At 43.3% G+C, this 72,089-nt stretch overlaps 5 pseudogenes; 2 read left to right on the forward strand and 3 right to left on the reverse strand.

Annotated features, from left to right (window-relative positions):
* On the forward strand, positions 251-952 carry Rpl19-ps1 (ribosomal protein L19, pseudogene 1; annotated as a pseudogene).
* Gm7582 (predicted gene 7582) lies at positions 14,514-17,037 on the reverse strand (annotated as a pseudogene).
* Positions 27,230-30,127, reverse strand: Gm53056 (predicted gene, 53056; annotated as a pseudogene).
* Positions 49,316-50,804, forward strand: Gm2389 (predicted pseudogene 2389; annotated as a pseudogene).
* On the reverse strand, positions 55,812-66,388 carry Gm18342 (predicted gene, 18342; annotated as a pseudogene).

A 72,089-nucleotide genomic window follows, 5' to 3' on the forward strand; every position in this document is an offset into this window, starting at 1 on the left:
GTTACAGGTGGGACTTTGAAATTGTTAAGCATCTCCTGTCTCAGTGTTTTGTAAATACTCCCTCTCTCACCTTCTGATTGTGTTATTAAAAAGCTGACCGACAAGAGCTGGAGAGGTGGACCAGTGTTTAAGAGCACTGACTACTCTTCCAGAAGTCCTGAATTCAATTCCCAGCAACCACATGGTGACTCCCAACTACCTGTAATGGGATCTGATGCCCTCTTCTGGTGTGTCTGAAGACAGTGACAGCCTTTCCTTTCGCTGCTGCGGCCGCAGCCATGAGTATGCTCAGGCTACAGAAGAGGCTTGCCTCTAGTGTCCTCCGCTGGGGGAAAAAGAAGGTCTGGTTGGATCCCAATGAGACCAATGAAATCGCCAATGCCAACTCCCGTCAGCAGATCAGGAAGCTGATCAAAGATGGGCTGATCATCCGCAAGCCTGTGACTGTCCATTCCCGGGCTCGTTGCCGGAAAAACACCCTGGCCCGACGGAAGGGCAGGCATATGGGCATAAGGAAGAGGAAGGGTACTGCCAATGCTCGGATGCCTGAGAAGGTGACCTGGATGAGAAGGATGAGGATCCTGCGCCGGCTTCTCAGGAGATACCGGGAATCCAAGAAGATTGACCGCCATATGTATCACAGCCTGTACCTGAAGGTCAAAGGGAATGTGTTCAAAAACAAGCGCATCCTCATGGAGCACATCCACAAGCTGAAGGCAGACAAGGCCCGCAAGAAGCTCCTGGCTGACCAGGCTGAGGCTCCCAGGTCTAAGACCAAGGAAGCACGAAAGCGCTGGGAGGAGCGCCTCCAGGCCAAGAAGGAAGAGATCATCAAGACTCTGTCCAAGGAGGAGGAGACCAAGAAATAAAGCTTCCCTTGTGTCTGTACATAGCGGCCTGGCTGTGGCCTCATGTGGATCAGTCTTTAAAATAAAACAAGCCTTTGTCTGTTAAAAAAAAAAAAAGACAGTGACAGTGTACTCATATACATAAAATAAATAATTCTTTTTAAAAAAAGAAAAAGGAAAAAAAGCTAGTGGCCTATAGCAAAGGCAGAAAGTAGAAGGAAGAACTTCTGGGAAGAGATAAGAACTCTGGGAGAGAGACAACCGGCCACCTTCCTGGTGAGAGCACAGGGGTCCGCCCGGCCTGAGAGGTTTCTGCCTCAGGCTCCGGAGGGAGCCACCTTGGTTCCGGGACTCCGCACAGGGCAGGCTGCATGGGTGAGGGTGTGGAATACAGAGGCCAGCAGTTTCTGGGCCAGGCAAGAGCCACAGAGCTTCTAAGGCGGCGCCATCTTCAGCTCCAGACAACCGACCACCTTCCTGGCCAAAGCAACACAGCTTCTGGGAAAGATCCTGTTTTGGGCCTTCATCTTCAGCCAGGAGGAGGCCCAAACACCAGATAACTGTGCACCTTCCCTGAAAGAGGAGAGCTTGCCTGCAGAGACTGCTCTGACCACTGAAACTCAGAGGAGAGAGCTAGTCTCCCACGTCTGCTGATAGAGGGTAACAAAATCACCAGAGGAACAATCCCTAAACAAAGACAACTATAACAACTAACTCCAGAAATTGCCAGATGGCGAAAGGTAAATGTAAGAATCCTACTAACAGAAACCAGGACCACTCACCATCATCAGAACCCAGAACGCCCACTTTGCCCAGTCCAGGGCACCCTAACACACCTGAAAAGGTAGACCTGGATTTAAAAGCATATCTCATGATGATGGTAGAGGACATAAAGAAGGAATTTAAACTCACTTAAAGAAATAGAGGAGAACACTGCTAAAGAGTTACAAGTCCTTAAAGAAAAACAGGAAAACACAACCAAACAGGTAGAAGCCCTTATAGAAAAACAGGAAAACACATCCAAACAGATGATGGAAATGAACAAAACCATACTAGACCTAAAAAGGGAAGTAGACACAATAAAGAAAACCCAAAGTGAGGCAACGCTGAAGATAGAAACCCTAGGAAAGAAATCTGGAACCATAGATGCCAGCATCAGCAACAGAATACAAGAGATGGAAGAGAGAATCTCAGGTGCAGAAGATTCGATAGAGAACATCGGCACAACAATCAAAGAAAATGGAAAATGCAAAAAGATCCTAACTCAAAACATCCAGGAAATCCAGGACACAATGAGAAGACCAAACCTACGGATAATAGGAATTGATGAGAATGAAGATTTTCAACTCAAAGGACCAGCAAACATCTTCAACAAAATTATTGAAGAAAACTTCCCAAATCTAAAGAAAGAGATGCCCATGAACATACAAGAAGCCTACAGAACTCCAAATAGACTGGAACAGAAAAGAAATTCCTACCGACACATAATAATCAGAACATCAAATGCACTAAATAAAGATAGAATACTAAGAGCAGTAAGGGAAAAAGGTCAAGTAACATATAAAGGCAAGCCTATCAGAATTACACCAGATTTTTCACCAGAGACTATGAAAGCCCGAAGAGCCTGGACAGATGTTATACAGACACTAAGAGAACACAAATTCCAGCCCAGGCTACTATACCCAGCCAAACTCTCAATTACCATAGATGGAGAAACCAAAGTATTCCACGACAAAACTAAATTCACCCATTATCTCTCCACGAATCCAGCCCTTCAAAGGATAATAACAGAAAAAAACCAATACAAGGACAGGAACCACGCCCTAGAAAAAACAAGAAGATAATCCCTCAACAAAACTAAAAGAAGACAGCCACAAGAACAGAATGCCAACTTTTTTTTTCTTTTTTTTTTCCATTTTTTATTAGGTATTTAACTCATTTACATTTCCAATGCTGTACCAAAAGTCCCCGATATCCACCCACCCCCACTCCCCTGCCCACCCACTCCCCCTTTTTGGCCCTGGTGTTACCCTGTACTGGGGCATATAAAGTTTGCAAGTCCAATGGGCCTCTCTTTCCAGTGATGGCCGACTAGGCCATCTTTTGATATATATGCAGCTAGAGTCAAGAGCTCCGGGGTACTGGTTAGTTCATAATGTTGTTCCACCTATAGGGTTGCAGATCCCTTTAGCTCCTTGGCTACTTTCTCTAGCTCCTCCATTGGGAGCCCTATGATCCATCCATTAGCTGACTGTGAGCATCCACTTCTGTGTTTGCTAGGCCCCGGCATAGTCTCACAAGAGACAGCTACATCTGGGTCCTTTCAATAAAATCTTGCTAGTGTATGCAATGGTGTCAGCGTTTGGATGCTGATTATGGGGTGGATCCCTGGATATGGCAGTCTCTACATGGTCCATCCTTTCATCTCAGCTCCAAACTTTGTAACTCCTTCCATGGGTGTTTTGTTCCCAAATCTAAGGAGGGGCATAGTGTCCACACTTCAGTCTTCATTCTTCTTGAGTTTCATGTGTTTAGCAAATTATATCTTATATCTTGGGTATTCTAGGTTTGGGGCTAATATCCACTTATCAGTGAGTACATATTGTGTGAGTTTCTTTGTGAATGTGTTACCTCATTCAGGATGATGCCCTCCAGGTCCATCCATTTGGCTAGGAATTTCATAAATTCATTCTTTTTAATAGCTGAGTAGTACTCCATTGTGTAGATGTACCACATTTTCTGTATCCATTCCTCTGTTGAGGGGCATCTAGGTTCTTTCCAGCTTCTGGCTATTATAAATAAGGCTGCTATGAACATAGTGGAGCATGTGTCCTTCTTACCAGTTGGGGCATCTTCTGGATATATGCCCAGGAGAGGTATTGCTGGATCCTCCGGTAGTACTATGTCCAGTTTTCTGAGGAACCGCCAGACTGATTTCCAGAGTGGTTGTACAAGCCTGCACTCCCACCAACAATGGAGGAGTGTTCCTCTTTCTCCACATCCACGCCAGCATCTGCTGTCACCTGAATTTTTGATCTTAGCCGTTCTGACTGGTGTAAGGTGGAATCTCAGGGTTGTTTTGATTTGCATTTCCCTGATGATTAAGGATGTTGAACATTTTTTCAAGTGCTTCTCTGCCATTCGGTATTCTTCAGGTGAGAATTCTTTGTTCAGTTCTGAGCACCATTTTTTAATGGGGTTATTTGATTTTCTGAAGTCCACCTTCTTGAGTTCTTTATATATGTTGGATATTAGTCCCCTATCTGATTTAGGATAGGTAAAGATCCTTTCCCAATCTGTTGGTGGTCTTTTTGTCTTATTGACAGTGTCTTTTGCCTTGCAGAAACTTTGGAGTTTCATTAGGTCCCATTTGTCAATTCTCGATCTTACAGCAGAAGCCATTGCTGTTCTGTTCAGGAATTTTTCCCCTGTGCCCATATCTTCAAGGCTTTTCCGCACTTTCTCCTCTATAAGTTTCAGTGTCTCTGGTTTTATGTGAAGTTCCTTGATCCACTTAGATTTGACCTTAGTACAAGGAGATAAGTATGGATTGATTCGCATTCTTCTACACGATAACAACCAGTTGTGCCAGCACCAATTGTTGAAAATGCTGTCTTTCTTCCACTGGATGGTTTTAGCTCCCTTGTCGAAGATCAAGTGACCATAGGTGTGTGGGTTTATTTCTGGGTCTTCAATTCTATTCCATTGGTCTACTTGTCTGTCTCTATACCAGTACCATGCAGTTTTTATCACAATTGCTCTGTAGTAAAGCTTTAGGTCTGTCATGGTGATTCTGCCAGAAGTTCTTTTATCCTTGAGAAGACTTTTTGCTATCCTAGGTTTTTTGTTATTCCAGACAAATTTGCAAATTGCTCCTTCCAATTCGTTGAAGAATTGAGTTGGAATTTTGATGGGGATTGCATTGAATCTGTAGATTGCTTTTGGCAAGATAGCCATTTTTACAATGTTGATCCTGCCAATCCATGAGCATGGGAGATCTTTCCATCTTCTGAGATCTTCTTTAATTTCTTTCTTCAGAGATTTGAAGTTTTTATCATACAGATCTTTCACTTCCTTAGTTAGAGTCACGCCGAGATATTTTATATTATTTGTGACTATTGAGAAGGGTGTTGTTTCCCTAATTTCTTTCTCAGCCTGTTTATTCTTTGTATAGAGAAAGGCCATTGACTTGTTTGAGTTTATTTTATATCCAGCTACTTCACCGAAGCTGTTTATCAGGTTTAGGAGTTCTCTGGTAGAATTTTTAGGGTCACTTATATATACTATCATATCATCTGCAAAAAGTGATATTTTGACTTCCTCTTTTCCAATTTGTATCCCCTTGATCTCCTTTTTTTGTCGAATTGCTCTGGCTAATACTTCAAGTACTATGTTGAAAAGGTAGGGAGAAAGTGGGCAGCCTTGTCTAGTCCCTGATTTTAGTGGGATTGCTTCCAGCTTCTCTCCATTTACTTTGATGTTGGCTACTGGTTTGCTGTAGATTGCTTTTATCATGTTTAGGTATGGGCCTTGAATTCCTGATCTTTCCAAAACTTTTATCATGAATGGGTGTTGGATCTTGTCAAATGCTTTTTCTGCATCTAACGAAATGATCATGTGGTTTTTGTCTTTGAGTTTGTTTATATAATGAATTACATTGATGGATTTTCGTATATTAAACCATCCCTGCATCCCTGGAATAAAACCTACTTGGTCAGGATGGATGATTGCTTTAATGTGTTCTTGGATTCGGTTAGCGAGAATTTTATTGAGGATTTTTGCATCGATATTCATAAGAGAAATTGGTCTGAAGTTCTCTATCTTTGTTGGATCTTTTTGTGGTTTAGGTATCAGAGTAATAGTGGCTTCATAAAATGAGTTGGGTAGAGTACCTTCTACTTCTATTTTGTGAAATAGTTTGTGCAGAATTGGAATTAGATCTTCTTTGAAGGTCTGATAGAACTCTGCACTAAACCCATCTGGTCCTGGGCTTTTTTTGGTTGGGAGACTATTAATAACTGCTTCTATTTCTTTAGGTGATATGGGACTGTCTAGATGGTCAACTTGATCCTGATTCAACTTTGGTACCTGGTATCTGTCCAGAAATTTGTCCATTTCGTCCAGGTTTTCCAGTTTTGTTGAGTATAGCCTTTTGTAGAAATCTGATGGTGTTTTGGATTTCTTCAGGATCTGTTGTTATGTCTCCCTTTTCATTTCTGATTTTGTTAATTAGGATTTTGTCCCTGTGCCCTCTAGTGAGTCTAGCTAAGGTTTTATCTATCTTGTTGATTTTCTCAAAGAACCAACTCCTCATTTGGTTAATTCTTTGAATAGTTCTTCTTGTTTCCACTTGGTTGATTTCACCCCTGAGTTTGATTATTTCCTGCCGTCTACTCCTCTTGGGTGAATTTGCTTCCTTTTTTTCTAGGGCTTTTAGATGTGTTGTCAAGCTGCTTGTATGTGCTGTCTCCCGTTTCTTCTTGGAGGCACTCAGAGCTATGAGTTTCCCTCTTAGAAATGCTTTCATTGTGTCCCATAGGTTTGGGTACGTTGTGACTTCATTTTCATTAAACTCTAAAAAGTCTTTAATTTCTTTCTTTATTCCTTCCTTGACCAAGGTATCATTGAGAAGAGTGTTATTCAGTTTCCATGTGAATGTTGGCTTTCCATTATTTATGTTGTTATTGAAGATCAGTCTTAGGCCATGGTGGTCTGATAGGATACATGGGACAATTTCAATATTTTTGTATCTATTGAGGCCTGTTTTGTGACCAATTATATGGTCAATTTTGGAGAAGGTCCCGTGAGGTGCTGAGAAGAAGTTATATCCTTTTGTTTTAGGATAAAATGTTCTGTAGATATCTGTCAAGTCCATTTGTTTCATAACTTCTGTTAGTTTCACTGTGTCCCTGTTTAGTTTCTGTTTCCACGATCTGTCCTTTGAAGAAAGTGGTGTGTTGAAGTCTCCCACTATTATTGTGTGAGGTGCAATGTATGCTTTGAGCTTTACTAAAGTGTCTCTAATGAATGTGGCTGCCCTTGCATTTGGTGGGTAGATATTCAGAATTGAGAGTTCCTCTTGGAGGATTTTACCTTTGATGAGTATGAAGTGTCCCTCCTTGTCTTTTTTGATAACTTTGGGTTGGAAGTCGATTTTATCCGATATTAAAATGGCTACTCCAGCTTGTTTCTTCAGTCCATTTGCTTGGAAAATTGTTTTCCAGCCTTTCATTCTGAGGTAGTGTCTGTCTTTTTCCCTGAGATGGGTTTCCTGTAAGCAGCAGAATGTTGGGTCCTGTTTGTGTAGCCAGTCTGTTAGTCTATGTCTTTTTATTGGGGAATTTAGTCCATTGATATTAAGAGATATTAAGGAAAAGTAATTGTTGCTCCTTTTTATTTTTGTTGTTAGAGTTGGCATTCTGTTCTTGTGGCTGTCTTCTTTTTGGTTTGTTGAATGATTACTTTCTTGGTTGTTCCAGGGCGTGATTTCCGTCCTTGTATTGCTTCTTTTCTGTTATTATCCTTTGAAGGGCTGGATTCGTGGAAAGATATTGTGTGAATTTGGTTTTGTCGTGGAATACTTTGGTTTCTCCATCTATGGTAATTGAGAGTTTGGCCGGGTATAGTAGCCTGGGCTGGCATTTGTGTTCTCCTAGTGTCTGTATAACATCTGTCCAGGCTCTTCTGGCTTTCATAGTCTCTGGTGAAAAGTCTGGTGTAATTCTGATAGGCCTTCCTTTATATGTTACTTGACCTTTCTCCCTTACTGCTTTTAATATTCTATCTTTATTTAGTGCATTTGTTGTTCTGATTATTATGTGTCGGGAGGAATTTCTTTTCTGGTCCAGTCTATTTGGAGTTCTGTAGGCTTCTTGTATGATCATGGGCATCTCTTTTTTTATGTTTGGGAAGCTTTCTTCTATTATTTTGTTGAAGATATTAGCTGGCCCTTTAAGTTGAAAATCTTCATTCTCATCAATTCCTATTATCCGTAGGTTTGGTCTTCTCATTGTGTCCTGGATTACCTGGATGTTTTCAGTTAGGATCCTTTTGCATTTTGTATTTTCTTTGACTGTTGTGTCGATGTTCTTTATGGAATCTTCTGCACCTGAGATTCTCTCTTCCATTTCTTGTATTCTGTTGCTGATGCTCGCATCTATGGTTCCAGATCTCTTTCCTAGGGTTTCTATCGCCAGCGTTGCCTCGCTTTGGGTTTTCTTTATTGTGTCTACTTCCCCTTTTAGTTCTAGTATGGTTTTGTTCATTTCCATCACCTGTTTGGATGTGTTTTCCTGTTTTTCTTTAATGATTTCTACCTGTTTGGCTGTGTTTTCCTGCTTTTCTTTAAGGGCCTGTAACTCTTTAGCAGTGCTCTCCTGTAATTCTTTAAGTGACTTATGAAAGTCCTTCTTGATGTCCTCTATCATCATCATGAAAAATGTTCTTAAATCTGGGTCTAGATTTTCGGTTGTGTTGGGGTGCCCAGGACTAGGTGGGGTGGGAGTGCTGCATTCTGATGATAGTGAGTGGTCTTGATTTCTGTTAGTAGGATTCTTACGTTTGCCTTTCGCCATCTGGTAATCTCTGAAGCTAGCTGTTTTAGTTGTCACTGTTAAGAGCTTGTTCTTCAGGTGACTCTGTTAGCTTCTATAAGCAGACCTGGAGGGTAGCACTCTCCTTAGTTTCAGTGGGCAGAGTATTCTCTGCAGGCAAGCTCTCTTCTTGCAAGGCAGGTACCCAGATATCTGGTGTTCGAACCAGACTCCTGGCAGAAGTTGTGTTCCACTCACTAGAGGTCTTAGGATCATGTGTGGAATCCTGTGTGGGCCCTTGCGGGTGTCAGGCGACTCAGCTGGCAAGGTAGCCCGGGACTCGAGTCGAGCGGAAGGGACTTGTGCCCCAGATCAGGCCCGGGTAGCCTGCTTCCCTATGTACCGCAGTCTCAGGTTCTGCGTGATTGGATTGGGGCAGGCGCTGTGTTCCACTCACCAGAGGTCTTAGGGTCCCGTGGGGAGTCCCGTGTGGGCCCTTGCGGGTGTTGGGCAAGACTCTGCTGGCAAGGTAGACCAGGGGTCGAGTCTCGAGTCGAGCGGAAGGGACTTGTGCCCCAGATCAGGCCCGGGTAGCCTGCTTCCCTATGTACCACAGTCTCAGGTTCCGCGCGATTGGATTGGGGCAGGCGCTGTGTTCCACTCACCAGAGGTCTTAGGGTCCCGTGGGGAGTCCCGTGTGGGCCCTTGCGGGTGTTGGGCAAGACTCTGCTGGCAAGGTAGCCTGGGGCTGGAGTCGAGCAGAAGGGACTTGTGCCCCAGATCAGGCCCGGGTAGCCTGCTTCCCTATGTACCGCAGTCTCAAGTTCCGCGCGATTTGATTGGGGCAGGCGCTGTGTTCCACTCACCAGAGGTCTTAGGATCCCGTGGGAAGTCCCGTGTGGGCCCTTGCGGGTGTTGGGCAAGACTCTGCTGGCAAGGTAGCCCGGGGCTCGAGTCTCCAGAATGCCAACTTTAACAACAAAAATAACAGGAAGCAACAATTACTTTTCCTTAATATCTCTTAATATCAATGGTCTCAACTCCCCAATAAAAAGACATAGACTAACAAACTGGCTACACAAACAAGACCCAACATTTTGCTGCTTACAGGAAACTCATCTCAGAGAAAAAGATAGACACTACCTCAGAATGAAAGGCTGGAAAACAAATTTTCAAGCAAACGGTATGAAGAAACAAGCTGGAGTAGCCATCCTAATATATGATAAGATTGACTTCCAACCCAAAGTCATCAAAAAAGACAAGGAGGGGCACTTCATACTCATCAAAGGTAAAATTCTCCAAGAGGAACTCTCAATTCTGAATATCTATGCTCCAAATACAAGGGCAGCCACATTCATTAAAGAAACTTTAGTAAAGCTCAAAGCACACATTGCACCTCACACAATAATAGTGAGAGACTTCAACACACCACTTTCACCAATGGACAGATCATAGAAACAGAAACTAAACAGGGACACAGTGAAACTAACAGAAGTGATGAAACAAATGGACTTAACAGATATCTACAGAACATTTTATCCTAAAACAAAAGGATATACCTTCTTCTCAGCACCTCAGCAAACCAATAGCCAACATCAAATGGTGAGAAGCTGGAAGCAATCCCACTAAAATCAGGGACTAGACAAGGCTGTCCACTCTCGCCCTACCTATTCAACATTGTACTTGAAGTCCTAGCCAGAGCAATTAGACAACAAAAGGAGATCAAGGGGATATAAATTGGAAAGGAAGAAGTCAAAATATCACTTTTTGCAGATGATATGATAGTATATATAAGTGACCCTAAAAATGCCACCAGAGAACTCCTAAGCCTGATAAACAGCTTCAATAAAGTAGCTGGATATAAAATTAACTCAAACAAGTCAATGGCCTTTCTGTACACAAAGGATAAACAGGCTGAGAAAGAAATTAGGGAAACAATACCCTTCTCAATAGTCACAAATAATATAAAATACCTTGGCGTGACTCTAACTAAGGAAGTGAAAGATCTGTATGATAAGAACTTCAAGTCTCTAAAGAAAGAAATTAAAGAGGATCTCAGAAGATGGAAAGATCTCCCATGCTCATGGATTGGCAGGATCAACATTGTAAAAATGGCCATCTTGCCAAAAGCAATCTACAGATTCAATGCAATCCCCATCAAAATTCCAACTCAATTCTTCAACGAATTAGAAAGGGCAATTGGCAGATTCATCTGGAATAACAAAAAACCGAGGATAGCAAACACTCTTCTCAAGGATAAAAGAACCTCTGGTGGAATCACTATGCCGGACCTAAAACTGTACTACAGAGCAATTGTGATAAAAACTGTATGGTACTGGTATAGTGACAGACAAGTAGACTAATGGAACAGAATTGAAGACCCAGAGATGAATCCACACACCTATGGTCACTTGATCTTTGACAAGGGAGCTAAAACCATCCAGTGGAAAAAAGACAGCATTTTCAACAAATGGTGCTGGCACAACTGGCGGTTATCCTGTAGAAGAATGCGAATTGATCCATTTCTATCTCCTTGTACTAAGGTCAAATCTAAGTGGATTAAGGAACTCCACATAAAACCAGAGACACTGAAACTTATAGAGGAGAAAGTAGGGAAAAGCCTCAAAAATATGGGTACAGGGGGAAAATTCCTGAATAGAACAGCAATGGCTTGTGCTGTAAGATCAAGAATCGATAAATGGGACCTCATAAAATTGCAAAGCTTCTGCAAAGCAAAAGACACCGTCAATAAGACAAAAAGGCCACCAACAGATTGGGAAAGGATCTTTACCTATCCCAAATCGGATAGGGGACTAATATCCAATATATATAAAGAACTCAAGAAGGTGGACTCCAGAAAATCAAATAACCCCATTAAAAAATGGGGCTCAGAGCTGAACAAAGAATTCTCACCTGAGGAATACCAAATGGCAGAGAAGCACCTGAAAAAATGTTCAACATCCTTAATCATCAGGGAAATGCAAATCAAAACAACACTGAGATTCCACTTCACTCCAGTCAGAATGGCTAAGATCAAAAACTCAGGTGACAGCAGATGCTGGCGCGGATGTGGAGAAAGGGGAACACTCCTCCATTGTTGGTGGGATTGCAATCTTGTACAACCACTCTGGAAATCAGTCTGGCGGTTCCTCAGAAAATTGGACATAGTACTACCGGAGGATCCCGCAATACCTCTCCTGGGCATATATCCAGAAGATGTCCCAACCGGTAAGAAGAACACATGCTCCACTATGTTCATAGCAGCCTTGTTTATAATAGCCAGAAGCTGGAAAGAACCCAGATGCCCCTCAACAGAGGAATGGATACAGAAAATGTGGTACATTTACACAATGGAATACTACTCAGCTATTAAAAAAATGAATTTATGAAATTCCTAGGCAAATGGATGGACCTGGAGGGTATCATCCTGAGTGAAGTAACCCAATCACAAAGGAACTCGCACAATATGTACTCACTGATAAGTGGATATTAGCCCAGAAACTTAGGATACCGAAGATATAAGATACAACTTGCCAAACGCATGAAATTCAAGAAGAACGAAGACCAAAGTGTGGACACTTTACCCTTTCTTAGAAATGGGAACAAAACACCCATAGATGGAGTTACAGAGACAAAATTTGGAGCTGTGATGAAAGGATGGACCATCTAGTGATTGCCATATGCAGGGATCCATCCCATAATCAGCTTCCAAATGCTGGCACCATGGCATACACTAGCAAGATTTTGCTGAAAAGACCCAGATATAGCTCTCTCTTGTGAGACTATGCCGGGGCCAGCAAACACAGAAGTGGATGATCACAGTCAGCTATTGGATGGGTCACACGGCCCCCAATGGAGGAGCTAGAGAAATTACCCAAGGAGCTAAAGGGAACTGCAACCCTATAGGTGGAACAACAATATGAACTAACGAGTACCCGGGAGCTCTTGTCTTTAGCTGCATATGTATCAAAAGATGGCCTAGTTGGCCATCACTGCAAAGAGAGGCCCATTGGACTTGCAAACTTTATATGCCCCAGTACAGGGGAATACCAGGGCCAAAAAGGGGGATTGGGTGGGTAGGGGATTGGGGGGTGGGTATGGGGGACCTTTGGGATAGCATTGAAAATGTAAACGAGGAAAATACCTAATTAAAAAAAAATGACCACAAAAAAAAAAAAAAAAAAAAAGAACTCTGGGAGAGAACCAGGGAGGACTCACCAGGGAGACACAAGAAGAAACAGGCTGAGACTAAGAAAGAGGGGTAACGGGGGCTGGTGAGATGGCTCAGTGGGTAAGAGCACCCAACTGCTCTTCCGAAGGTTCAGAGTTCAAATCCCAGCAACCACATGGTGGCTCACAACCATCCGTAACAAGATCTGACGCCCTCTTCTGGTGTGTCTGAAGACAGCTACAGTGTACTTACATATAATAATAAATAAATCTTTAAAAAAAAAAAAAGAAAGAGGGGTAACTAACAAACTATGTGGCAGAACTTAGAATAGAATAAATAAGTTATGAGCCACCTGGGAACAAGCCTAACTATAAGGCCTAGGCATTCATAATATATATAAGTCTCCATGTCATTATTTGGGAGTTGATGGTTGCAAAGAAAATCCATAAACAATTTTTAATTATGTTTAAAATAATTATAAGTGTGTGTAAATGGATATGTGCACCTGTGAGTGTATGGTGTCCAGGGGATGGCATTGGGTCCTCTAGAGCTGCCTAATGTGAATGTTGGGAGTTGAACCCTTGGTTCCTCTGCAAGAGTGATTTGTATGTACTCTTAAACTGCTGAGCCATTTCTCCAGCCCTGAAGGATTCTTTATTCTCTAGGTGTTTACTATATCAATGCAAAGAGCCTGGCTTTGTGGTGCAAGAGTTTGCAGAAAGACGCCTCTTTCCCGTCTGTGGTTCTCTAAAGTCTACGGGACTCTGAGTTAAATACTGCTGAGTACTGCTAAGCACTGCTGAGTACTGCTAAGCATTGCTGAGTACTGCTAAGCACTGCTAAGTGCTACTAAGCACTGCTGCCTTAGGCAAAGGAAATAAGACCTAGAGCCTGCCCTTAAAGACATGATGAAGCTTTGTTTCTTAGGATTGGGGTTGCAGGAAGAGGCAAAAATAGTGTAAATACCTAGAGAAGAGACAAGCAACTGAGGACTGGGGCTGTAGTTCAGAATACCTGCTTAGCATGTACAAGTGCTCTATCTCTCAATCTGAGAGAAGAAGGAGGAGGAAGGAGGGGAACTTGGAACCACTGAAGAGTGTAGGCAGGACACAGACACTCTAGCATCTGATAGGAAGGATGGTCCAAGGACCATAGAATATGGTCAGAGTGATGGACAAGAAAGAGGATCTCCTCCATATCCCAGTGTCCCGACCCAAAGCAAAGTGGAGAGTCAAGATCTGGCTTTCTCAAGTAATTGGTTTGGCTCTTAAAAATGAAAAAGTTAAGCTGGCAAGATAGCTCAGCAGGTATAGTATTTGCCTTAAAAGCCTGATGACCACGTAAAGAAAGCTACATAAAAGGAAGACAGAACCAAGTCCTAAAAGTTGTCCTCTGGTCTACACACACACACACACACACACACACACACACACACACAAATAATTTTCTTTTTTGGTTTGGTTTGGTTTGGTTTTGGTTTTGGTTTTTGGGGTTTTTTTTTGTTTTTCTCTTTATAGCCCTGGCTGGCCTCGAACTCAGAAATCCGCCTGCCTCTGCCTCCCGAGTGCTGGGATTAAAGGCGTGCACCACCACGCCTGGCTAAACTTCTTAAATCTTACTTGATCACAGAGTACACTGTAGCTATCTTCAGACACACTAGAAGAGGGCATCAGACCCCATTACAGATGGTTGTGAGGCATGATGTGGTTGCTGGGATTTGAACTCAGGACCTTTGGAAGAGCAGTCTGTGCTCTTAGCCACTGAGCCCACAAATAATTCTTGAAGTGGAAACTTCTGGTTTCTTTGGAAAGTCAGTTGTGTCAGATGGTGTTTTGCTGGGGCACACACATGAACGAGTATTTGCTTGAAGTGGACACAGGTGGAAGGATGTTTTGCTAAAGCAAGCATGTGAAAGGATGCAGGATGAATGATGTTAAGAAGGACCCAACAGACAATAGATGATGCTGGTTGGTATTGGTACGCCTTACCATTGTTTATTGGTCATTGTTTGTAGGGACTCCATAGAGATAGACACATCAAAGGTGGTGTGCCTGATGCTTTTTGCCACTTCTGCAGACTCGAGCCAATTGGCAGAATGATGGCAGTTGATACAGACGCACGTGCTGAGGCAAGACACGTGGTGAGGTAAGACCCATGGAGGACACGTGATGTTTGGAGGGAGTATAAATAGGACTCAACAGACTGTGAGGGGGGCTTGCTTGCATAGCTAGCTCTGCAAAGAAGGCTTCTTGGTCGCCAGTCTTCAGTGATCATTGTTTCTTTGAGAGAGGCAAGGCAAAGAACTTCTGCTGATGTCCCTGGTAGTCCTGGTTCCTACAGCTGATTCATGCTGATTCATCTAAGACCTGGATGTCTCTGCTAGGTCATTCCACTGCTGATTCATGTTTGCTATCTTAACACTACCGATTGATAGTTCGTGAAGTGTTTGCAAATGGATCAAGCTGCAACTGATGATTCCTGTAAATGAACTGCTGATCTCCTGATAACACAAATGGGATTTGCTCCAAAGAACAGTTTCTAAACAGGTCCACTGCCCCCATATCCTAACAACTCTTCTTTTCTCCTACCTCTGGTGGGTGGTGGGATAGAAGGAAGGTTAAAGCATTTAAGAACCCGTATTAAAAGTAAGATTTGAAAAATCTAAAACTATAAATTCTTTTTAATTTTTTAAGATAAGTGATTACTCTGTGCCAAAAAAATATGCAAAAAAAAGTTATGAGAATTGCAAGATTTAAAGCCTCCCAGGCTCGTGTAAGTCTTCTCTCAACCCCAGTTTTTCTCATTTGTAAATCAAGAACAATTACAAAATTGTTGTGAGGATATGATGTAGTGTAAATGGTTTGCATAGTGTGGGGAATGTAATGCCTGCCATTGCTGATATCATTATATTAATCATATATCCTCGCTGTATCATTATTATATAGTAAATAAAACTATGTGTAGTAAGAGTGGCCCATGGGTTGGCTCCTTCCAACCCATGTGTGAGGTAACTTCCCACACTGCCAAATAAGTAACACTAAGAACTACATTTCCCAGATGCCTTTGTTTTTAGGGTCTCATTGGACAGTTAGGTTCCACCAATTACAGGCTTCTTTATGACACACAGAAGATGGAAGGAGGCAGAAGACATTGTGTTGCTGTTTCTCCTAACAAACAAAGTTGTCAAGATGTGAGTGTCCAATGCCTATAGCTACTCAGCCCACGCAACCTCCACAGTCCATGGTTGCTGGGTCTGTCTTTCACACCAATCAATGGGGTCCCTGACTTCTGTTTCCTCTAGCCTTTCCAGTGACTTCATAACCACGTGATTCCTGTTCTTTGTGCTATGGCTACAGTAGATCAGGCCATCAGAAATGCTCATCTGGGTTTAGAGTTAAAAGCACTAGCTCGTCTTAGTGAGGTACAACAGAGAAGTCTGCAGTGCTTTCAAAACCAAATCAAGGCAACAGTTTACACAGATCAAGTCCCCAGCCCTAGCTAGCACACCCATTAAGTCTGGAGTTATTCCAAAGAGCTGAATTTTTGTTTAAGCCAGCCCCTTCTTTTTTAAGGCAGCAGCTTCTTCCGACAGCACAGAAAAGGGTACAGTTTGCTCTGCACATCTCTGTTGTGGAGCCCATAGAACAAAGGGTTGAAACACTGTGCAAAAGCGAAGATACCAAAAAGGGCCAGATTTAGAGCAAAGAAAAACACCCCACACCGCTTTCCCAAACCTATGATTATCAGGGTAGGTATCACATGTAAGCTTATCTGCAATAGATGAACAAGGACAGTTCTCCGGGCCTTGATGTTTGACTTGTTAAAATGGCCAGCCCGCTTCCCTTCTCGGTATATCAGACAGTAACTCACAAGAATGACGGATAAAAGAAAGGCAAGGGAAAACATGCCAATGACTCTGGCAGGCATACCATTCAAAATCACAGGACAGAGCGGGGCAGACTGGAAAACAGAGGCCGGAGTAGGGCTAGTACCCTCTATGAGGAATAAGCCAACATTCTTGAGTATAACCGTGGTCCAAGTCCCAGCTAGAATCCTGTACTTAGCAGAATCCACAAAGGATGGAGAGTTCAATGGATAACAAATAGCGAGGTAAGTATTGAGAGCCATGAAGGTCAGAGTAAGGAGGATCCCTTCTCCCACACTTAGCTGCGCCCCAAATACCAGCCAACACAGCAGGAGGGGGCTGTTGGCCAGTAAGGCCCACATTCCTTGGAAGACGACCCCCAGGCCACAGTAGGAGGAGATACAAAGCAGGTGATGGCAGAGGAGGACCAGCCGTACCTCTTTCCTCAGCTGCAGACTCTGTGACACTATTGCGATAATGACAATGGTGAGAGATGTGGTGATTGAGAAAGCCACCACGTACACAGAGGCCTTCACGGTTGCCTCTAGTCTCAGCCAGTCAGATACGTTGCAATGCTCAGAAGACGAGTTCATGGTCTTCAGGGCTGGCTTGGCTCCTGAAAGAGAGAAAGACCAAAATGGGTGACTCTGTCTGAAGCTCCTTGTGCGCCTTCTGGCTCTGATCTGTGTTCAGGCGCAAGGACTAGACAGTGTTCTGCAAGGGATGATGACTTTACATAGCATCATGCAGGTCTTTCTTTAATTAGGGACGGGGCATCTAGGTAAGTCACAAAAAGGAAGGCTGGAAGATGTATCAGCCTGAGCAATCAAATGGCTCAAGTTTGGGCCAAGATCTAACACAGAGAGCTAATGGCCGTGTGTCCTTTTCCATCAGGAACATAGTCAAATGACTTTGTGTTAGGCATGTGTTAAGATAGGACATACAAAGTTCCGAGGTAGCAGTTAAGGTCAGGGCTGGGGAAGGTAAGCAACTTATTAGGCCAGGGCCATCACTCATCTGTGGGTCCCTAAGACATGAGGAGGCTAACTGTGGTGGACTGCAGTAACAGGTGACACTTCCTGGGTAATTTCTAGGAAGCAAACTATCCTCATAGTATTTCTCTCAGTTCCCTGGTAGGTGTTTCATGTCTCATAAGGTGGTTTTACTATGCATCTTTTCCAGATGAGAAAACGAGGCTTAGGAACGCTACAGGCTTGAGAGTCCTTCAGAGGCCCATGTGCTCTCAGCTTAATCCCCAGGATCGCCCTACTGGGAGATGGTGAAACCTGTGAGATAGAGGCCTGGGGCTGCAGGTGGAGCTCGGTTAACAGAGTGCTCACCTAGCACATACAAAGTCCTAGGTTTGATCCCAGCATGGCACACGCACCGGGGCTCACCATAGCTGGGGATACCCCATTCTCTGTATTTGATCCTACTTGCCACCCTTCATTTTACCTAGAATCCCAGACAGTCCCCCAAATTTCCTCCATCCCTACTCAGCAGACCTCTCTGTCCCTGCCTGGGGTATCCCATGATGGGCACACACCTGCTCCATTCCCTGTGAGCCAAGCAGTCAGTCATGATCAGGGCTCTAGTCAAGTGTGTTCCAAGACTCCAAGCCCAGTCACTGTACACTCCATAGAATGAAATTCTAAAGAGCGGTTCTTCCACGCCCTGCCCAAATGAAGGCAGTTGCAGCTGCTGTCAGGACTGAGCTGCCCATCTCCCCACCCCTAATCCAAAATAGCTTCTGGGAAATTGTTGGTGAGACCAAGTGGTGGCAGGTTTCTTCACTTGTCTGATACGTTTAGCGCATGAATCAACACGACGAACTGTTTTGTCATTGTTCCCAACCGGCCTTTACTGAGCACAGACACAAACAATGCCTAATCCTGCACAGTGCAGGGGACAGATGGTAAAACAGTCACCTGGCCAACAGAAACTTATTGTTCAATGGCTGATGCAGATTTCAGTTTAATCAAATAATGAGGCACCAAAGACACCGTGCGTAGCTTTATTTATTTACTCAATCAGAAAGATAATCAGGTGCAGCGTGGGAAATCAAAGCAAGCTGCCCTGATTGGCTGCAGTCAGAGAACACTTCTGGACTTGAAGGGGGGCTTGAATCGAGCCTCTCAAGATGTCGCGAGTGACGCAGGGTAGGAGGGTGGGCAAACCAGGGAAAACAATGCGGTTCCAAGCAACATGGGAACATGGGAACGGCTGTGTGGACCCCACCGCCCGAGCAACTACTTAGCACACTTCAGGCGATTGGAGTTCGAAATCTGCAGCAGAAAGGAAGGAAGGCTTTATTGCTCTTCCTATGAGGGGGGGGGGGGAGATGGGGGACCCCGCCTTGATTTGCATACCTTCTCCGAGGTACATTTGCATATCAAGAGCTCTGGCAACCAGGCCCAAATAAATAATCAGCTTCATCTTTTAACCTACTTAGAGCAGGTCTTAGGGCTTTGTCCTTTTTCTGAAATTTTAAAATAAGGAACACCTGCTGTCTTCCAGCCCAAAGCTTCAGTTTTGAAATAAGCCTTTGGAGCTAAAAGATGAACGAATTCTTATAGCTACATATTCCCTGACTAAATCAGAACCAGTCACTCTTCTGCAAAAAAAACCCACTGAACATCTGGCCACAGATGTCTGTCTGTCCAGACTATAATAAAGAACTGAAAGGGGGGCTGGTGAGATGGCTCAGTGGGTAAGAGCACTGACTGCTCTTCTGAAGGTCCTGGTTCAAACCCCAGCAAGCACATGGTGGCTCACAACCACCTGTAATGAGATCTGGTGCCCTCTTCTGAAGACAGCTACAGTGTACTCACATATAGTAATAAATAAATCTTTGGGCTGAACTGGAGCAAGTGGGGCCAACTGGAGTGAGCAGAGGACCTAAATTCAATTCCCAACAACCACATGAAGGTCCACAACCATATGAACAGCTACAGTGTACTCATATACATAAAATAAATAAATAAATCTTTTTTAAAAAAGAAGAAGAACTGAAAGACTGAGTGTGTAGTTCAGTTAGTAGAGCTGAGTCTGCCGGGTAGGCACAAAATCCTGGGCTCCATCCCTGTGCTATATAAAACCCATTTGACATGTAATTGTAACCCCAGCACCTAGGAGATAAGAGGCAGGAAGTTCTTATGTTCAAGGTTGTCCTCAGCTATACAGTAAGTTGGAAGCCAACCTGGGTTACATAAAATTCTGCCTCAAAAAAAAAAAAAAGAAAGAAAAAGAAAAGAAAACAAGTAAATACAGCTGCAAATGGCCCCTATGTCAGCAGCATACGGCAGAGATGCCTGAGCCCCTGTGTTTATTGCACCATGACTTGAAGCAGCTAAGTTAAGACATTGGATGGAGAGGAGTATGGATTCCCTCTAAGGAGCATCCTAGGGATGTGACTCAGAGCACCTGTCCTGGGACAGAGCAACCAGCACCCTCAACCTTAGGTGCCCATCACCTAAGGAATGGATAAAGAGAGAGATGCATAGATGACACAGGTCCTTCCTTCACAGACAGCAGCCACTGCCTTCTTCTTCTCATAGGCCCTGGACATTGAGCTGAGAGGATTCCCCAATTCTCTGACCTCTGAGCAGACAGCTAGTCCCCACCTCAGCCATGCATGACAGTGCACACCTGTAACTCAAGCCATGCATGACAGCACACCTGCAACCTCAGCCATGTATGACAGTGCACACCTGGAACTCAAGCCATGCATGACAGCGCACACCTGTAGCTTCAGCCCTGGGAGGTAGGGGAAGGGAAGAGTGGGCAGATGCAGGTGAGTTCTAGGCTAGCTTGATTTTCACCTTGAGAGTTCCAGGCCAGCATGGGCTACATAGTGAGGTTCTATCTCAAAGCAAATAGAAAATTAATTAATTAATTGCAATTTCCACAACTATACAGTCTTCCAGGGAAGGGGTTGGAGAGAAGAGGGAAAGCATCAATGTAGTGGGTGCCTCTCAACTCAAGTGCTTCGAAACCTCAGCAGAGGGACCTAATCTTCTAAGAGAGTCAGAAGAGAATTCCTGCTGGGAAGGCAGCACGAGCTTGGGTGGTACAGTGCTTGCCTACCATGTGCAAAACTGTGGGGTCAATAACTGGCAGCATATAAAAACAGACAGGGTAGGACAAGTCTGTAATCTCAGCAGGCTGATGATTGGGGGTTCAAGGTCATCCTCAGCTGCACGATAAGTTCAAGGCCAACCTGGGCTACCTGAAACCCTGTCTCAAATAAATAAAATGAAACAACAAAAAAAGGGATGTAGGATGGCTCAGTAGGTGGAGGCACTGGCTGCCATGCCTGACAGCCAGGCCCACTCGGTAAAAGGAAAGGACTGATTCGCAAACACTATAGCACAGATAGATAAATATAAGAATTACTTTCTTAAAAATTTTAAAGAAATCCCAAGAATGTGACCCTAGGAAACTATAAGGATTTATTTATCCAGCTAGCTAGCCTTCTGTTTATCAAGTATATGAATACTTTTGACTATTTTTTTTTTTATTTTAATTTGACTTGGTTCAGTTTGTCAAGACAGGGTTTCTCTGTGTAGCCCTGGCTGTCCTGGACCTCACGTGGTAGACCAGGCTGGCCTCGAACTCAGAGACCTGCATGTCTCTGCCTCTGCCAAGTGCTGGGATTAAAAATGTATACTACCAGTGCCCGGCACTTTTGACTATTTTGGATGCTACAAATACAATATCTAACGAGGCTGGCAAGGTCTTTGCTCTGGTGGGATTTCCACTTGGGGGTGGTGGATACGTTAACAGGAAACATAAAATGATCCTTTGTCTTTTGCCTTATTTCCTCCCTAACATGGATTTCCCCCTGACACCAGTGTGCCTTAACTGTTCAGCTCAGAGTATTCCAATCCTTTTGGTAAGTATGACTTTCAAAATGACAGTAAAATGTCAGTTCATCTCAGCGAGATGACTGCAAAAGGGTCTGGTCAGCTCTGAACATCTTAGAGCTGAGACTCAGAAATCAGACTAAGACATCCAGCACAGGTCAGACAGGAGACACCTTACCTTGCCAACAGAGATCCTTTCTGATCCAACCACCAGTGAGTGAGTGTGTTTTTTAGGAAGAGGTATTGGAAATGGTAGCAAGTCCTAGGAAGAGCCCCTGATGGCCAGTGCCTCACAGCTGGAACCAAGTTCCCTGAGCCATCAAACTCAGGAGCTACTTCCACGGGTCTGCAGCCAGTGTCACACAGAGGCATCTGAGAAAGCAAAGAACACTCAGCACCTTCTGCCCAAAGAAGTGGAGGACCAAGCCGCTCCTTCACTTTTGCATTCGTGTCCCTCTGATGATGCGCATGGTCTCAGTCTCCTTTCCAGGCTCCCGACACACTCTGTGGTCTATAAAGAGGACTAAGACAGGTATCTCTGGAGAAAGCAGAAATGACTTCCCCACACTAGTACAGGGGAAATATAACAGAGATGATGTAACAGGGGCACAAGAGAGGCAGTTCTGAGCTTCTGTAAAGCTTGGCCAGTACTTCCCGTTTGTCACCACCTCTACTTGAAACCCACAAGCATTTGTTACCAGCTTTCGCTCAGAGGCATAGCCTTTCTCTTTGAAGTTGTTCAAGTAACAGGCTGTTGTCCAAAAAAAAAAATGTAAAATACAGATGATAAGTATTTTTTAAAGAAAAGAATTTCTGGCCGGGCGGTGGTGGTGCACGCCTTTAATCCCAGCACTTGGGAGGCAGAGGCAGGTGGATTTCTGAGTTCGAGGCCAGCCTGGTCTACAAAGTGAGTTCCAGGACAGCCAGGGCTACACAGAGAAACCCTGTCTCGAAAAAAAAAAAAAAAAAAACAAAAGAAAAAAAAAAAAAGGATTTCCCCTTAGAGTCCCCATTTGTCAATGAGCACTGAGGACAAGTGGTGAGATAACATCCTGTGGTACTTGCGCTCTCTCTCTCTCTCTCTCTCTCTCTCTCTCTCTCTCTCTCTCTCTCTCTCTGTCTCTCTCAGATAAGCAAGTAAGAGTCTCAGCATCCTTTGCATCCTACCCCATCAGGAATCTTGCTATAATTTTCCCATCCCCATCTCCAGTAAAGGATACAGTAAAGAAATGTTGTTTGTTTGGGGGACCAGAATGCACTAGACCTAAGCCAATCTATAAATGATGTTAAAACACACATGATTAACCAGCTACAGTCATGTATATCGATAATCCTAGAAGGCTGAGCAAGAATGTAAGGAATCATGGAACTGGCCTGGTCTAGTCGGCTTGATGTACAAGTGTCATAAGTTGTTCAGGTTGAAGTCTGTACCTCCTGGGGCACTGTGTGGCTTTCAGTTCCTGAAACAGGGGCATTTCCTCAAATAGTGATGTATTCAGGCCACCTCGGTTTCTCTATTGTGCTGGTTTGATCAGGTGGTATGACTAATAGGTTTGAATGCTTGGCCCATAGGAAGTGACATTACTAGGAGGTGTGGCCTGGTTGGAGTATGTGTGGCCTCGTTGGAGGAAGTATGTCACTGTTGGGGGGGTGGTCTTTGAGGTCTCCCATACTCTAGCTATGCCCAGTGTGGCACAAAGACTCTCCTGCAGATTAAGATATAGAACTCTCAGCTCTATCTCCAGCACCATGTCTGCCTGCACATTGCTGTTTCCTGACATGATGAAAATGGACTGAGCCTCTGAAACTGTGAGCCAGCCCCCAATGACTTGCCATAGTCATGGTGTCTCTTCACAGCAACACAACCCAAACTAAGATATTTGTGTTCCTTAGAAGTCAATGAAGCATATAGACCAATTGGCAGGGCAATTGGTCTCAGACACTAATCTCTTGTGCCCTGTATAGTTTGAAAATGTTATTGTTTCTTAGCAACTACCTTTGTATTCTGCCTCTCAGCTGCCATTATATTTTGTTTCTGATAACAGTATAAAGAGTCTGATTACTTGTAATAAACTTGTCACAGCCTCGGCTTGCTGTGACTCCCCCAACCTGTGCCTAGTCAAGATTCATTTCTCACTGGCCATATCAGGCAACCTTGGCCTGGTAAGTAAGCACTGGTGCTCATACAAGAGGATCTTAAATTCAAGGTCAGCCTGATCTAAGCTGTACGGTGTGATTCTGACTCAAATAAGAAAGAGGAAGAGCCGGTGGCGGTGGCACAGGCCTTTAATCCCAGTACTCGGGAGGCAAAAGCCAGCCTGGTGGTCTACAGAGAGAGAGAGAGTTCCAGGACAGTCAGGATTACACAAAGAAAATCCTGTCTCAACACACACACACACATACACAAGGAAAAAGGAAGAAGGAAGGAGAGGCTGGAGAGGGGAGGGACCTGACTCTAAGAATTAGCTTTCATAATGACTGGGTTTGATCCCAAATTCAGTAAAACAAGCAAGCACATGACCAAGGTGGTCATATCAGAGGACTTGCTGGATGAGGACAGCCATCCCTCTAGGTCTGGAAAAGACTGTCCTCAACACTATTGGTCAGCATCTTGCCACCACTGAGGAACTAGCTTTAGGCAGTAAGGGAGAGAGGAAGAGAAGAAGAGAGGGAAGGAAGGAGGGAGGGAGAGAGAGAGAGAGAGAGAAGATGGAATTAAGACCTTAAGAAACTTTCTCAAGAGGGCTGGAGAGATGTCTCCATTGATAAGAACACTGGCTGCTGTTCTAGAGTATTCAGGTTTGATTTCCAACGCCTACATGACAGCACGTCTGTTATTCTAGTTCCAGGGCATTCAGCCCCGTCTTCTCCAGTACTGCACGTTCAAGAAGCACATACATATATGCAGACAAAACACTCATACACATAAAATAAAAATAAATAAATCTAAAACAAGGGGAAGGGAGTATTTTCTCCAGCTAGGCACAGTGGCACATATCTGAGCATCTCAAGAAGCTGAAGCAGCAGAATCATCCGCTCGAAGCAAGTGTAAGCCAATAAGAAGACTCTGTCTCAGAAGAAACTGAAACGAAGAGAGACAAAAACAACTTCTGGGGCTGAAGAGATGGCTCAGCAATTAAAAGCCCATTCTTCTCACTCAGAGGCCCTCTGTGAGCTGTCTCCAGATGGTTAGCAAGCACAGCTAACATTTGGCACGCACACACACACATGCAAGCCTGTATACACACATGTGAACCTTCACACATACTGGGCGGGCTAAAGTTATGTTTTAAGTTTACATTACTGTGGTTAAAAGATCTATAAAACAGAAATGCCTCTAACCTGTTAGCCCCACTTGCCCGGGGACAGATAAATCCCTGGAATGCTGAGAGCCATTGTTCGTGTGAGGTAACAAGCCGCATGTTTTCACTTCTGTAAACAAGGTTGGTTGCACAAACTGCACAGGCTGTGCTTGATCACACATAGGCAGGAAATATGTCGGAACATATGCCTGCCCCCTACTGGATGAAGGCAGAAAGTATGGACCCTTGTGGGCTGTGCCTTTATAAGCACCTAACTAATGTAATTCTTGGCCATTCTGAAATCCTGAGTATGGACCTGGCCACTATCCTTCTTCCTAGTCAATATTTAATAACGCTTGCATCGAATTTGGCTAAAAAATGGTGGTAGTCATTTTCGTCTCATTCTGTGGGATTAACAGTATAAGCTATGGCACAAAGAGACTACCAAACTATAATGCTTGTGTGGGGGTGGGGATCAAACTGCCAAGGTCTCCTCAGGGGAGGTGGTGGGTGGGAGTAGGCAGAAAGAAGAGCAAATGAGAGAAAAGCAAGCAGATTTTACATGGCTGTCAGGAGGGTGGGGATCTGAGTGGATGCAGGCTGTCCAGACTGACTGAGAACTCGGTGCCCTGACCTAAGGTAGCTGAGCTTTGAGGGAAGGAGGATTAGGGATGCTTCCTGGCAAACAGAAACCCACTTTAGGAAACTTGCTTTTCTGATAAACAGAAACCAGCCTTTAGGATTATGTACCAATCAAAATCCTTCTGTTTACCTGGCTGAAGTCTTTCTATTTCCCACCAACACTGCCGTGTGGGGCTGGGAGAAGAGCTTTGGAACTAACAGTGTAATTGGCTGATACAAATCAGATTCCATGGGGGTTTTGTGGGGTAGGTATGTTGAGGGGTTAAGATAGAAAAAGAACAATAAGTTGGGTAAGTAGGGAGGCCGGGAAGGAGTTGGGAAATGGGAAAGAATATGATCAAAATAGTATGAAAACATCTTTAAAAAGAAAGAAAGCAGGGAGGGAGGGAGGGAGGAGAAAGGAGAGAGAAGATAGGCTGATCGGCAGGTAAAGGCACTGGCTGCCAAGCCTGAAGACCTGAGTGCCACATGATAGGAGAGAACCAAGTGTTGGAAGTTATCCTCTGACCTCCACATGGATACAGTGACACATGTGTGAACATGAGTTTGGCATACATGCACACACACACACACACACACACACACACACACACACACACATCAGCAAATAATGCAATCTTATAAAGAAAAGAAGATAAAGAGGGAGGGAGGGAGGGAGGGAGGGAGGGAGGGAGGGAAGAGAGAGGGGTTGGGAAGCAGGGACTGAGCTCCAGAGCTCTTGGAAACTAAACCCCTCCAGCCTCATTGGCTAGAATGAGCACAGCCTTTTTCTGAGCCAGCCATGGCAGGAGATAAAGGAGCTAGCACATTTGACTAAAACCAAAGTGTCAACTATGAGGGGGAAGAAAAAAAAAACCCTAGGAACTAAGCCAAACAATTGTGTGGGTTTAGTCTTCTACACTGACTTCACAACTGTTACCAGGTTTATAATTATTGATCTACTGATTGCTTTCAAACCAACTACTGAAAGACTGTGAAAAGCCCTGGTAAGCATAGATAGATAGATAGATAGATAGATAGATAGATAGATAGATAGATAGATAGATAGAGAGAGAAAGAGAGATGTATATATACACGTATATATAACCCTGATAACTTTGCCTTCACTATGTATGTGACGAAGAGAGTTGATCTATTTTTAGACTTTAAATAAAGAAGTCCAAGATCATTTTTTTAAAAAATTGGAAGCAAGAAATGCTAGGCTCCTGCACAGCTGCAGATCAAACATCAGGAGCTTGCTGCTCACTTTGTCTTGGTGGCAATGAATCAACCTTCAGAAAGGCTGTTGGTCAGCCAGGCAGTCACAGGAAGCTGAGACAGGAGTGGCACGAATTTAAGGCTAGGCTCAGCTATATAGTAACAAGCTAAGTTGGGCTACAGAGTAAGATTCTGTCAATAATAATTATTATTATAATCATAAATGACATGAAGTTCAAGATGAAAAACTGGAATAATGAGAAGTGTGTTTTGAGTTTTAAGTGGATCACCTGAGCATGTGGCTTACGCCTTTAGTCCCAGCACTCAGAAGGCAGAGGCAGGCAGATCTGGAGCTGGAGGCTAGCCTGGTCTATACAATGAGTTCCAGGATAGCCAAAGTCACATAGAGAAACCCTGTCTCAAAAAAGGGAGGAGGGGGAGTCAGAAGACATCCCTCACCTCCCTAGCTGCGGAGACAAGAGCACTCTCACCATGTAAGAATGCCCACTGAGAGACACAACAGTGCTACCCTACTGACAATCAGCACTTCTACTCCTACCCTCTTCTACATAGCCTGATGATGGTATGCCTCCTATTGTCCTGAGAGCCTAAATGCCCAGCGGCAGAGCTCTGGAGGGTGTCAGCCATTAGTCATAAGTTTTCATATGATTCATGACACAGTAGTCTTGTTAACTGTTACATCCTCAATTGCTCTGCATGATATATGGCACATGATAAAAGCTTAATATACATTTGTTGACAACAAAAAGGACTGTGCTCTCAAGGAGCGATATAAAACCCAATTACCACATTCAAAGCTTCTACGAATGAGATTCAAATCGGGGTACTTCTCCATGTTGACCTCATTGAACAATTCGCACAGTACCGTCATGTCAAATTTCTTCTCCAGTTCCTCCAGGGCTCTGTAGATCACTTTGTCCACAGGGACCAGCGATCTACAGGAATCTAGCAAATCCTTAAATAAAAATATTGAATAGAGAAAATTTCAGTGCAGGCTTCCATGTCACAGAAGAGCCCTAGAAAAATAATTATAGTTAGGGTACCTCAATCCCTTCCAAACATATCTTCTATGGGGAAGCTTTATATTTGCATGGCTACTTCATGAAACAAGTAAATATTGTCTCTTTGAAAGTAATCACTGGTGACTTTGGGATACCATACTCATTTATATTACATGTAAGAAGGGCCAACTTTGAAAGGGAAATATGGGCTAAAGGTCAACTATGGGGCTATCTCTCAGTGGGTGGAGGCACTTGCCATTAATCCTGGTAGTCTGAGTTCCATCCCTGGGACTCAGATCATCATCTGAATCTGAAGAAGAAACCAACTAGCCACATTTGGTCTCTTACTTCTCCATATGCACAGCACCTGACTCATACAAATATGCCCACACAATACAAAGATACACACACAGCTCATAAGTAGATAAACAATATATTTAATTGTTTTTAGATGTGTAGAGGGGCTGAAGAGATGGCTCGGTGGGGTGAGAGTGCTTGCTACTCTGGCAGAGGACCCAAGTTCAGTTCCCAGCACCAACGCAAGAGCTCACGAACATCTGTAACTCCAGTTCCATGTGATGATTCAGTGTTCCTTTCTGGCCTCCATGGGCACCAGACACACAAGTGCTATGCACACAGAGATGCAGGCAGAATAGGTGAACACAAAAGAATAAAAATAAATATGTTCTTTTTAAAAGACTTATGTATTTATTTTATGTATGTGAGCACACTGTAGCTGTACAGGTGGCTGTGAGTCTTCATGTGGTTGTTGGGAATTGAATTTAGGACTTCTGCTCGCTACGGTTGGCCCCACTCACTCCAGTCAACCCTGCTCAGTCCCTGCTCGATCTGGCCCAAAGATTTATTTATTATTATAAATAGGTATACTGTAGCTGTCTTCAGACGCTCCAGAAGAGGGTGTCAGATCTCATTATGGGTGGTTGTGAGCCACAGTGTGGTTGTTGGGATTTGAACTCAGGACCTTTGGAAGAACAGTCAGTGCTCTTACCCGCTGAGCCATCTCGCCAGCCCACTTTTTTTTTTTAAAGGAAGGTAAACTGATGTATATCTCATAGCAAGACTACTTTTGAAATAGACTTGGCAGTCTATTTTGTTGTTGTTTGTTTGTTTTTTGGTTTTCGAGACAAGGTTTCTCTGTATAGCCCTGGCTGTCCTGGAACTCACTTTGTAGACCAGGCTGGCCTCGAACTCAGAAATCCGCCTGCCTCTGCCTCCTGAGTGCTGGGATTAAAGGCGTGCACCACCATGCCCGGCTGGCAGTCTATTTTATTAACAGGACTCGTTCTGGCCTCCTGGTTAACCCTGATTTATCATGAAGGAAATAAGAGGTCCATTCCCTCTAATTTCGAACCCTACTGGAGAGTGGCATATTCATAAGGCAAAAGAAACACTAGAGGGGCTAGAGAGATGACTTAGTGATTAAGAGCAGTGGCTGCTCTTCCAGAGGTCCTGAGTTCGATTCCCAGTACCCATATGGTGGTTCATAACCATTTGTATAACTATAGTTCCAGAGGATCTGGTGCATTCTCTTTTGATTGCCAAAGGCACCAGGGGCACAAGTGGTACACAGATATACATGCAGACAAAACACTTACACCTGTAAAATAAAAACAGTGTTTTTAAAATTTTTGTCTGAATTAAACACTCTGTATGTCTTATTGTTCTCAAAGCTAGGTTTTTAAAATAAACATTTACTAAACTAAAATGTACTAACTGAAATCTCATGAAGTCAGTTTGATAAAATAATTGGACAGTTCATTAAAATCACCTTTGATTTTTAGTTTATTTCTTTAGTTTAGATTGATTTAGTTTTAATTGCATATATTACATGGTATGAAATGCATGAGACATTGCTCATCCATGGAGAACCCCTATTCTGACCTAGCTCATCTTCAGCAATATTCACTGATGGCAGAAGTTGACATGGAACGCCATTCCCTCAGATAGAAGCAGTACCATCTCCTGAGGCCTTGGCTTCTCATCTCCCTTAATCCCTAGAGAGAACACTTCCAGAAATATCTTCATGATAAGTATCAGTTATAGGAAACCCAGATTTTAATTTTAATTCATAGTTGATGAATTTATTATTGTAACTGATACCTCTACAAAATGCTATGAAAATCCATGAGCTTTCTTGGTCAAAATTTAGTGCTGGGGCTGGAGAGATGGCTAAGTGTTTCAGAGCATGTGTAGCTCTTGCAGAGGACCTGGATTCCATTCCTAGCACCCACATCAGGTGGCTCACGACTACCTGTAACTCCAGTTCCAGGGAATCTGGAGCCCTTTTCAGGGCTCTGTGGGTATCAGCTCCTATGTAAACATGCACACATGCACACATACACACACACATACATGTAAGAAACGAAATCTTTTTTAAAAATTAAGTCCAACCTTAAAACCGTGTCAGTCATCTGACTTGAAGTTTGAATTGGGATATCAAAGTGTAACTTAATTTGGAGCTTGTTTACCAGGTTATGATGAAGTAAATTTACTTACTTCATACATTTTACCAGTGATGAATTCACAGTCTCGGAGGCTCTCAAGAAAAGGAAATGTACTTCTTATCGCATTAGAAATGGCCACTTTCTGTGTCTTGAAGTGCTTTAACATACATTCAATGAGATGCATCTCTGTGTTCTCCTGTTCAGTGGACATCCTAGAGGAGAAAATACCATGGGAAAATGGTTGTCAGTACAATAGATGATTGTGGAAACTATAAGGTTTTATATATGAAAGAAAGACTTCAAAGAACAAACATACATAAGATAAATGTCTTGAGTTAACCCCAATGCATCAACAGCTGAACTGGAAGCTATGGGTTCAATCGAGGAAGACCCTGCCTCAATGTACAAGATGGAGACCGATGGAAGAGGAAGCTCTGCATGGACCTCTGACTTCCTCACACATGTGTACACACATATATGTGCATCTGCACAGACATGAGCTCTCACACATGTGAATGTTTGTATATACATGCATATATACTGCAGACCACAGACATACAAAAAATAAAGTTAAACACAAAGCTAATTATGATTTTAAAATTCTACTACTTGTTGTCCTCATATAGAATTAGTGAAAAGTAATATTCCCACAGAAATATATGGAAATATTTCTGGAGGTATTGTTGATAGCTGAAAAATAAAAGCCATTGAAATCGCCTTTAATTGGTGAGTAGAAAAATAATAGTAGACAATTTATGCAATGAAATATTATGGAATAAAAAAGGGACAAAATGCTAATACATTCTACAATGTGGATGAATTTCAAAAACATTTATTCCTTAATGAAAGAAAACAAACACAGAAGGCTAAATAATGTATAATTCCATTTGCAAGAAACGCCAATAAATGAAATCTATGCAGAAAGATGTATTAGTGGTTGCTTGACTTAGGGGAACAAGAATGGACTGCACGTAGCTGCAAGGGATTCTTTTAGGGATGGGGGAGGTCTACATCCTAAACTAATACTGTGGTGCTGGGTGTACAGCTCTGTAAAAAGTCATTGCATTTATATTCAAATACATAAAATGAAAGTGGACACTCAAAAGGCTGCACAGAGTGAGAAAGGCTGCACTGTTTTCTCTGGTGTACAAGCAAAAGAGGAAATATGACTAACGAACACACAGTATGTCCTGTTTAGTTTGGATTATTAAATTGCGTTTGTTTGGTTTTTGTCAACTTGACACAAGCTAAAGTTCTTTGAAAAGAGGAACTTCAATTGAAAAAGAATACCTCCATAACGGTTGCCTGTTAGGCATGTCTGTGTGGCATTTTCTTGATTGATGATTGATGTGAGTGGGCACAGCTAACTGTAGGCACCACCACCTCAGGACAGGTTGTTCTGGGATATGTAAGAAAGCAAGTTGACCAAACCAGTAAGCTATGCCACGGTGTCTGCTTCAATTCCTGCCTCCAGGATTCTGCTTGAGTTCCTGCCCTGACTTCCATGATGGACTATGATGTGGAACTATAAGCCAGTTAAACCCTTTCCTTCCCAAATTGTATTTAGTCAGAGTGTTGTATCACTGCCACAGAAACCACGCTAAGAGACTACCTGAGTGATGTTTCCACAGTCTGACTAGGAATGCCAGGAAGTGACAGACAGCATTAAGTAGAACAAAACAACAACAACAACAACAACAACAAATCTTGTTGATGTCAGGATGTCTATGACTAAGTCCCCAATACAGAATGACCAACCAGCAACTATCACTCACCCACAATCAAATACAACAACTGGAAGATGAAACTAACCTTACCCACAGGCCACCAAAGCCATGTGTGAAGAGCAAGAGAAGCATTGGCTTTGGCTGCATTGTCCCTCCTCAGTCTCCTCCTTAGCCTTACCAAGATTGTGACCCTGGACCTAAGGTCTCTCTATACTGGGAACCAGTATAGAAACAAACATAGAGCTCCCCAGAACTCTGTCCCAGTGGATGTCTCCATCTGTCTTGCTCAATGAACACTGAATGGCTCAATAGACCACTGGAAAACAAAAAACAGAGCAGAATGATAAGATGGGGGGGGGTAGTTTTGCAGCTGTGTCTCCACTATCAGTGGCACTCTTGGTGGGAGAGCCCAGTCAGCTGTTCTGCTCTGCCAAGGCAGCCCATCTGTCCAAGGAACATACTTACCATTCCTGCCTAGCCAGCAGGTCAGTCTGGACACACTGTCTGTCTGCCTGTCTACTCCCCAAGACAGTGTGTTGTCTCTATCTCATAGCAGAGTGTTATTTGGCTCTATCTAACTAAGCAGCAAGTAACCCCATCTGGCTCAGAGCCTACCTATGGCCTCAGCTAGCAAATAGCCAAACAGGCAACCTGGCTAACTTCATAGCATAGCTTCTAGACTTAGTAGACCAAGGATCCCAAGTAATCACCAATTCCAGGCTCAGAAGAAGCCAGCTGGTGTCAGAGATATAATGGGTAACACAACTGACAGGCTTTCCTTCCGGCGAAGGATAGCTTTTGGCACTTGTGTCTAAGGAGCATAAGCTATCAACTTGTCAGGCTACTGAGCCTCCTTTATATAATTCATGAACAGAAAACCAAGCCAGAAGACATTCCACAAATGTCAGGCACTTCCTGTCACTCCATGTCTTAGTCAGGGTTTGTATTCTTGCACAAAACATCATGACCATGTAGCAAGTTGGGGAGGAAAGGGTTTATTCAGCTTCTACTTCCACATAGGCCTTAATCACCAAAGGAAGTCAAGACAGGAACTCACACTGGAAGAACTCACATATGGAGGGATGCTGCTTACTGGCTTGTTTCCCCTGGCTTTCTCAGCTTGCTTTCTTATAGAACCCAGTACTACCAGCCCAGGGATGGCACCACAAACAATGGGCCCTTCCCCCTTGATCACTAATTGAGAAAATGCCTTACAGCTGGATCTCATGGAGGTATTACCTCAAGGGAGGTTCCTTTCTCTGTGATAACTCTAGCTTGTGTTAAGTTGACACACAAAATCAGGCTTTACACCCCCACTTAGGTGAAGCAAAGCAAAAATTTCAATATTTGCAAATGGATAACTGGACTACATCTCATGAATAGAATACAGGACATATCACCCCCAACGGACGCAGAAAAAGCTTTTGGCAAACTCAGGATGCTTTCATGATAAAAATCAACCTCACAAAAGGTTTTGTTTTAATTCATCCCATTTAGACTTTCCTAAGTTTAGGAGCTGATGTCATTTATCCATTTGAAAAATCCCATTAACTTTTCTTTACAAATTACTCTTCTGTTCCCTCTATTTCTATGTCTTTGTTTCTCCTTTCCTCCATCCTTCTTCCTTCCTTCCTTCCTTCCTTCCTTCCTTCCTTCCTTCCTTCCGTCCTTCCTTCCTTCCTTCCTTCCTTCCTTCCTTGTCTTGCAGAACATCTGGTTTCTTTTCTTCTAAAAAAGACATTGTTTTTCATTTATGTATATGAATATAATAACTGCATGTATATTAGTGTACTACATGTGTGCTTGGTGTCCATGGATGTCAGATTTTCTTGGAACTTCAGTTATAGGTCTCTGCAAACTACCATGTTGGTGCCTGGAATTCAACCAGCGTCCACTTAATCGCTAAACTATCTCTCTAGCCCGGAGAGTAATAGACTTTCTTGGCATAGGCAGGCAGATCTCTGGGTTCAAGAGTAGCCTGGTCTATAGAGCAGGTTCCAGTATAGCCAGGGATACACAGAGAAACCCTTTCTTGCCAATTCCTCTACCCCACAAATAAAACAAGAAGAGGAAATAAAAATACAATAGATGACAAAGGGACTGGAGACGGGGTAACATAAGACTTAAGGGTCAAGACATTTGAGTCAGGGGCTGTTGAGATGGCTCCATGCAGAGGGCGTGGGTTGGACTCCCATTACTCACATGGTGGTTCATAACCACACATAACTTCTGTTGCTGGGCATCTGATGCCCTCTTCTGAAATCTATGGGCAACAAGCATATATGGTGTACACTGCACATAAGTGATGCACAAATGCAGGCAAAACACTAATACAGAAAACCAAAATTAATAAATCTCATTTTAAAACACACTTTATACTTTTAAAAGAAATAAAAGATGAGCCATTTTCAGGGCCAGAAACTTGAGTCTAACCACTTTTACAGATATTTGGGACAGAAACCAGCAACCACACAGGGTGACAGTCAACAGGAGTCCAGTCCTACCACACTCAGAGACCACATACCATCTTCACAATGAACAAGAGGAAGGGACAGACCCATGCTGGAAATGCTCCAAGCTTAGGTCTGTGGTTTCCTCTATGTTAAGTGAGCTCTGCCTGTTTTGAAGTGTTCTGTGCTGCTGTAGCTTGGGAACAGCAAATGAGGTCTCACAAATACAGTGTGTCTCGGTTAGTGTTCTCTTGCTGTGATGACATACCATGACCATAGCAACTCTTAAAAAAGAACGTATTTAATTGTGGCTTGCTTACAGTTTCAGAGGTTTAATTTGACTTGTCAATTTGAATTGTCATCAGGTCAGAGAGCATGGCCAGATGTAGAAAGATATGGTGATGGAGAAGTAGCTGAGAGTTCTAGATCTGGACCAGCTGGAAGCAGGAAGAGGGAGACTCTGGGATTAGAATGGGCTTTTTGAAACCTCTAAGCCAACTCCCAGTGACACACTTTCTCCAACATGACTATACCTCCTAATCCTTACAAGTAGTACCACTCCCTGGTGACTAAATATTCAAATCTGTGGCCCTATGGGAGCCATTCTCATCCAAACCCATTCACACAGTGCATTCACTGATCAGGACCCACTGTGATGACACCTCAGGCTTTATGGCAGAGGGGCCACCATAGCCAATGGCAGAGAAGAGAGTGCCCAGAAACACAAAGGAATATAGGATCCCTTGGTGATTGATTGATCAATGATGTCCTTAGAAACTGACCTCAGATAGAAAACAAAAACAACACCCAGGTTACACCTTGTGGTAATCTAAGTGTGGTGTGAGCAGCCCAATGTCCAACCACAGTGATGGGGTATAACCACAGCAACCATATAATAAACAAAGGACAGTGGAATGGAAGACCCGTCTAGAAGAATGATCCAGAAGCTATAAGGAAAGTCTTCTCAAAGCACTTAGCAGAGCAGAAGAACCAATGTAGACACATGGTGAAGATGGGCAGGGAGTTAACAAGGTTACAGAGATGTAGGTTACAGAGGAGCTTACAAAACCATGGAGATGAGCTAGGACCCCTTGTAAAATTTATATTATCCTTCACCACAATGTATTTCTTTAAAAATTAGAAATTAGGAGACGGAGAGATTGCTCAGTGGTTAAGAACACTGGCTGCCTTTCCAGAGGACCCAGATTCAGTTCCCAGCACCCACATGGTAGGTCACACCTGTCTGGAACTCCTGGGAATCTAATACACTCTTCTGACTTCCTGGGACACCAGACATGATATGCTGCACAGACATGCATGCAGGCAAAGCCCTCATACACATAAAACAATGAAATAATATTTAAGACTCAGTTAGAAATCAGGACTAGCCTCAGCAGCAGCGGTCGCCATCTTGGTTCCGGGACTCAGCAGAACTTAGGAAATTCGTCTGAACAGGTTAGAGGGTGCACCAGAGAACCGGACAGCTTCTGGGACGGGCAGAAGCACAGAGCCGCTGAGGCAGCAGCCTGGGCGGGCCACAGACAACCGGCCACCATCCGGACCAGAGGACAGGTGTCTGCCTGGCTTGGGAGGCGGCCTCAGCCTCAGCAGCAGCCGTCGCCATCTTGGTTCCGGGACTCAGCAGAACTTAGGAAATTAGTCTGAACAGGTTAGAGGGTGCGCCAGAGAACCGGACAGCTTCTGGGACGGGCAGAAGCACAGAGCCGCTGAGGCAGCACCCTTGGCGGGCCGCAGACAGCTGGCCACCATCCGGACCAGAGGACAGGTGTCCACCTGGCTTGGGAGGCGCCCTCAGCCTCAGCAGCAGCGGTCGCCATCTGGGTTCCAGGACTCCGCGGGACCTAGGAAATTAGTCTGAACAGGTTAGAGGGTGCGCCAGAGAACCGGACAGCTTCTGGGACGGGCGGAAGCACAGAGCCGCTGAGGCAGCAGCCTGGGCGGGCCGCAGACAACCGGCCACCATCCGGACCAGAGGACAGGTGTCCGCCTGGCTTGGGAGGCGGCCTCAGCCTCAGCAGCAGCGGTCGCCATCTTGGTTCCGGGACTCAGCAGAACTTAGGAAATTAGTCTGAACAGGTTAGAGGGTGCTCCAGAGAACCGGACAGCTTCTGGGACGGGCAGAAGCACAGAGCCGCTGAGGCAGCAGTCTGGGCGGGCCAAAGACAACCGGCCACCATCCGGACCAGAGGACAGGTGTCTGCCTGGCTTGGGAGGCGGCCTCAGCCTCAGCAGCAGCCGTCGCCATCTTGGTTCCGGGACTCAGCAGAACTTAGGAAATTAGTCTGAACAGGTTAGAGGGTGCGCCAGAGAACCGGACAGCTTCTGGGACGGGCAGAAGCACAGAGCCGCTGAGGCAGCACCCTTGGCGGGCCGCAGACAGCCGGCCACCGTCCGGACCAGAGGACAGGTGTCCGCCTGTCTCGGGAGACTGCATCAGCCTCAGGAGCAGCGGTCACCATCTTGGTTCCAGGACTCCCTGGAATTTAGGATTTTTAGTCTGCACAGATGAGAGTCTGCACCACAGAAGCTGACAGCTTCTGGGAACTGCCAAAGCAACACAGCTTCTGAGAGAGGCCCTGTTTTGGGCCTTCTTCTTCGACCAGGAGGAGGTCCAAAAACAAGATATCTGCGCACCTTCCCTGTAAGAGAGCTTGCCAGCAGAGAGTGCTCTGAGCACTGAAACTCAGAGGAGAGAATCTGTCTCCCAGGTCTGCTGAGAGACGGTAACAGAATCACCAGAAGAACAATCTCTAAACAGAGTCAACTATAACTACTAACCCCAGAGATTACCAGATGGCGAAAGGTAAACATAGGAATCCTACTAACAGGAACCAAGACCACTCACCATCATCAGAACCCAGCACTCCCACTTCGCCCAGTCCAGGGCACCCCAACACACCCGAAAACCTAGACCTAGATTTAAAAGCATATCTCATGATGATGGTAGAGGACATCAAGAAGGACTTTAATAAATCACTTAAAGAAATACAGGAGAACACTGCTAAAGAGTTACAAGTCCTTAAAGAAAAACAGGAAAACAAAATCAAACAGGTAGAAGTCCTTACAGAAAAAGAGGAAAAAACATACAAACAGGTGATGGAAATGAACAAAACCATACTAGACCTAAAAAGGGAAGTAGAAACAATAAAGAAAACTCAAAGTGAGGCAACACTGGAGATAGAAACCCTAGGAAAGAAATCTGGAACCATAGATTTGAGCATCAGCAACAGAATACAAGAGATGGAAGAGAGAATCTCAGGTGCAGAAGATTCCATAGAGAACATCGGCACAACAATCAAAGAAAATGGAAAATGCAAAAAGATCCTAACTCAAAATATCCAGGAAATCCAGGACACAATGAGAAGACCAAACCTACGGATAATAGGAGTGGATGAGAATGAAGATTTTCAACTCAAAGGACCAGCAAACATCTTCAACAAAATTATTGAAGAAAACTTCCCAAATATAAAGAAAGAGATACCTATGAACATACAAGAAACCTACAGAACTCCAAATAGACTGGACCAGAAAAGAAATTCCTCCCGACACATAATAATCAGAACAACAAATGCACTAAATAAAGATAGAATACTAAAAGCGGTAAGGGAAAAAGGTCAAGTAACATACAAAGGCAAGCCTATAAGAATTACACCAGATTTTTCACCAGAGACTATGAAAGCCAGAAGAGCCTGGACAGATGTTATACAGACACTAAGAGAACACAAATTCCAGCCCAGGCTACTATACCCAGCCAAACTCTCAATTACCATAGATGGAGAAACCAAAGTATTCCACGACAAAACCAAATTCACACATTATCTCTCCACGAATCCAGCCCTTCAAAGGTTAATAACAGAAAAAAACCAATACAAGAACGGGAACAATGCCCTAGAAAAAACAAGAAGGTAATCCCTCAACAAACCTAAAAGAAGACAGCCACAAGAACAGAATGCCAACTTTAACAACAAAAATAACAGGAAGCAACAATTACTTTTCCTTAATATCTCTTAACATCAATGGTCTCAACTCCCCAATAAAAAGACATAGACTAACAAACTGGCTACACAAACAAGACCCAACATTTTGCTGTTTACAGGAGACACATCTCAGAGAAAAAGATAGACACTACCTCAGAATAAAAGGCTGGAAAACAATTTTCCAAGCAAATGGTATGAAGAAACAAGCTGGAGTAGCCATCCTAATATCTGATAAGATTGACTTCCAACCCAAAGTCATCAAAAAAGACAAGGAGGGGCACTTTGTTCTCATCAAAGGTAAAATCCTCCAAGAGGAACTCTCAATTCTGAATATCTATGGTCCAAATACAAGGGCGGCCACATTCATTAAAGAAACTTTAGTAAAGCTCAAAGCACACATTGCACCTCACACAATAATAGTGGGAGACTTCAACACACCACTCTCACCAATGGACAGATCATGGAAACAGAAACTAAACAGGGACACACTGAAACTAACAGAAGTGATGAAACAAATGGATCTGACAGATATCTACAGAACATTTTATCCTAAAACAAAAGGATATACCTTCTTCTCAGCACCTCATGGTACCTTCTCCAAAATTGACCACATAATAGGTCACAAAACAGGCCTCAACAGATTCAAAAATATTGAAATTGTCCCATGTATCCTATCAGATCACCATGCACTAAGGCTGATCTTCAATAACAAAAAAAATAACAGAAAGCCAACACTCACGTGGAAACTGAACAACACTCTTCTCAATGATACCTTGGTCAAGGAAGGAATAAAGAAAGAAATTAAAGACTTTTTAGAGTTTAATGAAAATGAAGCCACAACGTACCCAAACCTTTGGGACACAATGAAAGCATTTCTAAGAGGGAAACTCATAGCTCTGAGTGCCTCCATGAAGAAACGGGAGAGAGCACATACTAGCAGCTTGACAACACATCTAAAAGCTCTAGAAAAAAAGGAAGCAAATTCACCCAAGAGGAGTAGACGGCAGGAAATAATCAAACACAGGGGTGAAATCAACCAAGTGGAAACAAGAAGAACTATTCAAAGAATTAACCAAACGAGGAGTTGGTTCTTTGAGAAAATCAACAAGATAGATAAACCCTTAGCTAGACTCACTAGAGGGCACAGAGACAAAATCCTAATTAACAAAATCAGAACTGAAAAGGGAGACATAACAACAGATCCTGAAGAAATCCAAAACACCATCAGATCCTGTTACAAAAGGCTATACTCAACAAAACTGGAAAACCTGGACGAATTGGACAAATTTCTGGACAGATACCAGGTACCAAAGTTGAATCAGGATCAAGTTGACCTTCTTTTTTTTTTTTTTTTTTTTCCTTTTTTTATTAGGTATTTCGCTCATTTACATTTGCAATGCTATACCAAAAGTCCCCCATAGCCACCCACCCCGTCTCCCCTACCCACCCACTCCCCTTTTATGGCCCTGGCGTTCCCCTGTACTGGGGCATATAAAGTTTGCGTGTCCAATGGGCCTCTCTTTCCAGTGATGGCCGACTAGGCCATCTTTTGATGCATATGCAGCTAGAGTCAAGAGCTCCGGGGTACTGGTTAGTTCATAATGTTGTTCCACCTATAGGGTTGCAGATCCCTTTAGCTTCTTTGGTACTTTCTCTAGCTCCTTCATTGGGGGCCATGTGATCCATCCAATAGCCGACTGTGAGCATCCATTTCTATGTTTGCTAGGCCCAGGCATACTCTGACAAGAGACAACTATATCAGGGTCCTTTCAGCATAATCTTGCTAGTGTATGCAATGGTGTCAGCATTTGGAAGCTGATTATGGGATGGATCCCCGGATATGGTAGTGTCTACATGGTCCATCCTTTTATCTCAGCTCCAAACTTTGTCTCTGTAACTCCTTCCAAGGGTGTTTTGCACCCACTTCTAAGGAGGGGCATAGTGTTCACACTTCAGTCTTCATTTTTCTTGAGTTTCATGTGTTTAGGAAATTGTATCTTATATCTTGGGTATCTTAGGTTTTGGGCTAATATCCACTTATCAGTGAGTACATATTGTGTGAGTTCCTTTGTGAATGTGTTACCTCACTCAGGATGATGCCCTCCAGGTCCATCCATTTGGCCAGGAATTTCATAAATTCATTCTTTTTAATAGCTGAGTAGTACTCCATTGTGTAGATGTACCACATCTTCTGTATCCATTCCTCTGTTGAGGGGCATCTGGGTTCCTTCCAGCTTCTGGCTATTATAAATAAGGCTGCTATGAACATAGTGGAGCATGTGTCCTTCTTACCAGTTGGGGCATCTTCTGGATATATGCCCAGGAGAGGTATTGCTGGATCCTCCGGTAGTACTATATCCAGTTTTCTGAGGAACCGCCAGACTGATCTCCAGAGTGGTTGTACAAGCCTGCAATCCCACCAACAATGGAGGAGTGTTCCTCTTTCTCCACATCCACGCCAGCATCTGCTGTCACCTGAATTTTTGATCTTAGCCATTCTGACTGCTGTGAGGTGGAATCTCAGGGTTGTTTTGATTTGCATTTCCCTGATGATTAAGGATGTTGAGCATTTTTTCAGGTGCTTCTCTGCCATTCGGTATTCCTCAGGTGAGAATTCTTTGTTCAGTTCTGAGCCCCATTTTTTAATGGGGTTATTTGATTTTCTGAAGTCCACCTTCTTGAGTTCTTTATATATGTTGGATATTAGTCCCCTATCTGATTTAGGATAGGTAAAGATCCTTTCCCAATCTGTTGGTGGTCTTTTTGTCCTATTGACGGTGTCTTTTGCCTTGCAGAAACTTTGGAGTTTCATTAGGTCCCATTTGTCAATTCTCGATCTTACAGAGCAAGCCATTGCTGTTCTGTTCAGGAATCTTTCCCCTGTACCCATATCTTCAAGGCTTTTCCCCACTTTCTCCTCTATAAGTTTCAGTGTCTCTGGTTTTATGTGAAGTTCCTTGATCCACTTAGATTTGACCTTAGTACAAGGAGATAAGTATGGATCGATTCGCATTCTTCTACATGATAACAACCAGTTGTGCCAGCACCAATTGTTGAAAATGCTGTCTTTCTTCCACTGGATGGTTTTAGCTCCCTTGTCGAAGATCAAGTGACCATAGGTGTGTGAGTTCATTTCTGGGTCTTCAATTCTATTCCATTGGTCTACTTGTCTGTCTCTATACCAGTACCATGCAGTTTTTATCACAATTGCCCTGTAGTAAAGCTTTAGGTCAGGCATGGTGATTCCACCAGAGGTTCTTTTATCCTTGAGAAGAGTTTTTGCTATCCTAGGTTTTTTGTTATTCCAGATGAATTTGCAAATTGCTCCTTCTAATTCGTTGAAGAATTGAGTTGGAATTTTGATGGGGATTGCATTGAATCTGTAGATTGCTTTTGGCAAGATAGCCATTTTTACAATGTTGATCCTGCCAATCCATGAGCATGGGAGATCTTTCCATCTTCTGAGATCTTCTTTAATTTCTTTCTTCAGAGACTTGAAGTTTTTATCATACAGATCTTTCACTTCCTTAGTTAGAGTCACGCCGAGATATTTTATATTATTTGTGACTATTGAGAAGGGTGTTGTTTCCCTAATTTCTTTCTCAGCCTGTTTATTCTTTGTGTAGAGAAAGGCCATTGACTTGTTTGAGTTAATTTTATATCCAGCTACTTCACCGAAGCTGTTTATCAGGTTTAGGAGTTCTCTGGTGGAATTTTTAGGGTCACTTATATATACTATCATATCATCTGCAAAAAGTGATATTTTGACTTCCTCTTTTCCAATTTGTATCCCCTTGATCTCCTTTTGTTGTCGAATTGCTCTGGCTAATACTTCAAGTACTATGTTGAAAAGGTAGGGAGAAAGTGGGCAGCCTTGTCTAGTCCCTGATTTTAGTGGGATTGCTTCCAGCTTCTCTCCATTTACTTTGATGTTGGCTACTGGTTTGCTGTAGATTGCTTTTATTATGTTTAGGTATGGGCCTTGAATTCCTGATCTTTCCAAAACTTTTATCATGAATGGGTGTTGGATCTTGTCAAATGCTTTTTCTGCATCTAACGAGATGATCATGTGGTTTTTGTCTTTGAGTTTGTTTATATAATGGATTACATTGATGGATTTTCGTATATTAAACCATCCCTGCATCCCTGGAATAAAACCTACTTGGTCAGGATGGATGATTTCTTTAATGTGTTCTTGGATTCGGTTAGCGAGAATTTTATTAAGGATTTTTGCATCGATATTCATAAGAGAAATTGGTCTGAAGTTCTCTATCTTTGTTGGATCTTTCTGTGGTTTAGGTATCAGAGTAATAGTGGCTTCATAAAATGAGTTGGGTAGAGTACCTTCTACTTCTATCTTGTGAAATAGTTTGTGCAGAACTGGAATTAGATCTTCTTTGAAGGTCTGATAGAACTCTGCACTAAACCCATCTGGTCCTGGGCTTTTTTTGGTTGGGAGACTATTAATAACTGCTTCTATTTCTTTAGGGGATATGGGACTGTTTAGAAGGTCAACTTGATCCTGATTCAACTTTGGTACCTGGTATCTGTCCAGAAATTTGTCCATTTCGTCCAGGTTTTCCAGTTTTGTTGAGTATAGCCTTTTGTAGAAGGATCTGATGGTGTTTTGGATTTCTTCAGGATCTGTTGTTATGTCTCCCTTTTCATTTCTGATTTTGTTGATTAGGATTTTGTCCCTTTGCCCTCTAGTGAGTCTAGCTAAGGGTTTATCTATCTTGTTGATTTTCTCAAAGAACCAACTCCTCGTTTGGTTAATTCTTTGAATAGTTCTTCTTGTTTCCACTTGGTTAATTTCACCCCTGAGTTTGATTATTTCCTGCCGTCTACTCCTCTTGGGTGAATTTGCTTCATTTTTTTCTAGAGCTTTTAGATGTGTTGTCAAGCTGCTAGTATGTGCTCTCTCCCGTTTCTTCTTGGAGGTACTCAGAGCTATGAGTTTCCCTCTTAGAAATGCTTTCATTGTGTCCCAAAGGTTTGGGTACGTTGTGGCTTCATTTTCATTAAACTCTAAAAAGTCTTTAATTTCTTTCTTTATTCCTTCCTTGACCAAGGTATCATTGAGAAGAGTGTTGTTCAGTTTCCACGTGAATGTTGGCTTTCCATTCTTAATGTTGTTATTGAAGATCAGTCTTAGGCCATGGTGGTCTGATAGGATACATGGGACAATTTCAATATTTTTGTATCTGTTGAGGCTTATTTTGTGACCAATTATATGGTCAATTTTGGAGCAGGTCCCGTGAGGTGCTGAGAAGAAGGTATATCCTTTTGTTTTAGGATTAAATATTCTGTAGATATCTGTCAGGTCCATTTGTTTCATAACTTCTGTTAGTTTCACTGTGTCCCTGTTTAGTTTCTGTTTCCACGATCTGTCCATTGATGAAAGTGGTGTGTTGAGGTCTCCCACTATTATTGTGTGAGGTGCAATGTGTGCTTTGAGCTTTACTAAAGTGTCTTTAATGAATGTGGCTGCCCTTGCATTTGGAGCGTAGATATTCAGAATTGAGAGTTCCTCTTGGAGGATTTTACCTTTGATGAGTATGAAGTGTCCCTCCTTGTCTTTTTTGATAACTTTGGGTTGGAAGTCGATTTTATCCGATATTAGAATGGCTACTCCAGCCTGTTTCTTCAGACCATTTGCTTGGAAAATTGTTTTCCAGCCTTTCACTCTGAGGTAGTGTCTGTCTTTTTCCCTGAGATGGGTTTCCTGTAAGCAGCAAAATGTTGGGTCCTGTTTGTGTAGCCAGTCTGTTAGTCTATGTCTTTTTATTGGGGAATTGAGTCCATTGATATTAAGAGATATTAAGGAAAGGTAATTGTTGCTTCCTGTTATTTTTGTTGTTAAAGTTGGCATTCTGTTCTTGTGGTTGTCTTCTTTTAGGTTTGTTGAGGGATTATCTTCTTGTTTTTTCTAGGGCATGGTTCCCGTCCTTGTATTGGTTTTTTTCTGTTATTATCCTTTGAAGGGCTGGATTCGTGGAGAGATAATGGGTGAATTTAGTTTTGTCGTGGAATACTTTGGTTTCTCCATCTATGGTAATTGAGAGTTTGGCTGGGTATAGTAGCCTGGGCTGGCATTTGTGTTCTCTTAGTGTCTGTATAACATCTGTCCAGGCTCTTCTGGCTTTCATAGTCTCTGGTGAAAAATCTGGTGTAATTCTGATAGGCTTGCCTTTATATGTTACTTGACCTTTTTCCCTTACTGCTTTTAGTATTCTATCTTTATTTAGTGCATTTGTTGTTCTGATTATTATGTGTCGGGAGGAATTTCTTTTCTGGTCCAGTCTATTTGGAGTTCTGTAGGCTTCTTGTATGTTCATGGGCATCTCTTTCTTTAGATTTGGGAAGTTTTCTTCAATAATTTTGTTGAAGATGTTTGCTGGTCCTTTGAGTTGAAAATCTTCATTCTCATCCACTCCTATTATCCGTAGGTTTGGTCTTCTCATTGTGTCCTGGATTTCCTGGATGTTTTGAGTTAGGATCTTTTTGCATTTTCCATTTTCTTTGATTGTTGTGCCGATGTTCTCTATGGAGTCTTCTGCACCTGAGATTCTCTCTTCCATCTCTTGTATTCTGTTGCTGATGCTGGCATCTATGGTTCCCGATTTCTTTCCTAGGGTTTCTATCTCCAGCGTCGCCTCACTTTGGGTTTTCTTTATTGTGTCTACTTCCCTTTTTAGGTCTAGTATGGTTTTGTTCATTTCCATCACCTGTTTGGATGTGTTTTCCTGTTTTTCTATAAGGACTTCTACCTGTTTGGTTGTGTTTTCCTGTTTTTCTTTAAGGACTTGTAACTCTTTAGCAGTGTTTTCCTGTTTTTCTTTAAGGACTTGTAACTCTTTAGCAGTGTTCTCCTGTATTTCTTTAAGTGAGTTATTGAATTCCTTCTTTATGTCCTCTACCATCATCATGAGATATGCTTTTAAATCCAGGTCTACCTTTTCAGGTGTGTTAGGGTGTCCTGGATTGGGCGAAGTGGGCGTTCTGGGTTCTGATGATGGTGAGTGGTCCTGGCTTCTGTTAGTAGGATTCTTACGTTTACCTTTCGCCATCTGGCAATCTCTGGAGTTAGTTGTTATAGTTGTCTTTGTTAAAAGATTGTTCCTCTGTTGATTTTGTTACCCTCTATCAGCAGGCGTGGGAGACAAGCTCTCTTCTCTGAGTTTCAGTGGTCAGAGCAGTCTCTGTAGGCAAGCTCTCCTCTCTCAGGGAAGGTGTACAGTTATCTGGTGTTTGAACCTCCTCCTGGCTGAAGGTGAAGGCCCAAAACAGGATCTTTCCCAGAAGCTGTGTTGCTTTGGCCAGGAAGGTGGCCAGTTGTCTGGAGTCGAAGATGTCGCAGCCTCAGAAGCTCTGTGGCTCTTGCCGGGAAGGTGGCTGGTTGTCTGGAGCTGAGGATGGTGCTGCCCCAGAATCTCTGTGACTCTCTCGCCCGTCTCAGAAACGGCTGGCACTCTGTATTCCACACGGTCACCCGTGCAGCCTGCCCTCCGCGGAGTCCCGGAGCCAAGAAGGCTCCCGCCGGCGCCTGTGCCACAAACCTCTCAGGCCAGGCAGACCCCTGTGCTCTCACCAGGAAGGTGGCCGGCTGTCTGGAGCTGAAGATGGCGCCGCCCAGAAGCTCTGCGACTCTCTCGCCCGTCCCAGAAACGGCTGGCACTCTGTATTCCACACGGTCACCCGTGCAGCCTGCCCTCCGCGGAGTCCCGGAGCCAAGAAGGCTCCCGCCGGCGCCTGTGCCACAAACCTCTCAGGCCAGGCAGACCCCCGTGCTCTCACCAGGAAGGTGGCTGGCTGTCTGGAGCTGAAGATGGCGCCGCCCAGAAGCTCTGCGACTCTCTCGCCCGTCTCAGAAACGGCTGGCACTCTGTATTCCACACGGTCACCCGTGCAGCCTGCCCTCCGCGGAGTCCCGGAGCCAAGAAGGCTCCCGCCGGCGCCTGTGCCACAAACCTCTCAGGCCAGGCAGACCCCTGTGCTCTCACCAGGAAGGTGGCCGGCTGTCTGGAACTGAAGATGGCGCCGCCCAGGGCCCAAGTTGACCTTCTAAACAGTCCCACATCCCCTAAAGAAATAGAAGCAGTTATAAATAGTCTCCCAGCCAAAAAAAGCCCAGGACCAGACGGGTTTAGTGCAGAGTTCTATCAGACCTTCAAAGAAGATCTAATTCCAGTTCTGCACAAACTTTTTCACAAGATAGAAGTAGAAAGTACTCTACCCAACTCATTTTATGAAGCCACTATTACTCTGATACCTAAACCACAGAAAGATCCAACAAAGATAGAGAACTTCAGACCAATTTCTCTTATGAATATCGATGCAAAAATCCTCAATAAAATTCTCGCTAACCGAATCCAAGAACACATTAAAGCAATCATCCATCCTGACCAAGTAGGTTTTATTCCAGGAATGCAGGGATGGTTTAATATACGAAAATCCATCAATGTAATCCACTATATAAACAAACTCAAAGACAAAAACCACATGATCATCTCGTTGGATGCAGAAAAAGCATTTGACAAGATCCAACACCCATTCATGATAAAAGTTCTGGAAAGATCAGGAATTCAAGGCCCATACCTAAACATGATAAAAGTAATCTACAGCAAACCAGTAGCCAACATCAAAGTAAATGGAGAGAAGCTGGAAGCAATCCCACTAAAATCAGGGACTTGACAAGGCTGCCCACTTTCTCCCTACCTTTTCAACATAGTACTCGAAGTATTAGCCAGAGCAATTCGACAACAAAAGGAGATCAAGGGGATACAAATTGGAAAGGAGGAAGTCAAAATATCACTTTTTGCAGATGATATGATAGTATATATAAGTGACCCTAAAAATTCCACCAGAGAACTCCTAAACCTGATAAACAGCTTCGGTGAAGTAGCTGGATATAAAATTAACTCAAACAAGTCAATGGCCTTTCTCTACACAAAGAATAAACAGGCTGAGAAAGAAATTAGGGAAACAACACCCTTCTCAATAGTCACAAATAATATAAAATATCTCGGCGTGACTCTAACTAAGGAAGTGAAAGATCTGTATGATAAAAACTTCAAGTCTCTGAAGAAAGAAATTAAAGAAGATCTCAGAAGATGGAAAGATCTCCCATGCTCATGGATTGGCAGGATCAATATTGTAAAAATGGCTATCTTGCCAAAAGCAATCTACAGATTCAATGCAATCCCCATCAAAATTCCAACTCAATTCTTCAACGAATTGGAAGGAGCAATTTGCAAATTTGTCTGGAATAACAAAAAACCTAGGATAGCAAAAACTCTTCTCAAGGATAAAAGAACCTCTGGTGGAATCACCATGCCTGACCTAAAGCTTTACTACAGAGCAATTGTGGTAAAAACTGCATGGTACTGGTATAGAGACAGACAAGTAGACCAATGGAATAGAATTGAAGACCCAGAAATGAACCCACACACCTATGGTCACTTGATCTTTGACAAGGGAGCTAAAACCATCCAGTGGAAGAAAGACAGCATTTTCAACAAATGGTGCTGGCACAACTGGTTGTTATCATGTAGAAGAATGCGAATCGATCCATACTTATCTCCTTGTACTAAGGTCAAATCTAAATGGATCAAAGAACTTCACATAAAACCAGAGACACTGAAACTTATAGAGGAGAAAGTGGGGAAAAGCCTTGAAGATATGGGCACAGGGGAAAAATTCCTGAACAGAACAGCAATGGCTTGTGCTGTAAGATCGAGAATTGACAAATGGGACCTAATGAAACTCCAAAGTTTCTGCAAGGCAAAAGACACCGTCAATAAGACAAAGAGACCACCAACAGATTGGGAAAGGATCTTTACCTATCCTAAATCAGATAGGGGACTAATATCCAACATATATAAAGAACTCAAGAAGGTGGACTTCAGAAAATCAAACAACCCCATTAAAAAATGGGGCTCAGAACTGAACAAAGAATTCTCACCTGAGGAATACCGAATGGCAGAGAAACACCTGAAAAAATGTTCAACATCCTTAATCATCAGGGAAATGCAAATCAAAACAACCCTGAGATTCCACCTCACACCAGTCAGAATGGCTAAGATCAAAAATTCAGGTGACAGCAGATGCTGGCGAGGATGTGGAGAAAGAGGAACACTCCTCCATTGTTGGTGGGATTGCAGGCTTGTACAACCACTCTGGAAATCCCTCTGGCGGTTCCTCAGAAAATTGGACATAGTCCTACCGGAGGATCCAGCAATACCTCTCCTGGGCATATATCCAGAAGATGCCCCAACTGGTGAGAAGGACACATGTTCCACTATGTTCATAGCAGCCTTATTTATAATAGCCAGAAGCTGGAAAGAACCCAGATGCCCCTCAACAGAGGAATGGATACAGAAAATGTGGTACATCTACACAATGGAGTACTACTCAGCTATTAAAAAGAATGAATTTATGAAATTCCTAGCCAAATGGATGGACCTGGAGGGCATCATCCTGAGTGAGGTAACACATTCACAAAGGAACTCACACAATATGTACTCACTGATAAGTGGATATTAGCCCAAAACCTAGGATACCCAAGATATAAGATACAATTTCCTAAACACATGAAACTCAAGAAAAATGAAGACTGAAGTGTGGACACTATGCCCCTCCTTAGAAGTGGGAACAAAACACCCTTGGAAGGAGTTACAGAGACAAAGTTTGGAGCTGAGATGAAAGGATGGACCATGTAGAGACTGCCTTATCCAGGGATCCACCCCATAATCAGCATCCAAACGCTGACACCATTGCATACACTAGCAAGATTTTATCGAAAGGACCCAGATGTAGCTGTCTCTTGTGAGACTAAACCGGGGCCTAGCAAACACAGAAGTGGATGCCCACAGTCAGCTAATGGATGGATCACAGGGCTCCCAATGGAGGAGCTAGAGAAAGTACCCAAGGAGCTAAAGGGATCTGCAACCCTATAGGTGGATCAACATTATGAACTAACCAGTACCCCGGAGCTCTTGACTCTAGCTGCATATGTATCAAAAGATGGCCTAGTCGGCCATCACTGGAAAGAGAGGCCCATTGGACACACAAACTTTATATGCCCCAGTACAGGGGAACACCAGGGCCAAAAAGGGGGAGTGGGTGGGCAGGGGAGTGGGGGTGGGTGGATATGGGGGACTTTTGGTATAGCATTGGAAATGTAAATGAGCTAAATACCTAATAAAAAATGGAAAAAAAAAAGAAAAAAAAAGAAAAAGCTGAGTGACCAGGCTTACTGCCAAGTAGAAGACTTTGTGCAAGACATGAGGCTCATCTTCCGGAATCACAAAATCACGTTCAAGGTCAGCATCCCTTTGTGCCTGCATCTCATCTTCAGGGTTACTCTGCACCCATTTTCTGCATGCTGGAAAGTTTAGTGTCATACATCTTCCTGTAATAAGGATCAATAAATAAGAGATCTGGAAGCGCCAGACACAGTGATACAAGCCTGGGATGGTAGCATTCAAAAGGCCGATGGAGGAAGAATGTCTTGTGTTCAAAGCCTTCTTGGTATGAGACTTTATCTCAAAAAAGAAAAAGAGATTTGGAACTGGATTTTCTTTTTGGTTTAAGATCTAGAATGTGTTTCACTAACAGGAAGGTTCCCAGCACAAGAGACCTAACTTCTTTCCTGGTCTATAAAGCTATTGGGCCACAAAGAGGAAAATTAAGCCAACACCCCCAACACACACACACACACACACACACACACACACACACACACACACACAGGAGAATAATTTTAAAAATATAAAAATAATTTTAAAAATATAATTTTAAAAATATAATTTTAAAAATATATGTATGGTGGCACAGGATTTCAAACCCAGCATATGGGAGGCAGATGTAGGCAGATCTCTGAGTCTGAGGCTAGCCCAGTCTATATATAGAGCAAGTTCAAGGATATACAGGACTACACAGAGAAATCCTATCTGGAACCGCCCCCCCCCCCCCGTGTGTGTGTGTGTGTGTGTGTGTGTGTGTGTGTGTGTGTGTTTGGGGGAAGACACAGTGTGTGTGCATTTGAGTGTAGAAGTCTGTGGAGTCCAGAGGCATCAGTACAGTGAATTGAATTGGGTCTTTAGCAAGAGTACTATATGCTCTTAATCACCACTCCATCTCTCTAGATCCTAGCTTGAATGTTTGTATGAGTATATGAATATATGTGATGTGTATGTACTCATGAGTGTGTGCATGTTTATGTGAGAGTTCAGATGTGTGTGTCATAATATTCACGAAAGTCAAAGTAGAGGGCAACCATGTGTGTTTTTTTCCATCTCAGCTTCTTTGAGACAAGGCAACTGTCGACCACAGTGGAGTGCATGTAGCTTTCCACAGGCTTGGGGGGATCTGAACTCAAGTCCTCTCACTTGTGTGGCAAACACTGACCCACTGAGGCAACTCCCCAGCCCGAGATTGCTTCTTACTCCCCGTAGTCAAGATTCTCAGAAATACCAAACTCTAAGGTCCTTTACATGTGAATGAACCGTGCACCTAATGGAGTCCCTCAGTGAATAGAAGTACCAAGAGGGAGGATGTGTTTCTGTCACTGATAATGAGTACTATCATTCTTGTCTACATTATGGTTTTTTTTTTTTTTAGGACCCTAAGTTTGGCGAAACGGGACTTAGACTGGAGTCCAAGTTTGAGAAGAGTTTCAAGGAAGTGTTTGCTATTCAGGAAACAAATTAAAAGAGTTGACTGAAATCAGAGACATGGCTGGTGTCACCTGGCCATGTCTGGCTCACCTGCAGCAGCAATGAGTGTTCTTTATAGACTCTATCATTCCAGGATGATTACTCTTGGTCATATGGAAACAGGTGCAGCTGGGAGTTACACCTCCTGGCCTGGGGGTCCATCCCCCTTTCTCCCCATGAAATCAAGAGTATGGTGCATTGCTGCTCTCTGGTCTTCAAGGGTCTAGGCTGGAGCCTGTCTCCAGCTGGCTTTGCTCCACCACCACTCCAACCCCTCCCCCCACATATATGTTGCTTTTCTTGTCTCTTACTCTCCTGAGAACAATCCACAATAAACCATAAGCTTCCAAGACTTAAAACCACGTGGTGGCTCATTCCTGTAGCTTCAGTCCTTGAGAGGCTGAGGCAGGAGGATAGCTGCAAATGCAATGCGAGCCTGGGCTACATAGTGACTCTCAGCTACCCTGGCTTATAAAGGTTTCTGGAAAAACAAACCACTCATCAAATAAGACAGAAAAAGGCTCTCAACTCAGGACCTGTGTCTAGGAAGACTCACTATAAGATAATGTCCCAGAGGCAAAGCCTTCGGGTGGGGTTCTCAAGGTATGTCACTGTCTAACCAAAGGTTCTCAGGTGTTAAACCAGCACTGGGGCCAAATTTTAACCTGTAGAAAGGCATTACAGACTATGTGAGCTACACATAAAGTGGCATATTTGACACAAAGTGGCATATTTGATAGTGGATGGAGAAAAGGTCACTGTAAGAAAGATGGGGTCTGGTGACACTTGCTGCATTGCACTAATAGATGGATATGAGTTCCTTAGATCGAGCAATCCCAAGTAATCATGAGGAAAGAGTCACTCATATCTGCAGCCATAAGTCAGACTGCAGCAAAAGCATGTATGTGCTGGGCCCTTGTGTTCACAAAGTCAGAACTCCCAAGAAGACTGCATTCTAGGTTCAGGAAGTGTCTTGTGCCAATGTCAGGGTCCTGAGACTCAGAGTGAGGACTTTGAACCTGTTTCCCTGAACCTATTTGTCTATGAGAGGATCCCTTTACTCTTCCTTGCAATGAAGAGCCATCTATGTCCCTCATCTAGCTTGAATAAAGACTACACAGGGGATTCCCAGCATAGCTCAGTAGACAAACCAAGGTTAGGGCTGGAAGCCATGTGAAAGGGGCCTCACATTAAAGGAGTGACAAGCCCAGCCTACAGGAGAGGCATGAAGATTGTGTTTGGGTTTAGATACTGGATAAAGAAAGCTGGAAAACTAAACTGGCTGACAGAGTTATCAATAGTTTAAATTTTTAAAAAAATGATTCTTGGTGAATTTCCCATCATGCACTACAATTCCCACTCATTTTCCAGTCCTGTCCTATCCCCCTCTACCCTGGCAACCTCCCCCGCCCCCAAAGAAAAGAAAACAATGACAACAAAAACAATCTTGCCATGAAAGCTGCAGTGTGTCACACAGTTTACACAGTATCCAAACAGCTCTTCTTGCAAATGTTCATTGCAATGAACATTTGGTCATTGGTTTGATTCGAAGCCTCTGGCTCTGCTCTACCATCAATACTGGATCCTCCCCAGGATGCATCTCAGATATCCTGTTGTTGCCTTGTGTCATGGAGATCCTGCAGCTTTGGAAGAGCAGCACTGATCCATTCACCTGCTCCAGCAGTTCATAGCTGGGGTAGATGATGGGGTTGGTCAGGTCAAAGCCCTGTATCTGGGCCTGGTGGTAGCTGAGTTGGTTAGCCTGGCACCCATGAGTTATCAACACTTAAGTGTTCTTCTGTGCTGTAGAAGCTAATCAGTCTGGTGATGGCAAGGGTCATCGGTCTAGGCTGTCCCTGGGCAGCTCCTGTATGCTCCTCCTATTTTCAGCACACATTGATGATGTGTTGTCAAGCTGCTAGTATGTGCTGTCTCCCGTTTCTTCTTGGAGGCACTCAGAGCTATGAGTTTCCCTCTTAGAAATGCTTTCATTGTGTCCCATAGGTTTGGGTACGTTGTGGCTTCATTTTCATTAAACTCTAAAAAGTCTTTAATTTCTTTCTTTATTCCTTCCTTGACCAAGGTATCATTGAGAAGAGTGTTATTCAGTTTCCATGTGAATGTTGGCTTTCCATTATTTATGTTGTTATTGAAGATCAGTCTTAGGCCATGGTGGTCTGATAGGATACATGGGACAATTTCAATATTTTTGTATCTATTGAGGCCTGTTTTGTGACCAATTATATGGTCAATTTTGGAGAAGGTCCCGTGAGGTGCTGAGAAGAAGGTATATCCTTTTGCTTTAGGATAAAATGTTCTGTAGATATCTGTCAGGTCCATTTGTTTCATAACTTCTGTTAGTTTCACTGTGTCCCTGTTTAGTTTCTGTTTCCACGATCTGTCCTTTGAAAAAAGTGGTGTGTTGAAGTCTCCCACTATTATTGTGTGAGGTGCAATGTATGCTTTGAGCTTTACTAAAGTGTCTCTGATGAATGTGGCTGCCCTTGCATTTGGTGCGTAGATATTCAGAATTGAGAGTTCCTCTTGGAGGATTTTACCTTTGATGAGTATGAAGTGTCCCTCCTTGTCTTTTTTGATAACTTTGGGTTGGAAGTCGATTTTATCCGATATTAAAATGGCTACTCCAGCTTGTTTCTTCAGTCCATTTGCTTGGAAAATTGTTTTCCAGCCTTTCACTCTGAGGTAGTGTCTGTCTTTTTCCCTGAGATGGGTTTCCTGTAAGCAGCAGAATGTTGGGTCCTGTTTGTGTAGCCAGTCTGTTAGTCTATGTCTTTTTATTGGGGAATTGAGTCCATTGATATTAAGAGATGTTAAGGAAAAGTAATTGTTGCTTCCTTTTATTTTTGTTGTTAGAGTTGGCATTCTGTTCTTGTGGCTGTCTTGTTTTTGGTTTGTTGAATGATTACTTTCTTGGTTGTTCTAGGGCGTGATTTCCGTCCTTGTATTGCTTCTTTTCTGTTATTATCCTTTGAAGGGCTGGATTCCTGGAAAGATATTGTGTGAATTTGTTTTTGTTTTGGAATACTTTGGTTTCTCCATCTATGGTAATTGAGAGTTTGGCCGGGTATAGTAGCCTGGGCTGGCATTTGTGTTCTCTTAGTGTCTGTATAACATCTGTCCAGGCTCTTCTGGCTTTCATAGTCTCTGGTGAAAAGTCTGGTGTAATTCTGATAGGCCTTCCTTTATAGTTACTTGACCTTTCTCCCTTACTGCTTTTAATATTCTATCTTTATTTAGTGCATTTGTTGTTCTGATTATTATGTGTCGGGAGGAATTTCTTTTCTGGTTCAGTCTATTTGGAGTTCTGTAGGCTTCTTGTATGATCATGGGCATCTCTTTTTTTATGTTTGGGAAGTTTTCTTCTATTATTTTGTTGAAGATATTAGCTGGCCCTTTAAGTTGAAAATCTTCATTCTCATCAATTCCTATTATCCGTAGGTTTGGTCTTCTCATTGTGTCCTGGATTACCTGGATGTTTTGAGTTAGGATCTTTTTGCATTTTGTATTTTCTTTGACTGTTGTGTCGATGTTCTCTATGGAATCTTCTGCACCTGAGATTCTCTCTTCCATTTCTTGTATTCTGTTGCTGATGCTCGCATCTATGGTTCCAGATCTCTTTCCTAGGGTTTCTTTCTCCAGCGTTGCCTCGCTTTGGGTTTTCTTTATTGTGTCTACTTCCCCTTTTAGTTCTAGTATGGTTTTGTTCATTTCCATCACCTGTTTGGATGTGTTTTCCTGTTTTTCTTTAATGATTTCTACCTGTTTGGCTGTGTTTTCCTGCTTTTCTTTAAGGGCCTGTAACTCTTTAGCAGTGCTCTCCTGTAATTCTTTAAGTGACTTATGAAAGTCCTTCTTGATGTCCTCTATCATCATCATGAGAAATGTTTTTAAATCTGTGTCTAGATTTTCGGTTGTGTTGGGGTGCCCAGGACTAGGTGGGGTGGGAGTGCTGCGTTCTGATGATGGTGAGTGGTCTTGATTTCTGTTAGTAGGATTCTTACGTTTGCCTTTCGCCATCTGGTAATTTCTGAAGCTAGCTGTTTTAGTTGTCACTGTTAAGAGCTTGTTCTTCAGGTGACTCTGTTAGCCTCTATAAGCAGACCTGGAGGGTAGCACTCTCCTTAGTTTCAGTGGGCAGAGTATTCTCTGCAGGCTAGCTCTCTTCTTGCAGGGCAGGTACCCAGATATCTGGTGTTCGAACCAGACTCCTGGCAGAAGTTGTGTTCCACTCACTAGAGGTCTTAGGATCTCGTGTGGAATCCTGTGTGGGCCCTTGCGGGTGTCAGGCGACTCCGCTGGCAAGGTTGCCCAGAGCTCGAGTGGAGCGGAAGGGGTTTGTGCCCCAGATCAAGCCCGGGTAGCCTGCTTCCCTATGTACAGCAGTCTCAGGTTCCGCGCGATTGGATTGGGGCAGGCGCTGTGTTCCACTCACCAGAGTTCTTAGGATCCCGTGGGGAGTCCCGTGTGGGCCCTTGCGGGTGTTGGGCAAGACTCTGCTGGCAAGGTAGCCTGGGGCTCGAGTCGAGCGGAAGGGACTTGTGCCCCAGATCAGGCCCGGGTAGCCTGCTTCCCTATGTACCGCAGTCTCAGGTTCCGCGCGATTGGATTGGGGCAGGCGCTGTGTTCCACTCACCAGAGGTCTTAGGGTCCCGTGGGGAGTCCCGTGTGGGCCCTTGCAGGTGTTGGGCAAGTCTCTGCTGGCAAGTTAGCCCGGGGCTCGAGTCGAGCGGAAGGCAGCTTTTTCTTGATTATGTCCAACCACATAGGCTCTTGCACACCCACAGTCATCTCTCTAAACTGGTGAGGGAAATAGCCACAGAAGAGTGAATGCCACGGTTCAGCATTTACCTTCCATCGGGTCCCAGAAAGTCTACAGAAACAACAGAGCCTGTGCCCCTCAGGGATTAAGATCACAAATCCCACAATGGCCCTCTCAGTCATGAGACATCAGGAAGCCAGGGATCAGGGGTTCACCACCGTTACTTACATAATAATAATATGGCATCTTGGAAAAAAAGGAGCTCTCAGAACAGCAATAGACTCTCAAGAGAACATACTCACACTTCTGCAAGAAAAAGGGACTCAGTCAAAGTGACTTAGAAAGGCAGAGTCTATACATGTACCCAGGGGGAAGGCGCCGCTCAAACCCATCTGCAAATCTGCCCAACACGAGTGCCTCTTGGTTATAAACTTGTATGACTGAGTTTTTATACCAAGGAGTTATGCTGCGACAGCTCTATGATGGAGTGTGGCTTGGGAGAGCAGGCTCTCTGTGAATGCTATTCTTCTAGCTCCAAGCCTGTCTGTCCTTATCCAGGAAAAAGGAGAAAAGATTGGTTCACAGTGACTCACCAACTGTTCCTGGGGAGCCATCTCCCTCTTCAGTATCTCAGATTCTGGAAGACTCGGTTGACTTCCTAAGGACTGCATCCTACAGAAGATACAACTCCATGGTGTTCTGAAAGGTTGGACAGGAAGTGAGCAGAGGACATGACCAGTGAAAACAGCCACTGTTTCTATGCCTGCTATTATGCTTTCGTGAATGGCTGACAGTCTATCTGGGGCAAGGGTTCTCAGACACTGAAGGACCCCACTTAGAATCTTAGGTTGCCAGCCCCCTGTCAATGTCATGGCAGGAGGCAGCCCTTGGAAAGTGGGCTTTGTAATGAGTGGTAGGTCCCCATTTCCTGACAGAGGTTGCTGGGAGCACAAGGAGACTAGGCACAGTAAAATGGTCTTCAAAAAAATTCTGGGAATCTTGAACTTCCAAGAGTCCATTGCAATGTGGTGAAATGTGGGAAGTAGTCAGTCATGCTTATTTTTCTTTCATAAGTACATAGAAAGCAAAAGTAGTGTATTCTACCCCCAATCTTTTGGACAAGAGGCTTTAGTATACAACTTTGAGAAAAGGCAGTAGTGGTGTGTAGGCAAAGGACCCAGCCTTTATATCAGGAGAGATGGCTCCCTAACACAGAGAACATTAACCTTTTGCTGACAGCATCTTGAGACAGCTCTCTGGGTCTTCCTGTTTGGTATCTGTTAAGAGCCCTTGTGTTTCCCACCTCAAGACCCACACTACCACTCCATAAGGATGATGCATATGACAAGGCCGGGGTACTAGGAGACAGAGAAGGGATCCCATCCCACTCACATCTCAGCTTCCACTGTTGGGATATGACAGTCCTCATGGAAGGCTCTGAAACAAGTATCACAGCAGAAGAGTGTTCCTCTATCCCGGCACACCTCACATTCATCTGAGTTCAGAATCTAGAAAATAGAACATCTTCACCATTGGCAATCCTCCACAAGGTGGCCTTTGCACGAATCTATAAGGAAATTGATGCTTCTGCCTGGTAGATTTAGGAAAAACATGGAACACAATTTGCAAAACAAGGCTTCCTGGTCTTCAGTGAAGTCTGGGAGAAGGGAGGCATGAACCAGACCCCATCTTCCCTGTGAAACCAAAGATCCTGACCCAGAATCTTAGGGTGCTGGTTTGAATAAAAATGGCCCCCATAGGGAGTGGTGCTATTAGGAGGCGTGGCCTTGTTGAAACCAGCATGGCTTTGTTGGAGGAATTCCATCACTAGGGGGCAGACTTTGAGTTCTAGGTAGTTCAAACAAGACCTAGAGGTTCACAGTCAACTTTCTGCTGCCTTCTAATCCAGTTGTAAAACTCTCAGCTACTGCTCCAGCACCATGTCAGCCAGCATGCTGCCATGCTTCCTGCCATGATGATAATGGACTAGACCTCTGAACCGTAAGCCAGACCCAATGAAAACAAAATTTTTTATAAGAGTTGCCCTGGTCATGTTATATCTTCACAGCAATAAAACCCTAACTAAGACAACTAGCCATAAAACAAGATTTTTACATAATCTGACTAATATTCCTAGCATGTAGATAAAAGAAGTTTCTGAAATAAAATATTTAGTCTACTTGCCTCTATAACAATAATGACATTGACTCATCTAAGGGATAATGTACTAGGGATTGAATTGAATTGAATAAACTAAGAGAATACCACATCCTGTAAATTAAGCAGTGAGCATACCATGAACTGAACAATCTGGAGAGATTTCTGTCTAGAGGGCCCAGAGCCTGTGGTAGGGCCTCTGAAATGGCAGGATATGACTACAGATGACCAGGCAAGTGGGTTCAAGGAAGAAAACAAAAAAACAAAAAACAATCTGTAGCTTTTGGAACCCTGTAGAAAATCCCACAAGACCAAAGAGATGGGCATGTGAGACATGAGTCACTGTCACTAAAATCCAAGGACTGTAGTCATGTCAGTCACTCAGGGTTGGAGATTGGTATGGTAAGTTTATTCTTGAACTTGATATAATCTAGAATTGTAGGGGTTTGAGTAGATATGGCTCTCCATAGGCTAATAATGTGTTTGAATGCTTGGCTCATAGGAAGTAGCACTATTAGGAGATGTGACCTTGTTGGAGTGGGTGTGGCCTTGTTGGAGGTGGGGTTTTACTGTGAAGATGGATTTTGAGGTTATACATGCTCAAGCTACACCCACTATGACACATAAGCTCCTTCTGCTGCCTGCACATCAAGATGTAGAACTCTCAGCTTCTTCTCCAGCACCATATCTGCTTGGATGCTGCCATGCTTCCCACTATGATGATAAAGGACTAATCTGCTGAAACTGTAAGCCAGCCCAAATTAAATGTTTTCCTTTATAAGAGTTGCTTTAGTCATGGTGTCTCTTCACAGCAATAAAACTCCAACAGAAGAATCATCTGAGAAAAGAATTTCTTCAGCTGTGTATTCTAGGTTGGGATCATTATAGTTAGACCCAGCCACTGTGGCTTCCTGGGTATGAGAGCAGAGAAAGTAAGAGGAGCATGAACATGCACTTGTTGATGCATTGCTCTCTGCAGGCATAAAAGATACTTTGTCCTATGAAAGGGAAAAGAATCCCTCAAGTCAACAGAGGTTTGAACATCTTACCAAGACTAACACAGACTGCCTGGAGTCAAAGTTAATTTCCATCTAGAAAAGCTAATCTTTGACATTATTTGTTCTTTGTTACTATAGAGTAAGATCTATTTATTAAAACCAATGTACAAATACATGTGTGTTCAAGGGGCAGCAGAAGTGGACTATGACCAAACCGCTGCTGCATGTGGGAAGCCTGGCATAACACCAAAATTAAGGCTCAATGTTATATACTGCCTAAACATCTGGAAAAGTCAGAAATGGGGTGGGTACACGGATTAAGGAACCCCACTGAGGAGATTAAGGCAGTACAGTCATGGTTTTGAAGACAGCTTGAAGCCTTGTAACAACAACAACAATGCAACACACACACACACAGACAAAAACCATAAATAGTTGAGAGAGCCTAGGATGGTCTATTAGTTCCCTGCCCCACTCTGTCCTCATGGGAGAGTTTTCGTGGGTTTTGTTTCTGCCATTCAGAAAGGTATTCAAATGAGTTCCTCACAACCTCCCTTGGTATGTTGCTGGGGTTTCCTATGACTACTGTTAACACGGGAACCAGGAAGAATCAGAATAACATGTGGAGAGGAACACATGCATTCCTGGTCCCAACTTCAAGGAGAATGGTGACAGTTTGAGAAATGAGAGGTGGTTCTATAGGAACACAGAAAAATCACAATTCAGGTATGGTGGCACATAGTAGGAAAGTCAAGACGGGAAGGTCAGGACCCTTGGCTACATAGTGAGTTTGTGGTTATTTTGGTCTACATGAGACCCTATCTCAAAAATATCAGGGAAAGAAGAGAGGAAGAGAAGGAAGAAGATATGGTGTAAAAGAGGGGAAGAAACACCTCTACGTAGCCCATGGGCTGTTGGAAATTTTCTACTTTCCTGTGATTGTCTAAGGGACAAATACAAGCGTGGCTTGAGGTCTGGGCCACCACTGGGTGAGTGAGTGGGAGAAGGGAAGTAGCCAAGGTGACAGGGCCAACCATTCTGTGACCAGGGCCATCTCTGCCCTCAGGAGAAGTTGGTCCTTCTGCATCAGTCTTGTTGGTTTGCCTTTATCACCTGACTGCTGGACCACTTTCCTTCCCTGGTCCTTCTCCTCCTCCACATGCAAAGGATGGAATTCCCCAGTTTTCCATCCTTATCTACAGTCTGTCCAGATGATCAGAGTCACTCTCCTGCTGCAGTTTCCACCTGTGTCCTCAGCTTCATGGTGTCTCATCTCTCCTCAGCTCGTTGTGTTTTAATGCCCAGCCATGTCTCTTCTAGGGCTCCCTGGATGCAGCTCAAACTCATCCTGGTAAACTCTGGGCCATGTTCCTACTGTACCGTGATCTTTTCTTTGTCTCTACCATTTATAACATGCTCCATACATGACAAACCTATCCTGCTTCAAACCTCTCACTTCCCAAATGCACCCAGCTCTTTGTCTTCTGAACACTAACTTTTAAGCTTATTTAAAACGTTTCTTTGTTCTAGCAAGATCCACAAAGTCCAAGGATACTGGCAAACAGAGAATGGACAGGACCTTAGGTGTTAGGATGGTTTGCCTATGCCCAAACACCAGCCAAGCGGACAAAGAAAAAACAGTGATTTGCTCAGTGTGATGGTTTTGCTTCCGATCAGCAGTGAACCCCCATGGCTCTCTTCAGACTGGTCCGAGGGTTTCTGTGAAAACCCATTCAGTCTGTAGGCAACTTTCTGCAGGACAAGGAGAGGCCCAGACCTAGAACTTGCACAGGAGGTCTGGCCTCCTGAGTTCTACCTGCACACTGGATACATTCTAGGATGTTTTCATTCCATACACTGCCCTTTGCAAATGCTGTCTCCTCCTGTATTTGCTCTTACCCTTCATCCAAAGCCAGCCAGGCCCACTGCCATGTCAGGTTTTGTACCAGGGACCCCAGTGATCTAGAACTCTATCTCCCACCTCTAGGGTAAATGAGGATATGAGAACCCATGCTGGCCATGTAGTAGGATGTTTCTGACCCAAACACCCAGTGTGGCTCCTCCTGCCTTGGTTGTGGGACAGGTCTGGTAATGATGGCACTTCACTCATACAGCATACCTAAATTGAGAGTTGAGTCTCTTTAAGGGAGAGGCAATCAAGTCACAGGCAAAGCACCAATGAGACGGGGCCTTTCAGGGATTGTAGCTAGGAGTCAGTACTTACACTAGGGTCAGCTGGGGAACGATGCAAGTTCTGTGTTCTCTGCTGAAAGAGAAGATTTGAGTGAGTATAAGATCTGATTATTCATTCAAACAGTCAAATGACAGTTGCTTAAATTTGTTTTATCATCACCAGCATTAATCTTACTTCTGAGATATGTCTCACTTTAGCCCAGGCTAGCCTTGGACTCCCTATATAGTCAAGGCTGAACTTGAACTCCTGATCCTTCTGCTTCTGCATTCCATGTGCTGAGATTCCAGCCTTGTGTCATCTTGCCTATAAAATTTGCTTAATTATTTAGAGGCTCTTAGGTAGGAACAGCTCAAGTGTTGAGCTTGTTTAGTTCCCATCTAAACAAATTAGAGGATAAAGCAAACAAGATCAAAAGAGACACTGTAGTCACATAAAGCCTCTCCCTAATCTCTCACTAGGAATTTTCCATCCTGACCAGTCACACGTGTTTCTCAATCTTACTTTGACCCAAATCTGTAGTCACACGTGTTTCTCAATCTTACTTTGACCCAAATCTGTAGAAGTTGTGGCCTCGTGCACCTTCAGGGGTTTCCCAGGAACTGTTAACAGAGTGCATTCACTCTTGAACTCATTGATTGAAAATACTGGTTTAATTCATTCTACCTAAAGTGTTTCTCTTAAAGTAGCTACTCCCCATATCTATTTTTATGGACCTGTGCATCTACTAGGAGAAAAAGAGGATCATCAAACTATTGTTTGAATTAAAGCAAGGTCCCCTTGCTGGCTTTAGTCCCCAAGGAGCCTTTGTGAAGTCATGCAAGGAAGCAGGGTCTGGTTTCTAAATGAATAATTCTACTTAGCCTCGAACATTCAAGGCTCTAGGCTATTTTCTTTCTCTTTGCCATCCCAGGATGTGTCCACCATGGCCAACAGCCCCCCTCGCTGCAGAGTAGCTGCCATGAGAATGAGGCTGAAGATGTGCCAATCATAGTCAAGGACCCATAAGGCTCAGAATCCTAGAGTCCAAGTAACCCCAGAGAGAAAAATCCATCACCTTCTATAGCTCACCCTGAAAATCAAATAAAACCAAGGCTCCCAGGTCCCTCCTCTGTATTCAAAACTCAAAGGGATGCCATGCTGGCTGCAATGTTAAGAGGCAACAGTAGAATTCACATTGCTTAGCTCATCTGCTGTAGTGACTTTTCATCCTTCCCTTCTGTGATACAGGGAGTCACAGCTCTTAACTCCAGTCCTGGGCTGAGAGCTAGAGACAAGCATGACGTAAGATATACTCACCTGAGAGGTGGTCCCGCTACTGTCCACTGTGCTAGAATTCCCTACTTCACCCTATTGGTCATTGTTTAATGTAGATAGCAACTTTGACAAAATACTTGGGGTCAGTCAGGCCTACTGTTACAATCTTCTCTTCCAGTCATCGGGCATTCTGTGTATACTTTGTAATTAAGCATCACAGAGACGAGAAAATAAGGCTTTGCTTGGGAAAAGAGACTCTGGGTATCTCAATGCAGACGTGATGGTTGTAATGAGAATCCAAGACTTTCTGACACAAACCAGTCATCACCAGCAAGTTTAAACATTCCTATCATAAGTTGAGAAGCTGGCATGTGATGCTGACTGTGACACAGAAATTTCCAGAGTCCACACTTCTGAGCAGATGAAGCTGGGAGACTTGTAAAAATGGAAATGGATCTTGGATTCTGTTTCTCTGGGAATTCTGTTCTTACAAACAGAAACACAAAATAAGAGGCAACTGCCTCTTGTTGCTATGAAATACTGCATCCAAGAATTAAGGATGGTTTCATCGGCTGAACAGTTCTAGCTTGTTTGACAGACCCAGACTGAGATGCTCTTAGCATGCTGGGGAAGGTAGAGGTACTGGCCTTTAAAGTAATTGTTGGACAGGTTATATCGTAGCTTCCTTCTAGAAAATGGAATGGGCAAAACATCCTGGGGATTCAGAATTCAAGCAAGCTAGACAATAATGCCAAGGACAAATTATACGATAGCCTGGAGTTCAGATTTTTAGTGAGCTTTGAAGCCAGAGTTCAGTGATATGTGGCCTGTTGAAGTCTATGCTAATAGCATACTAACTTCTCCAACTTAAAGCAGTCAACATTCAAGGAGGATGTAGCTCTACACACAATACAAGAGCATGGGGGAAGGAAGACACAGGCTGAAAACCAGAAAAGAAGGCAGTAGAGGAGGAAATGAGAGGTGATGTTAAGGATAACAACCCAATTTAGGCGCCATCAGTAAGATGCTGTGTGTAAAACTCACATGGTGAGCACTCACCTCTTTTCTTTTGCGATGTATCCGTGGAGGATTGGGTAGAAAATTTCTCTGCAAGATAAAAGGACCTGAGCATGTAGGTATCCGTATTTCAGTGGTATGAGTCTTGCATTTCCAACCTCCTTCCAAAAGTTCTGCCTGGTTCAGACCCAGGTTGTCTGACTCCATTTCCCTCTTGTTACCTATGGACTCTAGCCTGTGACAGCTAGAAAGATCCACCTTACATCCATCTTTCTCTGCTGCATCTCCCTTAAGTCCTGAGAATGTTTTCCTACAATCACTGATTCAACCTTTAAATCTGTCTGACCCACTTCAGCTTGACTTTCCACCAGGACTAGACATTCAACAGCCCGTTGTTGCTTGCATATAGAGTGTCACAGACTCTGATGAATTTGGAGCACACAAAGACAAAAACATGGTTTAGGAGGGGGGGATGAGGAAAAAGCTCATGAAAGAAAAAGGATCTCTTTCCTTGTCTCCTCCTCCTCTTCCTCCTCCTCTTTCTTCTTCTTCCTTCTTCTTCCTTCTCTTCCTCCTCCTCCTTCTTCTCCTCTCCTGTCCTTCTTCTTCCTCCTTCTCCTCCTCCTTCTTCTCCTCCTCCCTCCTCCTCTCCTCCTCCTCCTCCTCATCCTTTTTTTCCTGCTCCTGTATCCTGGCCATTTTACTGTAGAGGTCTTGAACTCAGAGATTTACCTCCCTCTGCCTCAGAAATGTTTGGATTGAAGGCATGTGCTGTGGTTGCCAGCATACAGAACCTATCTCATACAGTTTAAGAAGGATCTCTGGGAGCTGAGGGACTAGGACAGTCAGGGAGGGAAGAGATATTTGAGCTAAGAATTCTAGAATAAATACTCAGGCTTGCTAAATAGAGAGATGATGAAATCATGTCTGAGACCAGCTGTTTCAAATAGCATTGTAGATGTGTCCTGGCTAGTTTGGCTGTCAATTTGACATGCCTAAGAAGAGCAAACATCAATTGAAGAATTATGTATCTCAGATAAACTATAGGCAATTCCATGGGAGCATTTTCTTGATTATGGATTCATATAGGAAATCTAAGCCCCCTGTGGGTGGTACCATCCCTAGAAATGGTATACCGAAGTTGAATAATAATGGAAGTTGAATATGAGCCAAGGAGCAAGCCTTAAGCAATGGTTTCTGCTTCAGTTCATGCCTTTTTATTTCTGTCTTGAGTACCTGCCTTGGCTTCCCACTGTAATGGATTGTATGCTGCAAGCCAAATAATCCTTTCCTTCAACAGGTTGATTTTGGTCATGGTGTTCATCATAGCAGCACAGGAACAAAGTAAAACAAGAAGGCTGGGCTTAGCTTAGAGCTGAAGTCTTCTTTAGTTCACTTGAAGCCCTAGGTTCAACTTTGTACACCAAATAATGATGGCAATGATGATCATATATTTGAACTTCCATTTCTTTTTTCCTTTTTTTCTTTTGAAACAGGTTCTCTCTGCCTAGCCCTGGTTGTCTTGGAACTTGCTATTTAGATCAGGCTAGCTGTGAAAACACAGAAATCTTCCTATCTCTGAATCCGAAGTTCTGAGATTAAAGCTTTTGCCAAGATGTTTTGTCTTCAACTGCCATTTCTAACTTCAAGGATATAACTGATTTCTTGTCTGAATTTTGGATTTGGGGTAATTACAGTGGCATTAATTAAATCCTGCACCAACAACCTCTGTTGCAGGATATTTGTTAACACTGTGAACCCTGGGATTGTGTTATTTACTGAAAAAACTTGTTTCTAGTTCTAGTGTGGCTCAGCTCTTAGGACACACTTTAATCCCTCTGGCTAGAATACAGATATACCCTTAGTACGCACCTTTAATCCCAAACAGTGAAGGTGAAGTTAGATTGTAGAAGGAAGCACCAGTGTTTGAAAGTGATGTCTAATTGAGTGGCAGATAAAGTGACAAATCAGAAAAAGATGTGGCAGAATAGGATCTGCCCAGCTCTCAGGATAAGAGAGAGGGAAGGGGAGCTACTTAAAGGGCAGTGCAGTGAGAGGAAAACAAAAGAGAAGGAGGCAGTTCTACCAGGAGAGCTTTACAGACACCAGTTGAAGAGAGAACAAGCCAGACACAGGTGAGGACAGAATGCGCCAGAGAATGAGAAGGAGCAAGATTAGAACAGATTGCCAAAGTTAGCATGAGGCCAAGCAGAACAATTCAGGAGAAACTGAGATAAGCCAGATTGAATCAGCCAGCTTGAAAAGGACTTTGAGCCAGAACAGCTGAGTTGAACCAGCCACAGTTCAGAAAGCAGTAGAAAGGATGAGCTTAATCAGCAGTAAGCCTCAGAGGCTGAACACATTCCAGGCCTAGACAAGATTGTACAGAGGCTAGAAGTTTCTAGGCCTAGGCTTAGGTTAGCATCAGAGGCAGTAAACCTCGGAGATGACAATTACTTCAAGCAAATAAAAGCTACAATTACAAACCTTAAAGGATGGGTTATGCCAAACACACAGCACACTCCCTATATCTTCACAGGGGCCCTCGTTGGAACTCTGTTTGAATGTCCTTATTCTTTTTTTTTTTTTTTAAGATTTATTAGTTATATTTATATGAGCACACTGTAGCTGTTTTCAGACACACCAGAAGAGGGCATCAGATTCTATTACAGATGGTTGTGAGCCACCATGTGGTTGCTGGGAATTGAACTTATGACTTCTGGAAGAGCAGTCAGTGCTCTTAACCACTGAGCCATCTCTCCAGCCCTTGAAGGTCCTCTTTGCCCTAGACTGTCTCCCACTTGTTTGACAGTCAACTCTTACTTGGGCTTCAGGCAGAAATTTCTCTGCAAACACCCCTATTCAAAATGACCATTCCCACCTCAGAGGTTCTGTATCTCTCATTTGTCAATACCACCAAGGGTGTACCTTCCATGAGGCTGTGAATGAGGGGTGTCTCTCTCCTGAAGTCTCAGAACTTCCCCATAACTCAATGGCTATTTGATCTGAAGCACTGACCTTCCTCTCGTCATTTGCAATACCTGGATCAGGAGTTTCAGGGGCCAATTATGGCAGCGCAGGCTCAGTTTCCAGTTCTTTGACTTTCCATAGCCTCCCATCATTTCAAATTCCGAGAGTGTGAAACAGTTTCCATTCTGACACTGTATGGACTTTACAGATATCCCTGTAAGACCACAATAGGTTAGTTCTGAGCCTGCTTTGTACCTAGGGCTCAGATTCATGATCTCCCACCACACTGGATCTAGAGCCACCAAAGCTGTGCTGAAAGTCAATAGCCTCCTGCCTGCCTTCGGGAGTCCCAGCTCAACCCTGGGGTTCCCTAAAGAGCTTCATGAAACTTTGCATATTTCTTTCATGTTCATGTGTGAAAAAAAGATGATAATCACCACCTTTTAAAACTACTTCAGGGTCACCAAGAAACAGACAAGCCATCGAGCAACTCCACAGTGTGACTGGGGTCCACAGTGTGACTGGGGTCTAGCCTGATGCTGAGCTCTCAAGCTGGAGAACAACCAGAGTCTCAGGTGCCCCAGGCAAGGTGCAGGTAGAATCTGCAGTTATGACTAAGACTGCCACTGGTTTCTGCAACTCAGGATTAGGTGACATCGCTTTCTATCCAATTTAAAGGGAATACTGAACAGATGTTTGTCCATCCCTGCAGTCATAGGTAGACAGCATCAGACATAAATCTTATCCCGTGGAAATAGAGGTTATGATTTTTTAAAAAGCTAATGATATGTTTGGCATCTTCATTATTATGAAAATGAGAACAAAATTCCTACCACACCATTTTACATCCACCAGGATAACCATTAGAGAAGACGAAAGGAAACAGCAGCTTTTGACGTAGGGAAGTGGGAGCGCCCCTGCATTGCTGGTGGAAAAACAAACAGTGTAGCCACCACCAAAAACATTTTGGTGATTCCTTACTGAGTTCAACATATAATCTTTCACCACATGACCCAGAAACTTCCCTTCAGTGTGCCTCAACCTGAGTATGTATATTCCTACACGTATTGTCCTCCTGGAATTCTCCAAACATTATTTATTACATCCCAAAACAGAAATAATCCAAACTGATGAAGGAACGATGAAAATGTAATATGTACATACAGTGGAATATCATGTTATTCCTAAGTGAAAACTATATCTTGCATAAACTACACAGGTGTGGTTTGAAATCATCATGGTAAATGAAAGCAGGCAGTCACAAGTGGTGTATATTATAGGATGTTGTTTGTATGAAATGGGTACAGTGGGCAGATTTATAGAACAGAAATTAGGTGGGCAATTGATTAGTAGAGTGACAAAGGGAACAAAATATATTCTCATGGTAATTGTTTCAGATGTTCCAAAAAAGAAAATCCCATTTATTTACAGACTCTAATTGCTGAATCATACAATGTATGAATTATAACTCACTAAAACTCTTAAAAATAGAGACAATGTAATCTTTTCTGTTAACTGTCATCCACAGCCTCCTATTAAGAGAGCTCTGAGATGAAGACCATCAACTGAGGCTTTATTTCTTGCACACTTTTATGGCATATTATTGAAGAATATGCTATACCAATGATATACATTAATCCCCATCGATCAGGCTTTAAATTATTGTCCTCTATTTCCTAATGGAAAAATTCAGGCTCAGAAAGCCCCCCTCTCTATAGAATGAGAACATCTTGTTTGGCCAATCTGAGGCTGGAAATTGGGTTCTCTGATTCTCAGTCCTGTGATGGCCTTCCCATGACTGCCATGCCCTGGTTCTAATGACACAGGGATGTGAAGACAGATGTTTATAGCCTCTTCCCATTTGTGTCTGACCAGAATGAAACTACACAATAATTTCCATCTATGGACGGAAGTTCATGGGCTTCTTTCTGGTTCTCTGGGCATCTCGTGGCCATATTCACGTTGTTGTGAGCATCTATTATGTATTGTTTCTTCAAGTGTGAAAATAGCACATCAGGATCCCTTCCTGATGTCAAGCCATGCTTACCCCACAGTTCCTTAAGTAATAGTTGCATTATTACATGTGATTTCAAAATTTAGCATTTGCAAAACAAAAACCATGAAGCACACCTTGTTTGAATTTATCCTTGTATAACACTCCCTTCAAGTTACCACGGGAAGCAACTCAGCACTAAAATTGGCATTTTCTTTTCTGCGTCTTCTTAGACCTGAAAAGAGGATTTCTTCTTGTGTGTCACTTTTCAATTGCTCAACTCCTCCTTGTCCCTCTTGGGGCCATTCCTTTAACACTTGGGACATTTTGACCCTTACATCTCTAGCTTCTAAATCTTTCTTGCAAGTGGCATATTAGATACATAGTGACAAAATACCCCTAATTTATAAAATGATAATAATAATAAGGCTTTAGCAGAGAAATCTGGATTCAATAAAACTGTCCTGACTCCCACTCACTCTGGTTAGCCCCACTGATTGCTTCATGAAACATACAGCTGTTGCTGGGTTATGGCAGGAGCTGTCCAGATGTGCTATTTACTAAAGATGGTAGCCAGATATGGTCCTCTTATCTCCCCATTTTAGTACTAACTTGGTGAGCAGGGAGAGGAGATGATAGGCAGAGCTGGGTGGATCAATTCGAATTTATCTGTATGTCTGCCCTGCTTCATTTCTCCCTGACAAGAGTGATTTGTGTCTGTAGCTGATAGAAAAGCCCAGATAGCTCTAGAACAATCTGAAAGCAATACAGGAGGTGGAGAGATGCAACTCCACAGAAGTAGAGATGAAAACACCTCAAGGAAGAGAAGATAAGTTTGCTCTCCCTGCCATCAGTGCAGAGACTTTGATGGAGTGGGACTGGGAGGGAGCCTGCAGTGAACTGTCCATGGTGCTGAGACTAAGTTTGTGATCAAGCCTGCAATGGACTGAAGGGGTTGAAGTAGATGACCCTCTTAACGTTAGAAATGAGTCTGAGGTGAGAGACAAAGGACTTGTCCAAGTCCATTTTGGTCAAAAAAAGAGAAAACGTGGACTCAGGTCTTTGCCCAACACTCTGGGTCACCTTCTTGTACAATCACTGCTGGGTGACACCCTGTGTGTGGCAGAGATTGTATCCACTCTTGAGAGTCTGCAGGTCAAGGCAGGCAGTCTTGTAGTGGCCCAGGGCTCTGGACCTTGTTTCAGCTGCAGCATCAAAATTCTTGTTACTCTCTCAGACACAGTGAGTAGATAGGAAGCATCTTGGTAGGTAATTCAGCTGCATACGCTGTTATAGAAACTAAAACTCTTGCGTCCTCTCTGTGGATGGCGGGACCACCAGGCAATACAAGGTCTTCCACTCAAACTGGCTTTCAAAGGAACTATCCTCCTCCTGGTTCGAGATGCCACTGAGACTCTAGAAGGTTAAGTCATGCTAGCCCATTCCTCCTCCTTCTTAAGTCCCATGTTCATAGCCTACTGGGAAGATTTCCACCTGAGTCATCCCGGCAAATTCCAGCCTGGCTTGGTGTCAAAGTTTTGGCAGCAGGATCAGCCAGCACAGCAAATTGAGATATCTTGCCTCCCTACTGCTGTGTGGTGTTTTTCATTGTGGGACTATAAGGTCTGCTGGATTACCTTTTATTGAACATGTTTAAGGCTTGTATTTTGAAGAGATAAAGAAAACACTGATGTCTATTTTAGCAACAGAGAAGTTGGTATAGGGAGATTGGGATTTAGATCTAGATACATGTTAGATCCTTCAACATTTTATTTCCAAACAGAATACCTGAGCAAGGCAAGACCGAGTTCTTGTTGCATCCAGAGTCATTTTTGCCCATGTACTAAATTGAAATCCATCACTAACCCCATAAATGCAATTGTGGTCCGAACACAGTTTAAAGTTATTTAAAAACAGTTGTTATGGTCAGTCTTAAACTTTAGAATAACAGATTTGTCAATTCTCTGCTGTTTTTTCAAAAACTTTATAGAAGACTCAATAGTTGTGATCAATTTAGTAAATGGCAAATAAAGTAACCTGTTAGTCTGCTCATGTCACTAATGACATAGGAGTTTCTGTAGGGGGAAAAAATGAAAAGTCATTTTTTCCAGTTGAGTTGGTTGAGGTAGTCCCCTGGATACTAAACATCCTAAGGCAAAGGGCCAAACCACAGTGTGACCACAGAACACATCAGTGGGATCATATCATGCCAGCAGGGCTTATACCAGACCCCCAAAGGAAAGCAAAATTTCTTTAATGAAGTGAACCTGATGTCTGGCCCCTCATCTTTGCCTACTGTGGAAGTGACGGCAGCATATCATGGAAGAGAGAGCATCCTATACTTCCAACATCTTCCACCAGACAAGACACCTGCTCAAGCACCCAGTCACCTCTGTTCTCTTCAATCTCCCCAACCCAATGGCTGCACACCAGCTGCTAGGGAATAGAGGCAGAGCTCCAAGAGCGCTAAAAACGGGGTGGTGCCAGCCCTACTTGCATGTTCTAGTCTGGGGTTTGCCCAGGCTAACAGAGAGGAAGTGCTTTAAATTGGAGAAAGCATGAAGGTTCATTCCTTTGCCCTTTGTTCTCTCAGACGTGGTCTGCCTGTCTCAAAAATTGGGTACCAGGTCAGAAAGGGCACTCAGCTTCTCCTGTGGAAAACTGCTGCTGCAGAAATGGACCCGGAAAGCTACAGGGCCTATCCAAGATGAGAAAGAACTCACCAAAAGAGGGGAAGGAAAGGACTGAGAGTAAATCTGCTTTCCTCTTCCAGATCTGGCCATTTTAATAACCAATATATAAGAGAGAAGTATTTCCATAAAAATACGGTTCAACTAAGAAGAAGATATTAGGAGAGACACATTGGTGGTATAAATACAATTTATGCTCTTGCTCCTAACAGCTTTACTCTCAAATTGATAAGTAAGCTTGAGTAGTGTTTTTGGTTTTGCTTTCTTTTGTGTTTAATCTTCAGATAACCCCAACCTTACCAGACAAGGGTGAAGGGAAAGACCCACAGAAGCTGTCTTACCCCTGATCTTAGCAGTGCGTTCTGGGTTCTTTTTCATTTTCTTTCTCTTGAAAGCTGCCTGGACAACAGCTATTCTGCCACCTAGGAGGGACACAGGCAAACTCGGAGTTGAGCCAAACCACAGGGGAAATGGAAGGAGAAAGGGAGGCATCCTGCTACCTCAGGGTGCTTTCTCCGCACACTGTGGATAAGAGCTCACAACAAGGAGCTGTGGTCTTCCAGGCAGAAGTCAGGGTTAAAGCACATGCAGGATTCAGTTGTATTAATATGTTGGAAAGAAATCTATTTGCCTACACATGAAGATAATTAATGGAAGTGTTTTCAAAAACCTCAGCCCAAATAGTGTGGTTTTCATAATACGCATTCAAAAAGATGGATGCAGCTCCCTTTTCTCCTTTTCAAACAAAAATGTACACATTCGTCAACAGCACAGCCAGGACATTGTCAAGAGCATAAGACTCTTAGTTGGTGAAATTAATATCAAGTTGGATTCCAATGCCAACTTCATAGACCTGATGCAAAATTGATAATCATTTGAAAAACAGCATTTAGCTTTTGTTTAGGAGAAAGGAATCCTTTAGACCATCACTAAAATCAGACAGCAGGGATGTTTGTAAATATATATACAATATAGGTATAAGATTATAGGAAACACCACCATGTAGATATATTTGTGATTAAATTGTTCAAAACATTCTAAGATCAATTGCGCTCTCTCTCTCTCTCTCTCTCTCTCTCTCTCTCTCTCTCTCTGTGTGTGTGTGTGTGTGTGTTTGTATGTATCCCTAAAGAATACCTTTCATGACAAAGGCTGATCATATTCAATATTTTAAAAAACAAATAAAAATATAGACATCACATCTATTCCAATAACCAATGTATGTATCTTTGC

Source organism: Mus musculus, chromosome 1 (assembly GCF_000001635.26).
Source record: "Mus musculus strain C57BL/6J chromosome 1, GRCm38.p6 C57BL/6J".
Lineage (NCBI taxonomy): Eukaryota > Metazoa > Chordata > Mammalia > Rodentia > Muridae > Mus > Mus musculus.